The sequence below is a fragment of the Ceratotherium simum genome, chromosome 15 (assembly GCF_057802395.1).
Source record: "Ceratotherium simum simum isolate JZ-2026a chromosome 15, ASM5780239v1, whole genome shotgun sequence".
Taxonomy (NCBI): Eukaryota; Metazoa; Chordata; class Mammalia; order Perissodactyla; family Rhinocerotidae; genus Ceratotherium; species Ceratotherium simum.
The window spans coordinates 36,497,805-36,568,717 of NC_141914.1; the positions used below are offsets into that span (position 1 = coordinate 36,497,805).

The 70,913-nt window shown below is 41.3% G+C and overlaps 4 protein-coding genes across 9 annotated transcripts in view; all 4 read right to left on the reverse strand.

Annotated features, from left to right (window-relative positions):
• Nucleotides 1–1,080: 1,080 nt before the first annotated feature.
• KNG1 (kininogen 1) lies at nt 1,081–25,819 on the reverse strand. 2 transcript variants are annotated; one of them, XM_004424599.3, is made up of 11 exons: nt 25,516–25,819; nt 22,877–22,987; nt 21,792–21,876; nt 18,137–18,309; nt 16,914–17,021; nt 10,604–10,688; nt 9,288–9,460; nt 5,287–5,394; nt 5,084–5,170; nt 3,273–3,350; nt 1,081–1,307 (listed from the first exon to the last, which is right to left on the reverse strand). In XM_004424599.3, exons 1-11 carry the CDS (start codon nt 25,705–25,707, stop codon nt 1,227–1,229), a joined length of 1,281 nt encoding a protein of 426 aa, XP_004424656.1. In that variant the 5' UTR covers nt 25,708–25,819; the 3' UTR covers nt 1,081–1,226. The 2 variants fall into 2 exon arrangements, with proteins under 2 accessions (XP_004424656.1, XP_004424655.1); XM_004424598.3 differs by lacking the exon at nt 1,081–1,307 and having other exon boundaries at nt 1,888–3,350.
• Nucleotides 25,820–29,508: 3,689 nt separating this feature from the next.
• Nucleotides 29,509–39,394, reverse strand: HRG (histidine rich glycoprotein). 2 transcript variants are annotated; one of them, XM_087439433.1, is made up of 8 exons: nt 39,170–39,361; nt 37,326–37,442; nt 36,366–36,465; nt 35,016–35,182; nt 33,397–33,477; nt 31,486–31,587; nt 30,325–30,399; nt 29,509–30,144 (listed from the first exon to the last, which is right to left on the reverse strand). In XM_087439433.1, exons 1-8 carry the CDS (start codon nt 39,359–39,361, stop codon nt 29,509–29,511), a joined length of 1,470 nt encoding a protein of 489 aa, XP_087295559.1. The 2 variants fall into 2 exon arrangements, with proteins under 2 accessions (XP_087295559.1, XP_004424658.1); XM_004424601.3 differs by having other exon boundaries at nt 29,509–30,399; nt 39,170–39,394.
• Nucleotides 39,395–46,815: 7,421 nt separating this feature from the next.
• FETUB (fetuin B) lies at nt 46,816–56,582 on the reverse strand. 4 transcript variants are annotated; one of them, XM_087439435.1, is made up of 7 exons: nt 56,358–56,582; nt 55,907–56,017; nt 54,502–54,589; nt 51,935–52,098; nt 51,112–51,225; nt 47,870–47,950; nt 46,816–47,148 (listed from the first exon to the last, which is right to left on the reverse strand). In XM_087439435.1, the coding sequence occupies exons 1-7, from the start codon at nt 56,580–56,582 to the stop codon at nt 46,816–46,818; spliced, it is 1,116 nt and encodes a 371-aa protein (XP_087295561.1). The 4 variants fall into 4 exon arrangements, with proteins under 4 accessions (XP_087295561.1, XP_087295560.1, XP_087295562.1 ...); XM_087439434.1 differs by having other exon boundaries at nt 46,816–47,187; XM_087439436.1 differs by lacking the exon at nt 55,907–56,017 and having other exon boundaries at nt 46,816–47,187.
• A 14,239-nt stretch (nt 56,583–70,821) lies between these two features.
• The window catches only part of AHSG (alpha 2-HS glycoprotein), a 6,959-nt gene continuing 6,867 nt past the window's right edge, over nt 70,822–70,913 (reverse strand). Inside the window, exon 8 of the mRNA XM_087439889.1 lies at nt 70,822–70,913. This exon is cut by the window's right edge and continues 434 nt beyond it. The gene's annotated coding sequence lies outside the window, so the exon portion shown is untranslated.

Below are 70,913 nucleotides of genomic sequence, written 5' to 3' on the forward strand. Positions count from 1 at the left end.
TACTTTTGCTGAGGAAGATTGGTCCTGAGCTAACATCTGTTGCCAATCTTCCTCTTTTTGTTTGAGGAAGATTTGCCCTGAGCTAACATCTGTGCCACTCTTCCTCCATTTTGTATGTTGGTCGTCACTACCACAGTGTGGTCGCCGATGAGTAGAGGGGTCTAGGTCCGCACCTGGGAACCGAACCCAGGCTGCTGAAGCGCAGCGTGCTGAACTTAACGACTAGGTCACAGGGCCGGCCCCTCATAAGGGTTTTTGGATTGAGATAATGATCATCTCAGAATCAGAAATTATCTTGATGTGTTGTTTTTTGTAATGACAACATTGATAATAAAGCCTCATGATGATATGGTGTAATGGAGTTCAAAAGGTCTGAGTTTGAATGCCAGCTCTGTCACATATTAACTGTGTGAAACTGGGCAGGGCTTTGTGAGCCACAGTTTCCTCATTGTAAAAGGTGAGCACAGGGACTTCAGAGTGCTTGTGAGGACTAAGTTACACACCAAAAGGAAATTGTCTAGCACGGTAAATGGCTATAATAGGCATTCAATAAATGTATTTTACTACAGAAAATTTAAAATCTCTATCACTTTTTATTCTAGTGGCTTTCTATTTTCTCCTTTACCAAGACCAGAAAGGTAATTTTAAATTTTCTTTAAACTTTTTTGAGGTTAGATATTTTCTGATAATGAGAAGTTGGTAGACAACACATTAACAAGGAAGTTTTTTTTTTTCTTTTTTGGTAATTATCTGGGTCATATAGAACAAGACAGATTACTCTCAGCTCTGGGCTGGGAAACAGGAGAAGGAGGAGGGAAGGAAGTGAGAGAGAGTCCTTAGATTCCTGGTGGAAACAGGACCCGCTAACCCTTGGTTTAGCAATGAGGACGAGGCCTTGGTGGTAGGGAAGCCCCACCCAAGAGATTCCCGCCATGGTGAGCAAGAGTGCTCCCAAGTCAGGCTAAGAGCCTCGGTGGTAGAGCCGCAGCACTGGGTCTCTGATCAGCTGGGCTCTGCTGCAGGATGGGTGTGGCTGAAAGGAGACCACTGTGAATTAACCAGGAGTGAGAACAAGGAGACAGAACTTTATTTCACCCAGCAACAGAGTGATAACATGGCATTCTTCTCTATTTAAATTCTAGCCCATCTTCTTGTCCTTCCAACGTGGGGTTGCTGACAGAGGTTGTTGGGGTTATTGTGCCAGGTGTGGAGATTCTGCCCACTGGTCAAGAGACCTCACTCTCAGATGCTGGCTCTGCCCCTGCCTTCTGGGGTCGGCCCACGTACTCGCAGGACCTTAGGTGCTTCTGTAAGTATAGTAAAACTCCGTTAATCTGATGTGATCATTCAATAAGAGACAAGTGAAGCAACCAGTTGACAACGTGAGACTTGTTCCTGACATCATTGGTTCTTTATTTAAAACTACAGACAATATTTGAAATGAAATAAAAACTCAGAGGCTTAAATGCATCCGAAAAATTGAAGGAGCAGTGACAGGTGCATCCACAGGTGAGTGTGGCTGTTCAAAGCCCGTTTCCCTAGGCAAAGCACAGCCAGGATTAAAATGTATGCCCCCCACGCATTTTAAGGCAACTAAAGACAGTCATATTATTCTCTTTTGCAAAAATCAATGTTCTTCAATGTTGTAGCAAGAAGATGATGTGATTATAAAGTGGGGCTAGAGAGGAATTTCCTCATAAAATTTCTGAACAAAATTAGCATCATATCTTGTGATTTTCCCTTGTCAATTATAAAAAAAGTTTCCTTCGCAAGTCTGCCTCTATATTACATTCTCTGCTTTCCATCCTTATCTAAACTCAGAGCGGCTGAAAACTAAGGATTACTCAATCTAGCCTCAGCAACAAATAAACAAACAGAAAACTCCTATTTGAAAGCCTTGTTGCAAAGAGTGGTTAATGAGTAAACAGAAATTATTGATTCATGAGAAACACTCTCACCCAGAAAGAGAATTCTCAGAATAGCTTTGTCAAGTGGGAGTAACTATTGGATGTAACTAGACCCTTTTGGAAACAGAAAGTCAATTAATTGACTTCTCCCTGTCCTCCCTTTGGCCAATCTGCCTTTCTTGTTGTCCCTCTTGGAGGTTTTATTATTATTTTTTCCCCATTAAGAATTTCAGCATTCAGTCTCTTGACTTCCCTTATTTTCACATGTGTTTGGGGACCAGATGCTGTAGTTTATTCAGAATGTCAAGAATCTTTGTATGAAAATTGATGACGTGCATTTTAAGGTACACGTTCGTTATCAGAAAAGCAAATTGCAGTAGGCCATAAGGCACATTAGTTTGTCTATTTTCTGTGCTAGTTAAGAAAACTTGTGAGGAAGACTCAGAAAGGATTTAGAATTCTGCACACAGTTTTATGTCATCCATAGAGATTGACAGTGTCCCCATTGGGAGTCTCACCACTTCTATCTAGGCTGTTCTGAAGCTTCATGGTTTTTGGTGCATTATATCAGGATATTTGGACACTGGGGAGAGGGATGATAAAGTGTTAAAGAAATACCTGTGGCTGCATAAATTAATTAAGAGCATCAGAGAGACTGAAATCATGAAATTCTTTAGATTCCACAGTTGGATTCATTCTATCAACTGGCTTCCAGGGGCGTCCAGGACATTTGGGGGGGGTTGTTTCTGGAAAATCAGATATCAGATTAAATGACAGGCTATTTGGCTCTATCTGGACGTCAGGGATCCAATCATCGTCACTATCTGTGGGAGCTAGTGGGGTATTAGTCATCACAGTTGCAAAGAGAGCTGAGTCCTGAAAGTCAGGAAAGGTAACTGCTACACCTGGCTGGGCTAGGGAAGGGAGGGGTGTTGGCCCTTCTGACTCCTCTTGTGTCTGTGCAGAAGACGTAGTACTATCTTCAGAAGAACTTGCCAAATGCTCTGTTTTCCAACCATTGTGCTTTCCTTTGTTTTTTCCTTTATTTTTATGTTTTACATGGCCACGACCATGTTCACGTTTATGTCCATGGCCAAGGCCATGAGTCCCTTGGTGTTCAAGACCATAGTTAATTTTCTGTTGATGTCCATGGCCAAGGCCATGTTGCTTTTGATGTCCATGGCCAAGGCCATGTCCCCTTTGGTGCCCAGAGCCTTGGTCATGCTCGTGTTTATAACCATGGCCAAGGCCATGTTTTATTTGCTTTCCATGGCCCCTGCCATGCCCACGAGTGGGTCCTTGTTCTTTTCCTGAATCCTGCTCTTCATCTTGTACAGGTGCCACGGAAGTGTGGAGTGGACTTACAGTTGTTCCTTCTTTTGTTTCCACCACTTGTGCTGCTCGGAAAGGTGAAAAACCTGGAGGCCTTTTCAGCAATGAGATCTAAACAGGAAATATTAAGATGAATGCATTACTGTGAAAATCACACTATCAATGAAGAAAGAAGGAACTGAGACCTAGCAATGCTATTTCAGTTTACAATGGGGCAAGTCTTTGTCAGATTTTAAATACTATATTAATATTCCAGAAAGGATGAAAATGAATAACATTTTTTCCTCTTTTGGTTGATCTTATAATTTGTTGATATTGATTATTGTTTCCAATAATATTCTAAGCTGGAGAGCTTTTTCTTCATCTGGAACAATTGGTTGGGTGAACTACATAATCTCTAGAGTACTTCCTAAGCCTATGATTATGTAAAGCCATGGCACATCATTTATTAACTGATACTATTTCTATTAGCCCAATTACTGCTTTTATCCTAAAAGGCCCTAAGTGGCTTTATGAGGTAAACATATAGGTAGCGTATATCCATGATCACTTTATTGGGCTGAAACACATTAGGACATGTTCATAAGCTTGAAAGGCAACCTTTGTATAACGTTTGTGTTCAATTATATACATACCTACACATGGCAAAAACCTAAATCAAAAAAAAGGGAGACGCAGCAACTTGCATTGAAGGTATGGATTTCGCATTATATCTACCTACACCTTCACTACCAGTGAGAACGTGATGGTTGGAGGCAGTGTTCAGTGGTGTAAAGAGCATGGCCTTTGGAGCCAAACAAGCCAGACCCTACTAGTTATCAGCATCCTGGTGAACAGATTGGGCTCCGATTTGACCTAGATTTGAATCCAAGTGCCGCTGACTTCATTTTTCTCCTCTGTGAAATAGGAATAATAGCAGCACCGGCCTCATAGAGTTGTCAGGAGGGAAAATATGTGTGAAGTCCTCAGTATAGTGCCTGGGACAGAGGAAGCACTGGTAATATTATTTACTCCAGGACCTCGGCATCTTCATTATTTTTAGTGTCTCATCCTAGACAATGGGGAAAGTATTACTTACTTCCCAGGGTTCTTTTAAGAATTAAAAAAGATAATGCAAACGAATGCTTATCAAACTTGAACGTGGGTATGAATCCCCTGGGGATCGTGTTAAAATGCAGATTTTGATTCAGTAGATGTGGAGTGAGGTCTGAGATTGCATTTCTCCCAAGCTCCTTGGACGTAAGCAGAGGGCAGTAGAGCACTGTGCCTTACCTCAGGCACATCTTGAAGGTGCATAGCTGGTGTTGGCTCTCCATAGCAGGGACTACACTTCACTAAGAGAAAGCCTATTGGATGATGGGACACTGACAATGTGTGAGAAGTGAGTAAGAGGACTGCTGCTCTCCTTTCTAGCCATAAAAAAGAGAGATCAGCACAGAAATGTGACACTTCTCCCCATTTTATTTATTTTTTAAAATTTTTTGTGAGGAAGACTGGCTCTGAGCTAACATCCATTGCCAATCCTCCTCTTTTTGCTGAGGAAGATTAGCCCTGAGCTAACATCTGTGCCCATCTTCCTCTATTTTGTATACGGGATGCTGCCACAGCGTGGCTTGATAAGCCATGCATCGGTCCATGCTTGGGATCCAAACCTGTGAACCCTGGGCCACCAAAGCAGAGCATGCATACTTAAACGCTATGGCACCAGGCTGGCCCCTGACTTCTCCCCATTTTAAAAAAGATAGTCTCCCCATTCATTTAAATAATGGTTCATTTTCAAACCCAAAATATGACTTTTCAGAATGAGCAAAATTGATCCAAGCTGACTGTAATTAGAATCATACCGTTTGTAGTGATTGACAGTTGACAGTAGGGTAAATTTTCTTCTCCCAGGGTATCACATAGACTACAGCCTTACAGTCTAGAATTTGCTATCCATGAAAACAGAAGCCAAAAGACAGAACAGTGTTATTCACGAGATACTTAAACAAGTATAAAACATCAAATAGATGTGTAAGAAATAGTAGACAATTGTGTTATTACTCACTCCAGATTTATGGATCTCACAACTATCGGTCAACTCGTCATTACGTTCCTTGGAACATGTGGTTTCCCTGGCTGTGAAGTCAATAAAATACTTCATTCCAGCCACCACCTGGAAGATTAATTAGCACAAAGTAGGAGCTTAATTAATATTGTAAATAAATCATATATTTTTACCCGAAGGACTTTTAGGGGAAAATATTGACATTTTAATTATATGCTGACCAACTGAGAGTTACACAAAAAAGTACAAATGCTTGACAACAAAACTTTCAGTTTGTAGGCACGTGTGAAATATTTGGCTTGGTTGGTCTTATTTCCTTTCCTAAACGGGAAAAGAATAGCAGGCTATAATTTTTATTTTTATATTTTTCTGAGTTTTATTGTTCAGCAGCTGTCAAATTCACCAGTAATTCAAGGGCTCAAGTGGTAATAGAATCTAAGAAATGTAGGAAGAAAAACTTAAAAATTTTCTTTAAACACGTCTTATTGTCCTGCCAAATCTTGAGTCAGAAAATTACAGAGTTAGTATCACTATAGAAATTATGTAGATTAAATTATGTGATTAGAAAAATTATTTGGATTTTCTAGTTTGCTTCTCTTAATTTTTTATATTAAGAAACTGTTTTTGTTTCTAGCAACAGTTTTAATTGTTATACAATGCTTTCTTTTAAGCATTTTGTGGCCCAATTTTCTTTTTTTTTTTTTGGTCTGGAAGAGGCACACTTTATTTATTTATTTAAAAAATTAAACACTTGTTTTTAACATACTCTGACTTCAACAAAATCCCAAGTATAGTTTTTTAACTCATTTTAAAATGCCATATCTTGTATCTCTTGTACACTTGAAAAATACACTTTATAAAAATGTTTTTAAATTATACATTAAAAAGTTGATATGGCCCAATTTCTAGACCAAGTTATTCAGTATTTAATTCTAGGATTTAAATGTGTGCGTGTATGTGTGTGTGTTATGGATTAAATGTATCCTCCCCAAATTCATATACTGAAACTCTAACCTCCAATGTGATGGCATTAGGAGGTGGGGCCTTTTGGAGGTAATTAGGTTTATTTTATTTATTTATTTATTTATTTTTTGAGGACGATCAGCCCTGAGCTAACATCCGTGCTAATCCTCTTCTTTTTGCTGAGAAAGACCGGCTCTGAGCTAACATCTATTGCCAATCCTCCTCCTTTTTTTTCCCCCAAAGCCCCAGTAGATAGTTGTACGTCACAGTTGCACATCCTTCTAGTTGCTGTATGTGGGATATGGCCTCAGCATGGCCGGAGAAACCGTGCGTCGGTGCGCGCCCGGGCTCCGAACCTGGGCCGCCAGTAGCGGAGCGAGCACACTTAACTGCTAAGCCACGGGGCCGGCCCCGGTAACTAGGTTTAGATGAGGTCATGTGGGTGGTGGCCCCATGATGGGTTTAGTGTCCTTATAAGAAGAGAATGAGACACCAGAGCTCTATCTCTCTCTGAAATGTGAGGACATAGCAAGGAGGTAGCTATCTGCAAGCCAGGAAGAGAGCCCTCACCAGGAAACTGAATTGGCTGATTTTTGGATTTTCCAGCCACCAGAACTGTGAGAAATAAACTCCTGTTGTTTAAGTCACTCAGTCTATGATATTTTGTTATGGGAGCCTGAGCTGACTAACACTGTGTGTGTGTGTGTGTGTGTGTAATATTACATAGCTATCAAAAAGAATACATCATATATGTCTGTTGACCTGGTGGGATGACCATTATGGAAAAAATGAAGTTATAAGGTGATAGTATGATCACATTTTTGTAAAAGCAAACCACAACAGTCTTCCCTATCTCTTTATGTTTTTTAAAAGCATAGAGAAAGTGTGGTAGGAGGAGGTCGAGGAGAGCAAAGAGTATATTCATCTGACAGCAGCTGGGACAAGCAGGGCAAAATAAACAGCATATGACAGAAATCGCAATCATTCACATGTGAAAATGGAGGATTTGAGAAGTTCTTGGTATTTGAAATATAAAACCAACTTGAAATGGGCATGCATTCAAACAAGACTAAACATGCAAGGCCAAGGCAAGACTAAAACTGTAAAATAAATCTTTAGCAATTTGGCAAATTGGTCATTTGGAGGTTGGCTTTTACCAAATTCATCTTACAGTAAATTGAGTGCCAGTATATTGGCTGCTTCCACCAAGGCTGCCTTGAGTGACCATGTCCAGGCAGTCAAATTGCTCCTAAAAGTAAGTTTGAAATTCTCACAATAGTCCAGATTGATGGGCAACAGGAGGGATGTCGGTTCCCTTCAATTCACAGCATTACCCATTGTTGTTTCCCTAGCATCCGTAGCATCAACAAACACACACACATGCTAGATGTTGATTAGTTAATTTACAGAGAGAACTGTAACTACTAAGAGGACTAGATATTCCTATTTGAGGATGAGTGGTTCTCTCCTTGACAGCAAACCTCCACCCTGCAGTATATGGTGGAGTACTGTACTATTCCTGCATCATTAAGAACAAGGGACTTTCATAGGAAAGCAGAAATAGAGAGTGAGAAGAAAAGCTGACAAATACAGGCATAGCATGGATTGGTATCCCCTTCAAGTAAGCCTAGTTTGGGTCACGTGCCAGTGAAATCAGGGACAGGGGGTGGTGGCATCCAGGACAGGAATAAGTGCCTGAGTTAGAGAGAGATCAAAGTGTCAGTTTTGATTTATTTTAATACCGTTTGTTTAGGGTTTTTTTCCAGTTATAGAACTAACACAAGAAATTAGAAAGATGAAAATAAATAGCCCCTTGTACCATCATGTAAAAACCACCACTGTGAACAGTCTGAGGTATTTGTTTCTTTTCAGTATTGTTTTCTGTACTTTTTTATAACATGATTGAAAACAGAAGGTATATTCAATTTTATGGCCTCTTGTTTTTCACTGCATATTTGAACACTAGACATTTCTCACCTCAAGAACTCGTCACAGAGACACTTTCAAATTGCTGCTTAATATTCCGTTGTAAGGATATGTCAGATATATCTGATCATTTGTATATTAATGATCATTTTGACAGTTTACCATCTTTTTGATTTTATAGTTAAAGCTACAATGAATATCATTGTATATAAAGACTCCTATTTTAGATTTCTAGAAATTCAATTACTGAGCCAAAAGTATGAACCTTTTTTGGTGAGATTTTTTTTTTACTGGATTGTAATGATCACATTGATTTGTTATAACTGTTTGGTTCCATTTTGATTACTTTCCTTTAGCTTGTATTTAGGGAAGCCAGTTTTGAGGTTCTAGAATAGGAATCTGTCCCTGAATACATTGGTCGTATAGGCAGTTGGAGGTGGAAGGGATTTGGGCTCTTCTAATCCAGCCACTCATTTTACAGATGGGGCCGCAAAGGCTGAGTGAGTCTGAGTGATTGCGCTGGGTCACCAGGGGGCTGAGGGGCTGATGCTGTGGTAGAGCTGGGTCTCCTGACCCCCAGACAGGACACTCCTATCCTCTACTGACAGGGCGTAGAAGGAGAGATGAATCCCCAGAGGGTACATTTGTAGCAGGGAAGGCACCCCAGGCAGGGGAGAAACACATGGAGATAAGAGTGTGAAGAGACTGACTGATGTGGCCAAGCCCAGGGCACTAAGTGATGCTACAATGAAAGATGAGTCTAGAAGGGCAGAGAGTAAGTCTTGCTTTTCCTAGCCCTGAATTTTATTAATTATGTAATAGTTGCTAGTATTAATACAGCACTTTAGAGTTTGAAAAGTGATTGACATACATTATCTTATTTGATTCTCACCTCAGTCCTTTACAGAGAGAAAATGGAGAGAATGTTCTAAATGACTTGTCCATGATCATACACCAAGCATGCAGCGAGGTTGGGACTTGAAATTCAAATCTACCAAGTCCATTCACCAGGTATACTGTTTCCCAATCCAAAGCCAAGAGCAGTGACAAAATTAGTAAGCAATTTGCATGTAAACTATAATATCACCATTTTTGTAGTATAATTTACAGACCTGTACTTTTGCTTTTTTCACAATGTCAATCTTGAAATAGAAAGTTCCGTTATTCTCTGCGTTAAGCTTTGCAATGGAATGATTCAGAGGCTCCTCCAGTTCTGAGCTGTTGACAGGTATATCTATGGGGCAGCCAGCGCAAATCCTGGAAGGTGGTTGTACAAAATCCTCCCCTGAAAGAATCAGGTTTTAAGTCAGCGTGTGCACTGAAGGAGCAGTCTAGCCTAGCACCTCTCCCACGCATGATCCAGCATCCATTTATAGAGGGCTACATGGCAGCCCAAGGCCCAGTAGTGGGTGGATGGAGGTTGTCTACCTGCCCTTTGCCTTACTGCCTTTCCTCTTTTCCTCTCCTCAGAGCCAAGTGTGTTTAGGGGAACATTCAATCAGAAGGTGTTAGTTAATGACTCAGTCAATATGCTGCACTTAGTTCCTAAGTTTTTGCATTTTTGATAGAAACTGTAAACAGCAATGCTTAACTTAAAGGAATGACTTTCTAGTGGGAAAATTTTAAGTCCTGTGATTCTAGTGAGCAGGCAGCTTGAGTAATGCTTTTTACTGTGGAAAGTATGCAATTATCTTCCAAGTAAGAGAAAAGCCAACTCTTGATATAAGAAATACTGACTTGAGGGGCCGGCCCGGTGGCGCAGCGGTTAAGTGCACACGCTCTGCTTCGGTGGCCCTGGGTTCCCAGGTTCGGATCCCGGCGCGCACCAATGCGCCGCTTGTCAAGCCATGCTGTGGTGGCGTCCCATATAAAATAGCTGAAGATGGGCATGGCTGTTAGCCCAGGGCCAATCTTCCTCAACAAAAAAGAGGAAGATTGGCATTGCTTGTTAGCTCAGGGCTAATCTTCCTCACACACACACAAAAAAGAAATACTGACTTGACCATAAACTCTCACTCTCTCCCTTTCCCCCCATTATAACATGCAGGAAAAAAAAATCTTTAATTGAAGGATTATTACTGAGTGTATAAAAAGAGATATGGTTACCCCAATTTACAACACCTGACGTAGGGACATCTTGCACACAAGGAAGACAAGCTGAGCTTATACCCGGAGGCCAGCTTTGCCCAGGGAACATAAATTTTCCCTTTTGTCACCATATTCCCTTCTGGCTACTTGCAGAGCAGTCTCGCTGCACCTGCTGCAGCACAGCTGAGAAGAGATGGGGTACAGTGTTCTCAGGAAGGTCTGTTGGTCATACAGACTGTGGCATATCATGGGAACCAAAGCACGGTTTGTATGAAAAGTCCTAGCCAGTTGTCTGGGACCGACAGGCACTCTTGGAGCAGCCACGTGTATTATCACATACCTGGTAAAAGGTTACAGTTCTGTGAGAAAGAAGCAACTCTTAGCTGAATATCCACTTGTGCTTTCCCCGTACATTCACCGATATTCTGGTTTTTAAAAAATATATGTGCATAAATTAAAAACGTTTTTAAGAACCTTTAAACAACTAGTAAAATTAAGAATAGGGTGTCAACTTTACAAATCATCGCATAGTCTAATTGCAAAAGAAAGAATAAGAAACAATTAAGTACTAGCATCAACAACAAACACACATCCACCAGCATACGGAAACATGAAATAAGGTGACAGGAATACCTCATATAGAAATAGTAACCATATAAGTGAATGGGTAAAATTTTCTTTTAGAAAGGCAAAGGCTTTCAGATTAAGCTAAAAACAAAATCAATGTATTACATCTTCAAAAATAATCTCATAATAAAAAAGATAAAGATTAAACATAATGGATGAGCAAAGCTATATGAGGCAAATATGAACAAAAAAGGACCTACAGTTTTATTAATGTTGGACAAAGTAAAGTTTAAGGCAACAAAAAACTCATAAAGGTTGTAAAAAAGATAATTTTATTTTAATAAAAAATGTAGTCTAGAAGCATGGAATCAAAATACATAAAGCAGAATACAGATATATGAATAGAAATGGATAAAAATAATTGTGGTGGGAAAATTTAATATATAACTATATATCTGACAGGCCAAATGGATTAAAAAAATAAATAAGGTCATAGAAGACTTGAATATGTAATAAAGATTTATTTAAATGGTATTTTCATACAGTATGCATGATTTAAAATGCTACTTTCATAAGTATGATGCAAATACTTTTAACTGAAAGGCTCAATAAATTTTGCAAATCCGAAACAATACAGGCCATGTTCTTTGACCTCAGCACCAAAAAGAAAAAAAAACTCCCTAAAAATTAATAACATAATTTTAAACAAATAAATAAATAAATAAACAAAAAACAAACTACTTGGAAATATAAACACACTTGCCTAAATAGTTAGGGTCTTCCTTGGATAAGGAAAAAAATAAAAAACAAAACAAGAAAAATGAGAATTCCACATAATGTTGCCAGAGCAGCATTCAGAGTTAACTCACTGCTTTATAAGCTTTCATAATTTAAAAAGAGAGACAAGAAACAAAGAAAACAAAACAACTCCAAATCTAGGTGTTTATCTCAAGCAGTTAGGAAAAAAAAAAAGAATAATAAACAGTCTTAAGGAAAACAAGAAGGAAGAAACAATAAAGATAAAAGCAAAACCCATGAATTAGAAAACAGAAAGCACTCGCACTAATATATAAACCCAAATGACCATTGTTGGGGTAAGGAAAAAAAGTCAAATGCAAAAAAAAGGCAACCTAGCAAAGGATACAGAGAAGTATAAAAATATAAGAGAGTACTATGAACAAGTGTACGCTAATTCAAGTCTCCAAAAAAGAGATGCTTTTCTGGAAAACTGTAAATAACCAACACATTTAACAACAGGAAGGAAACTTGAATGGATCAAGTACTGAAGAAGAAATAGAAAATGCTATCATTACTCTCAACTTCCATTCTACTTTTCACCTCCAAACAACATAAATGTTTTATAGATGAATAATTTTAAAAATTAAAGAAATATATATATTTCCATGCTATATAAACTGTTTCTGAATATAGAAAATAGTAGCAAACTACCCAACTCATTCTATAAAACTATAATCTGAATTCCAAAACCTGAAAAAATAATGCACACACAAACACACCAAGAAAACTGTTAAATCACTTTCACTTATAAATACAGATGTAGAATTCTTAAATAAACTAGAAATAGAATCCAAATGCACATTTAAAGAATAATTAACACTAAACAAATAGGATTTGGTTTAGGAATCTAGAGATTACTATTAGGAAAGTTGTCAAAATAATATAACAGATTAAATTAGAAAAACATAATATGATATTTCAATACATATACTAAAGCATTTTCTAAATTCAACACCGATTCCTTATTTAAAAACAAAACTCTAAAGATCAGAAATGTAAGGATGCTTCCTTAACATGACAAAGAACATAGACTAGAGAACAAATTTTTTGTAAGAAAATATTATGGGATAAAGGTTGTCGCGGATTTATGTAGAAGGAAAGAATGTCGAGATATCTGGTTATTATCTTGAAAAAAATCAATTTAGATACCTCACATAATATATCACAATTAATTCCAGATAGGTTTGAAAGCTTTTAAAAATAGTGACTGTAGACAAACTAGAAAAAGAAACAAAGTGACTGCTGAACAAATGATGGAAGAATTGAAAAAGAAAATATGGGTAGATTTGGTCACCCATACACAAAACTAGTTGTAAGTCAGAAATACCATAATGAAAACTAAAAAGTAAACAACTGAGAAAATATGACAAAGCACTGATACCTTTAACATATAAAGACTATTTTCTGAATTAAGATTTATCCCAAAGAGAAATGGGCAAAGGATCTAGAAGACAGTTTGTAAATTCCACCCATGAATTTCTTACAAATGTATGAAAACATAACGGTTAAATAAATGCATATTTACTACATTTTGATTGAGAAAATGAAAACTAAAAATGTTTTTGTCTATGAAATTAGCTAAGTTAAAAAAAATAATACTGAATTCTATCAAGGGTATACATTGCTGATAGGATGTAAATTGGTGTATTTGGCAAACAGTTAACCTATATAGAGAGAGTTTTAAGAGCTTTTATACAATTTTATACTATGTGTAAGGCCAGGACTTTATCTGAGGAAAAAGTAACAGATACAGAAACAGCTTTATCCTCAAAAATTTGGTGAGTTATTAATTATAATAAAAAATGGGAGTGGGCCGGCTCCGTGGCTTAGCGGTTAAGTGCGCGCGCTCTGATGCTGGCGGCCCGGGTTCGGATCCCGGGCGCGCCCCAAGGCACCACTTCTCCGTCCAGCGCGAGGCCGAGTCCCACGTACAGCAACTAGAAGGATGTGAACCTATGACATACAACTATCTGCTGGGGCTTTGGGGGGAAAAAAATGAATAAATAAAATCTTTAAAAAAAAAAAAAAAAAAATGGGAGCAACCCAAATGTCCAAAAATAGGAAAGGAATTAAAAAAATAATTTATGGTGTCTTCACTAGGATATTACACAGTTATTTAAAAAGAAGTTTATCTGGAGTTAATGACATAGGAAAATTCTTAGGTGAAAAATATGTAGCATGTAAAATAAATACAACTATAAGACAAAAAAAATCACCAAAATTGTCCATATTCCTCCCAAAAAGGACAAGAGGGAAATACACTAAGATATCTTTGGGTGTTTGGGTATGTGGTTCAATATTATTTTTTTCTATGTTTCTGCATTGTCTTGAAGTTTTCTATAAACGTGTATTTCCAAAGGAACACATGTATAATAAAAGTCATATTTTTTAAAGATACAGGGAATATCACACTTCTAATACCTTAATTTTGGATGGGGAGAAGGATGCTGGAAGTAGTCCAGGGGTCTCAATTCTATCAGCACATTTGATTCACCCGAGAAGCTTTTAGATCATCCTGACTCCAGGGACCCACCCAGACCAATTACACCAGATGTCTGGGGTAAAGCTAGCCAAGTGATTCTCATGTGCAGCATGGCCTGAGAACTACTTAAGAAACCTCTTAAATCAGTGCCTTTCAAATTTTATCGTGCAAATGAATCACCTGGGAATCTGGCTAAACTGGCAGATTTCAATTCAGGAGATATGGGACAGAGTGAGTCTGCTTTTCTAACAAGATCTCTGGTGATGCTGATGTTGCTGGTCCTTTGAATAGCAAGGCCGTCAATCCTGCCAACGGGGGGCAAAATATTTCGTTTATATTTACGTCCTTTAATTATTATAACAACTCTGTGAGATAGGGGCTATTATTCTTCACTATTTTACAAATGAGGAAGTGGAGGCTCAGAGAAATCACACCAAAAATTTGATTGGCTTTGTGACTCCAACTGGCCCTTGCATCTCTGTGTTGCAAAGAGAGGACTAAATTGAGGCCTTGCAAACAGACATAGAAGGATTAAAGCCAGATAACATTCAGGCCTATATAACCTCAAATGGCTAACTAAGCACAAAAAACAGAAGGTGTTAATAGATGCTTAAAAGACCAGACTTGACTCATACTGACAAAATAATAGCTAGAGCAGATGTTTTTAGAGAGTTCCTCTCTCTCTTTTTACTATGTTTTTTTATTATGGTCAAATATATATAACAAAATTTGCCGTTTAAACCATTTTTAAGTGTATAATTCAGTGGCATTAATTACATTCACGATGTTGTGCAACCATCACCGCTATCTGTTTCCCATAGTTTTCATCACCCCAAACACAAATTCTGTACCCATTGAGCAATAAATCCCCATTCTCCCTCCTCTGAGCCCCTAGTAAACTCTAATTTACTTTTCATCTCTGTGAATTTGTGTATGTTAGATATTTCATGTAAGTGGAATCATACAATATTTGTCCTTATGTGTCTGGCTTATTGTACTTAAGGTAACATTTTCAAGGTTCATCCATGTAGCATGTATCAGAACTTCGTTCCTTTATATGGCTAAAGAATATTCCATTGTTATATATATATAATATATTATATATATAACATTTTGTTTATCCATTCATCTGTTGATGGACGTTTGAGTTGTTTCCACCTTTCGGCTATTGTGAATAATGCTACAATGAATACTGGGATGCAAGTATTTGTTTGAGTCCCCATTTTCAATTCTTTGGGGTGTATACTTAGGAATGCACTTGCTGGGTCATGTGGTAATTCTATGTTTAACTTTTTGAGGAATTGCCAAACTGTTTTCCACAGTGGCTGCACCATTTTACATTCCCATCAGCAATGTACGAAAGTTCGACCTTCTCCACATCCTCACTGATACTTGCTATTTTCCAATTTTTTTAAATCATAGACATCCTCTGGGTGTGAAGTGGCACCTCATTGTGGTTTGTATTTACATTCTCCTGATGGCTAATGAAGTTGAGTATCTTTTCATGTGCTTATTGGTCATTTGTATATCTTCTTTAGAGAAACGTCTATTTAAATCCTTTGCCCATTTTTAAATTGGGCTGATTGTCTTTTTGTTGTTGTATTGTATATGCATTCTTTATATATTTTACATAATAAACCCTCATCAGATATGTGATTTGCAAATATTTTCTCCCATTCTGTGGGTTGTCCTTTCACTCCCTTAATAGTATCCCTTTTACTTTTTTTCCCAATTATGAAATAAATACATTCTCTCTTAGAAACATTGGGAAGAGTCAGAAGAGTTCCAAAACTGTAAAGAATCAGAAAAAGCACCCATAGTTTCAGCTGAAAGTTAACTATATTTTATATTTTGGCGTATTTGTTTCCCATCACTTTTTATGTTTACATTTTCTTTATATGTTTGAATGAAATTTTACATATAGTTTTGTATCCTGCTTTTTTTGTTTTTTACTTAACATATTATAATCCTTTTACTAAGTCACTAAAAACTCTGTAAACATAGTTTTAGTGACTGCACATATTCTACTGTATGGATATACTGTAATTTACTTAACTATTCCCTAATGTTGAAAATAGAAGTTATTTCCAATTTTTTCTATTAATAATAATGCTGAAATTAACATCTTGCTGTCTGGATTTCTCATTTTCTTCCCATATAATAGAATTTTAGAAGTAAAATTAGTAGACTAAAGTGTTTTCAGCAATCCCTTGCTTAAAGCACAGTCTTCTGCTAAAATACAAATATCCCCGGGAAGGTCATCAGGCCTTAGCCATCTGAACATGCACCAACTACTGCCACTGTGACACGCTCTCTTTTAACATATGTTTGGTTCAGATAACGAGACCATCCTAGGAAGGGTCACTAAGGGACAGAGACTCAGGATGTTTTTAGTAAAGATAAGGTAGGGGAGGGAAGGTGAGAAAAGAAGCAGAGACAAGTTTAAAGTGAGGGATTGTCCTGGGTAGAGCTCGGGGGCACATGGGGAAGAGAAGGAGACAGGAAAGTGTGAAGACATGAAAAGACAAACTTGATCATGGCATCATTTTGTCTCAGGCTATTCCTAGTCCCTGGTCACATCTGTAAATGCTTATTGCTAGATGTGCAGATTCCTTGACCAGGTAGGTAAGGCAGCTTAACCAGTGACCTGAGCTTCAGAGTTCCCTCATAAATGTGAATGTGAACTGGTGACTGTCATCTAAAATTTTAGTGACTGGGTCTTCCTACACAGTTGAGAGTTTCCACACCTGTAAACACTGGACACAAAATGCTAAGACTTATAATTAGATTTTTGTTTACTTACACCATTCAAAAGGGACTTGCAGTCTGGAGTTAAGAATAGAAAATTCGCCTTGGAACAATTAGTTTGCACAACTGAGTAAGTAATATCATAGTTCCATCCAGCCACCACCTGAAACAGTTTTGGATTGGATATTTAAAGGACAGTTTAAACATCATTGACAGTGTTATGAGGACCTTAGAATACTGTTTGGCATATCAGAAGTGCTCATAAATGTAAAGTATTATTAGTAGTAGGCAAAAGTCATTACTGAAGAAATGTTGAGCACTTTCTGACTCTCACATCCCTCAACACAACACACACACACACACACACACTCCTACACACCTGAAAATGAAAAACAATATATAGATGGAGTTACTGTATTTCCTTAAGTAAGACCTAGCGATATTTCCTTGGCTAGGCATCAGAAAAAAAAAATGTTCTATTGAATTTTGTGAAATATTAATAATGCTCTTGTAGATGGATAAAGAAAACTTTGGAGCTGGAGTGGCCTTTACTGGTAAGATCTCAGGTTCCCAGACTGCCAGGCAATAAGATTTCTGCCGCTTGATCCTGGGCTAGTCCCACCCTGCTAGATGGATGTGGACGTATCTGAGTGGAACATGCAGCTTGCGTGAAGGCCGGTTGGAAGGTCTATTAAAAGCAGGGAGTGTTACCGACCAAAGTGAGCCCCTCATAAATAGGGGCTGAAACACAAGGAACCAGTCAACTCTCAGCAAAGGCTTTGTGAACTGAAGCAATGAAAAGACCAGATTTCTTTCTTTTTCTGATGATATGGAAACTGTAATTTAGAGGGTACCCAGAAAGCTGTGCCAACCTTTCTAAATTTAACATTTTGGAGCCAAGTTTGACTCACGATAGCTAGGTGATATAGTTTTCTTAAAATCTTAATTAAGGCCAGAATGACTTTTCCATCTCACCATCTCTAGGAAGAACATGCAATGCTGACTACCCGCTCATTAGAAACAAATCTCACAGGAAGGGGGTCCGAGCGGCCCCCGTTTTTCCCTTTACATATTGCAGTGTCTGAATCACTGGCTAGAGAGAAAGCCCTTTGCCTCCGATGCTAGTCATACGAGACCAGAGAAGAGCTCCTCACCACCCCGTCATGGAATCATACGTTTTCCTTCGGCCAATGGTTTACTTTAGGTAATGAAACCCTAAATATAAAGATCTAACACGTTTTAACAATACCATGCAAAATGAAAAATTAAAGAACAAACCTGTCTTTGAGCTTTTTTTACTTCTCTAAGAGCAAAGAGGTGGGAATGACCCGTGTTGTTGTTAAAATATTGCACGGCATGTCTCAGAACGGGTTCCAAGTCGGGGCTTGCAGTTGATATGGGGTGCAGGCAGCCAAGGCATTCGTACTGGGCTGTCACCACAGGGCCCTCGGCTTGACAAAGAGCAGGCAAAGAGGCAGCGTTAAGGAGCGAAACCCGCTTTCAGATACATTGCCCTAAATGAGCAAGATAATTTAGAAGGCCATCATAAACAAACTTTCCAGGAAATCCTAGTATGCATTAGGAAAAGAACGCAAGACCACTTTTTAGTCAGAGAAAAACACTGATCATTACTTAGGAACATCTTACATGCATACTATTGTGCATGATTATTTTAAATTTATTTAAAAGTCATTTCAAATTATAGAAGTAATACATGAATTTATCCTCTTATAAAAAGTAAAACAGTATAGATATATTATTATTTACTTTTCAGTGCTAATTAAAGTTCCTTGAAGCCTGGCTCAGGGGATAATACGTTTTGTATCAATTCAATCCAAGAAACATTGTATTTTGCACCTGCTGTAATATGCCAGGTACTGGGCTAGGCCACGTGGGCACATTAATAACAGCCACTGCCGTGAAGGGTTGGGCAAAGTCTAGTGGGAGAGACAGACTTGCAGATGGATCATTTCAATATAATGCGACAAGAGCTTGGAAAGCCGGGAGCCTGGAGTGAGCTCAGGGAAGACTTTCCTGAGGAGACGAGGCCTGAGCTAAGAAGAGAGAAGAGTGGTCGAGGACAACCTGGCAACATGAGGTGTGAGGTCTAAGGAGGAGGAACGGATGGCTCCCGAGAAAGCAGGATGAGGCAGGGACAGCAGTGTGGAAGGCGGTGCATACACATTTTGCCAGAGCTTAAAGAGGGAGGCAGGGAGGGGTGACTGAGGTCTTAACAGTCAGTAGAGAGAGTCCTCTGCTGTTGAGCCTGGGCCCCACCCTGGAGGCCTGGTGTTGCTAACTATACTTCAAGGGCCATGTACTCCTGGGTGGAGCTGATGAAAGCTATGGTGCCCTCCCCAGGGAAATGCGCATTCACAACGTTCTCCACGAAGTTTCAGGGTGTTCATAGACCCTCTGAAGTGATTTAAGAATGGTCTGCTGTAAGAAAGGGGAGCCACTGAAGGGGTTTTATTTACTTATTTTTCTCGTGAGGAAGAGTGTCCCTGAGCTAACACCTGTTGCCAGTTTTCCTCTTTTTGCTTGAGGAAGAGTGGCCCTGAGCTAACATCTGTGCCCATCTTCCTCCATTTTGCGCGTGGGTCACCACCACAGCATCGCTTGATGGGTAGTGTAGGTCTGTGCCTGGGATCCAAACCCAAGAACCCCGGCTGCTGAAGCGGAGCACACCGAACTTAACCACTACACCGCCAGGCCAGCCCTGAAGGGGTTTTAATAAAACCATGTAAAATATTAAAAAAGAAGTGAGTTTATATTAAATTACCAAGTAATGTTCATAACAGATAGCCCTCACCCGCTGGTCAGGAGAGGCACAGGCTGCCAGACAGGGAAGGTAGTGAAGGAGTCCTGGGCCCCTTCCCCCAGGGGGTTTGCTGCCCGAGTGTGTAAGATCCACACAGAATGAGGGGGCCAATAGTGTTCTATACACTGTCCCTCAGTTTTGCAGGTCAACACGGCTGCACTTGCAACTCCTTTCTGGCTTTCTCTCCGTAAGTGTGTGTGTCAGGAAAAAGATTTGCTAGGTGAATATTCACAGCTTTTCCCCTCCTCTCCCTGCAGAAGTTATGTTGAACCAGGCTAACAGGCAAAGTCAAAAACATGGAGGGTTACATGGGAAAGGAGGAGAATTACTGATGGAAGAACCAAAAAAAAAAAAGATGAACACAGGAGGGGCCAGCCTGTGGCGCAGCAGTTAAGTTTGCGCGCTCCACTTCTGCGGCCCAGGGTTCGCTGGTTCCGATCCTGGGTGCGGACATACTCACAGCCCATCAAACCATGCTGAGGTGGCGTCCCACATAGAGCAACTAGAAGGATCTACAACTATGACATGCAACTATCTACTGGGGCCTTGGGGAGGAAAAAAAAAGAAAAAGAGGAAGATTGGCAACAGATGTTAGCATGGAGCCAATCTTCCTCAAAAAAAAAAAAAAAAGATGGAACACAGGAGAAGAAAGACGAGATGGAGGGAAGACCAGAGTCTGGTTTGCCTGACCTCCAGGGCAGCTCTGACCTGGGCTGAGAGAAGAGATGAGGCAGTCTTTTGAGGGTGAGGGGAGGAGGGTGATGGAAAGTCAGTTTTTCTGGGTGACAGAATGATTTTCCACCCTACCCCAACATTTCTAGAGGGATGATTTTTAATTAAAACAAAGATTTAAAATGTCAAATTCTGAAACACATCTGGCCAAATCTGGGTTTCAGATAAGGGATTGTGGACCTAGTAGTAATTTCTGACAATATGGCAAAGGGCTTTTCCTCTCATAGTGTAGAAGTGCTGTGTTCTGGATACTGTGAAAATCTGCTTATGAGATAGAGTTATTAAACTGAATAATGAAAAGCTACTCTCAAAATTTTTTTTAAATTACTTGTGATTTCTTTTCCACTTTTCTTCGACTACAACTTCTTGCAAGAACCGGAACTCGAGGGATATAGTTTTTGTGGGCTCCATACGGATGACGAAGGCCGGAATGGAACAACTGCCACTACGGTGAGGTTCAATAGTGTGACTGAGATGCTCTTATGGAGCCTCATGTACTTAAACCCTACCTTGCAGAAGGCCAGTTCTGGGACGGCTTTTGTGATTGACATCACCTAGATGTGCCCATTCTTCTGTAACTGGCACCTCTGCCACAAAAGGGAAGGAGCTAATAGTGGTTATAGTTGGTGATAAGTTGCTCCATACTTTATTCTAAAGGAATTTTGTTTATTGAGGGTCTGCTATACCAACTCTGCTAATTATTTGCTGTGGGATCTTGGGTCAGATACTTAACTGCTGTGGGCCTCAGTTTCCTCATCTGTAAAATGGGGATATTAATACTTGCTTCATAGAGTTGTTGTGAGGATTAAATAAGTTAATACATGGAAAGTGATCAGAATGTGGCTGGCAATAAGAGCTTAATAAATGTTAGCTAGGATTACTTTCATCCTGATCATCATTCACACATTATGATGATTGTACCCTCAGGCATATCATCTAGTTTCAGTCTATAACAATCCCATGAAGTGGGAATTACTGTTATCCTCTTTGATAGATAAGGAAGAGGAAAGCCAAGCAGGTGAGGAGCTTTGAAAGATTCCAGGCCAGGTCCGACCTCAAAGCCCGTGCTTTCCTCACTCTAGGATGCTGCCTCCAATCAAGGCAGTTTTTGCATCTACTCACCTTTGCAGGGCCCTTGCACACACCTAATACAATGCTGCACTCGAGGAAGAGAGTCAGGATAGGGCTGAGGGGATGACTGGCACAAGCCTGGCCCCAACCTCCGGACTCTGCCACTCCACCCTCCCAGCCCCCCGCCCCCAAGGCTGCAAATGGCACCCCTATGGCTGCCCTCTGGGAGGGGACTTTGTCTGGGTTGTATTCCTGGCACACAGAAATGATTCATTTTTTTCCCCTCCAGCCACCGGCTGGATCAGCTACCTGGAGTAATCTGGCAGGTTTGGGTAGCCACGGAGAACCTCATATCCTCACTCTTCCTTATGGTCGCTGTGCATTCTCCTGTGGCCTAAAAAGAAAAAACCGGAGACCATTTACCTTAATCTTTCAGAGGGAGAAGTCCACCTAATACTCTTGCTAAATATGGTTTTCCTTTTTTTTTAAATTGTCAAGATTTTTTTCTAACAGCGTTTTGAGACACAAGAATGAATGTTTTTGTAGCCTAATGATTATCTTTTAGAATCCATTGATATTTGGGAGATGTTGGAGGAAGGGCAGTATAAATGGTGAGGTTTTAAAGCGTGAGTCTTTGTTTTGAGCCCTGAACATATTTCTTTTTCACCAAAATGTACACAACGCCTTAGGACCAGCCTGCCAAACTCTTCTCTTGATTTACCTGTCAATTTCAGTGTTCAAACTGCGTACACATGCCGGTGTTTTGACATTAAAGAGGTGATTCCATGGACTGTGAAACATGTGGCTTGCTTCCTGGCAGATACCACCTACAATCCCCCTTAATTAAGGCAAGACAACCAGCTGTGGTGTGCCAGGCACATGTTAGGCATCTGGTTAAGATAGCCATTGTTATTAAAACAAGGTCCTTTGCATAATGGATCATTTCATTCTCCAACAACCTCATCTCCTGATGAGGTCAATTTTAAGTCCCTGTTACAAGAGAGCACAGGGTTCCCAGTGGTCAGCTAGTTGGAGGCAGATGAGGATTTGTACTCAGGCCTGTTCGATTGAAGCACCCACACTCTCCCCTCACCAGCCTCGATCTCAGCCCAAATGCTGATCTGTTGTCTCTCTGGGGCCTGGTCCACATGTCCCAACTGGTCATTAGAGTCCCCTTCTTATGGGCGGGCTTACTTCATGTTTAACCACTGGCTTCTCCACGCCTTTTCTGTCTATGCAGAATACATCAAGCATTTGACTTGTCTACACATTTGAGGGTTTATGTGCATCCCTCACAAACAGACTCAGAAATATTAATCACCCCAAAAGCACCAGTAGAATAATCTAGCAGGCTCGGAGAAAATTGGAGGCTCAGGAACTGTCAACATACTTACAGCTTGCTCAGAATCTTTGTAGTCGCAATCCTGCCAGGTTGTGCCATTTCCAACAGGACAATCACCCTCCTTGATTTGGTACTTGAAGGAATAAAATGTGTCAGGGTCATCCTGAAAAAAAGCAACCAAAGATACGTAGGGTTCATCCAACTGACCCAACAGAAAATCATTGGAGTGGGATCTGGTGCAGTTATGAATATTTGATCTTGATTTGATTCAATTAAGGCAAAACATTTATTAAAAATCCTGAAAGTTATAAATATTTACTTGGAAGAATGTTCATAATATATTTACAAATACATATATTTTAAGTTACAAAGTAGTATCCATAGTATTAGCCCATTTTTAAAGAAACCAATTTATATGTAAATGTATGATTTTTAAAAGTCTGGAAAGTTATGCAGCAAAGCTGTTAAAATGTGTGTCTCTCAGTGGTGGGAGTACAGTTGTCTTTCACTTCTTTATACCAACATTCCAGAATTGTCTATTTTTTTTAACAAACATATATTGTTTTTACAATTAGAAAACAAAGAAAAAGAGAGCTTTATTCATTTTTGAAAAAAATGTTAACAGTTGTTTCTGGACAGTGGGGTTAATTATGGGTAGTTTTAGTATTTTTATTTGCTTTGTTTTGTTTTCTATTTATTCTAGCATGTCATGAAATAATATACAAAACTCTTAAAGTGCGAAGGTGCTGACTTAGATGAGCTTTCAGATGCAAAATCCTGGCATGTCGAGCAGCAAGGGACCTGAGAGGCGATGTTGTCCAGCCCCTCACTTTGCAGGTGAAAGAAAGGAGGCCCCGAGTAGATAGGGCACGGCTTAGGCAGCCTCCCCACCTTGGAAAGGCAGAGCCAGCCCCAGATCACAGGTCTCCTGACTCCCGAGGCAGTGCTCTCTTAGAGCCTGCGTGGGTCACAGTATTTGCATCCGAGAAATGATGGTGTCAAACAAGGTAGTCTCTGAGGTTCCTTCTAGGTCTCAGATTTTGATAAAGCAGTAGGTGATAGTGGTATAGGTGGTGCCTACATGGCAAAAGCAAAGATAAAGAGTGATTCTCCGGACCTTTTAGAACAAAAAACCACATTTGCCATGGATGTCAGCCAATAAAGACAACAACAACAAACTGTGGCTTGACAGCACGAGGACTCACATGACCACACTAGTTTGTGAAACAGAATGGCTCCATTTTACTTTCAGAAAAAAAAAAAAAACTTGTCCACTGGGCTTCTTTCTTTATCCTCATCATGTCAAATGGCGGGATTTTTTTCGCTACCAAAGTAAACAATTGCTTAACTATCACAGAGATAACAGTGTTTTACAGCGAAATTCATTTAAACAAACTGTTGAAAGATTAGTATTTCTTGAAATCACACATCCTATCAAGATTTGTCTCCAACAGGAGTGCATCACTCAGCGAAAAAAATATTAAAAACCAACTAGAACATTGCTGTTACCTTTGATGCATTCAGCTGTGCAGACTTCACAGCAGATATTTTGTCTGATGCAGTAGAACCATGGTAATCTCACTTCTGACTCCTCTTAGATGTACCCCCTTCCCTTTCCCCTAGCTTTATTGAGGTATAATTGACAAATAAAAATTGCATGTATTTAAAGTGTACAACTTGATAATTTGATATATGTATACAATGTGAAATGATTGCCACAAGCAAGCTAATTAACACATCCATCACCTCACATAGTTATGTTTTTTATATGTGTGGTGAGAACATTTGAGATATAGTCTTTCAGCAATTTTGAGTATACGATACAGTATTATTTTTATTTTTTTTTTAAATTTTTATTTATTTATTTATTTTCCCCCAAAGCACCAGTAGATGGTTGTATGTCGTAGTTGCACAGCCTTCTAGTTGCTGCATGTGGGACGCGGCCTCAGCACGGCGGGAGAAGCGGTGCGTCGGTGCGCGCCCGGGATCCGAACCCGGGCCACCAGCAGCAGAGCGCGTGCACTTAACCGCTAAGCCACGGGGCCGGGCCCAGTGTTATTAACTATAGTCACCATGCAGTACATCAGATCCCCAGGACTTACTCATCTTATAACTGGAAGTTTGTACCCTTTGACCAACATCTCCCCATTTCCCTCACCTCCCAGCTCCTGGCAACCACCATTCTACTTTCTGCTTCTGTGAGTTCAACTTTTTTAGGTTCCACATATAAGCGAGATAATGCAATATTTGTTAGACGTGCCCCCTTAAGCACCCCTTCCCCACCCTAGCTCTGGAGGTCTTTATATTTCAATCCAGGGCCGGTCACCCAGTAAATCCTCTTGCTGCAGCCTGACTGAGTTCCTGGATTCTCCCACTCTGCATAGTCCCTTTCAAATTACTCCATCTACCCTTGTTTCATTTCACCTTGGGGTACTGCTCCTCTGATCACCCAGGCTGCTAACCTTGGTGGCCCAACCACTAGTCATACCGTGCCCTCCACCCCCAGGCCGGAGAGTGGTGTCAGTCTTTTATAAGAGCTGTAAGCTTCTTCCTTTAATTATCAGTTCTTTGGTGATTGGCGTGTGCGTGTGTGTGTGTGTGTGTGTGTGTGTGTGTGTGTTTGTGTGAGGTCTGGGCTCTGAGCGACAGCACAAATCCCAAATGACCTCAAGGTTCAACCAGCCCACTCACCGTCTTGGTGACTTCCATGACGCGGTACAACACAAACTGGTAGCCACTTTGTTTCCCATTGTTATATTTCTTCAGAGCCGTGTCCACAGCCTTAAATACATCCTCATCATTGCAGTCGATTTCTTGCAAGGACTCCTGGGTTACACTTAGTAGCAGCCTGGAGCAAAGGAAAATGATGGCAATTAATTTCATGACTTAACAGTCTCCCTTTGGGAGTTTCACCAAGAATTGGGAGCCAACTTGAATGCTGATTGTAGCGATCTCCAGCCTCTTATCTCCTCTGCGCTCCACTCTCTGCCTCAGTGCTCTGGGGCACTGGTTGGATTCCTGCTGCCGTACACTATTTGCCCTATTCCAAAAGGACAAATGGCTCTGCTGGGTTATCCAAGCAGATTTCAGGCTGGACTATTACAACACAGGGGTCAGTGACCTGCTTGTTTGCATTTGAGAAGCATGTGGGTGCACAGAGCACATTTCCAGGTGATTGCACAACTTTGTATAGCAAATCAGAGCAGACTCTAATAAAGGAGGAGAAAAAAAAACACCAACCACCTCTGTCATTGCCTTGTGACTTTCCCAAAGTCATTTACAAAGGTCACTACAAGTGACAACAATGCAACAATGAGTACCATGTGCAGACACCTTTCAATAAAATTTCTTTGCAGGATGTCTAGCTGCAGAGAAGCAGGCTGCTACCAATCATATTGCATGCCTGGGGAGCCCATGCACAGGGACACAGTGAGTCCTGTGAGTCCTACACCAGGACATTGGTGCAACTAAAAATAAAATATGGGCGTCCTGTCTGGTCTCTGGCCAGGCCAGCTTCTTTCCACTCAACTGTATTAGTTCTAGAAAGGAAAATGCTCCCCAGGGTAGAGGAGACAGGGGAGAAGCATAAGAGATGGGTTGAGTGAAGCCCCTTATCCTCTGTCCTTGCTTCTTGTTTCTGGTTTGGTGGATATGAGTGTCTTTCACTCATCAAGCCTAAGCAACTTTTCTGATCAAGTTAGACTGTTCGGGGAGAGGAGGTCTAGGGTAGCCCTTAGTAGATGTTTGCCCTCAAGTCTAACCATCCCTCCCCTGCAAAAAAAGACGTTTGACTGCTTTGTTGTTGTTGATAGAGTCTCTTGCTTTGCCATTCAGTCTCCCCGAAAGCCCCTGGAAAAGAGGGATCACTGTGGGCTAAATGGTGGCCTTGTAGTGGAGTGGCAGGAACATGAGCTTGCCAGTAAATCCAACCTGGATTCCAATCTAGCTGTGCTAATTAATTGCTATGTGATCCTGAGCAAGTCAGAGTCATGTAACCTCTCTGCTTACAGTTTCCTCATCTGTAAAATGCAGAAAGTCATAATGTCTCATCAGGGTTTTTTGAGGAGTGAATGAGATAATATATGTGCAGGGCCTGTTAATTAGTTCTCATAAATTATATCTAAACTTAGAGTGGGATGGTTAATCTGCAACTTACTAAAGCAGTTTCAGGTCATGGTGATGGCAAAAGGTAGATTCCAGTGTGAGTTCAGGGAGGTGGAGGGCTGAGTATAGAGGGAAAAAAACACAAGGGTGGAAAAGACTTGGGTAAATTCTTAGGCTGGGAAGAAGGAGGGGCCCGCAAAGACGGGGAAACTGAATCTGGGAGAGTGAGGGCCTGACTGACGGTGCACGGTGCAGAAGGAGGCGGAAAGGAACACAAAGCTGATCATGGTGGGCGTTTCAAGTGAAGACTCAGAAACAGGACTTGGCAGTGTGTATAGGCAGGATAATCAACAGGAAAGAAAATGACCTGGGAGGAGGCCAATCTGGGTTCTAATCCCACAATTTACTAATTCTAACAAACATTCATATACTTTTTAGCTGTCACGTAGCAAAAAAATCTAGAAAAGGAGCAATCAATGGTATGTTGTCGCAACCTCTAGTACAATGTAAGCTCCCCAGAGTAGGAATTGTTTCTGACTCTGTTATTCACTTGAGGCAACTGTGTTTGCATATTACGAACGCATTTAATTGTAATGAATTGAGAGCCTTCAATCCTATATTTTCCAGGTAATATTTTCAATAACTCAAGCAATGTTTGTGAAAATACTTTATAAATTATAAAGCACTACTCAAATGCTTCCGTGACTTATTAACCTAAGTATTTTTTTGGTCTTCCCAGATTTCACCTTTCGCGGTTCCCTGTTCAAGGAGTCAACCCTATATTCATGTGGAGGAATGTGAGTCTGCAGGGCGACATTCAGCTGGTGCCACTCTGGTTGTTTATGGCTGGCGACTGTCCTGACTGGTTGTTGTATCTGGTCTGATGGGTCAATGCTTGTGACATATTGGTTATTAAATATTTGGAGTGTCATCATCATGGCTCCAGGAAATGAAGTCTAGCCATACTCCAAAGAGGAAAGGGAAATGGGCCTCCACCGTCATCATTTTTTAGAGAAGGAAGATGAGGCCCAAAGAGGTTTAGTAACCTTCTTAGGATCTGATAGTCAGTAAATTGTGGGACTGGGATTAGAACCCAGATCGGCCTCCTCCCAAGTCATATTCTTTCCTGTTTATTATCCTGCCTATATACACTGCCAAGGCCTGTTTCTGAGTCTTCACTTGAAACACTCGCCGTGATCAGCCTTGTATTCCTTTCCAACTCCTTCTGGACCGTGCACCATCAGTCACATCCTAACTTCCCCAGGTTTAACTTCTCCATCTTTCTGGACCCCTCCTTCTTCCCAGCCTAAGAACTTATCCAAGTCTTTCTCACCCTTAGTTTTTTCTCTACCCACGCCCCCCACCCTGGAGCCCCGCCCCACTAAAATCCACCTTCTGCCATCACCACACATCTGAAACTGCTTCAGTAAATCAGCTAGAGAGAACCTGAAGTCTTTTTAGACTGTGTCTGAATGCTTGAGCCCTGATTTGGGAAGAAGGGAAAATAAAGAGGATTAGGGTGTAGAAAAAGAGTCCTCTGGCATCAAAAATGAATAAAGAGAAGTTATCTGAGACTAGAGAGCCCCTAGTCTGGGAAGAAGAGATGAAAACAGAGGAGTCTGGGGGTCCCGAAGCAGAGGACACCTCTGCCCTGCTTTCTGGACATGTAGCATGGAAGGCAGATGATCTCAGGGAGAGAAGAGCTATATGGTATCTCTTGGCAGTCACATCCGTTAGCAGTTTTACAGGGACTCATATATCCCCAGTTTGATACATAAGTAGCAGATAAACTAGACCCAAAGAGCGATGTGAACAGGGTAGTAAGCAGGGGGCCCTTGTGGACCAGTGATGAAGAATCAGACCTCCTTCTTGTGCACCACCAAACACCCTGGCACTGTGTGAGAGTCTAGAACTGTGACATAATTTTGTGTGGGGAGTAGCAGGGTGGGGGAACTCCAAGAAGGACTGAGAGTGAGTTTCCCCTTAGCCCAGTAGGATGGCAACCTGAAATAGAAATTAATTTGTTCCTAAAATAAAGCGATATTTCCTGTGCACCTGAATTTGTGGTCATGATTCATGCCTACAACCTTCTTTGCAATTTATAACCCAACTTTTTTTGCCTCATAATTGAATTTAGAACTGATTTTTCAGAAAGGAAATTTGGAGGACTAGAAATAACAAGTAGGAGAGAATATGGATCACTTTTATAAGAATAATATTTTAAGTGATTATACCTTCTTGTTATGCCCAGCTACAGTATAAGTACTAATAGAGGAAATACTCTAGAACTAAGAGTTAAGTCCAGGAAAGAAAGAAATTCTGAGGATCAGAGATTTGCCTCAAGAGATGTAGTGGCCAGTGAGAGAATTATCTTCTGACTTGTATCACTGAGATCTTTTCTCTCCTTTCCATTTGTCTCTCTCTTCTCATGCCATCTCCTCCCCTACCCACATTTTGCCCTATCCTGAGTATGAAAAAAGGTTAAAATAACTTCTAATTTTGCATTTATTACTGGTCACATTTTATTTATGGTTCTAATTCAGAACATTATTCATTTTTACCCATCAAGGAAATCAGATTTTATTTTGGAATAGTAGATGCAAAAAACTCTGAGACTTGTAGAAACTCACTCTTGAACTTCCCTGGACATGATTCAGAGGCTGATTGAAGGAAGGGCTGAATCTCTGGCTTTAGAGGATCCTTGTGGTGTGGCAATGAGAAGCTGGGAAAATTGGCTTCAGGGAGAGGAAGAACTTCACCTTTCTTTAGTGGAGGGAGTCGGTAAACATATCCAATTTGTCTCCAATGGAAGGGAAAGTGTCCTTTACCTGGACCTCTTCCTTCTGGGTGCCTAGGTGGGGGGCCATGGCCCCAGTGAGGTGGTGGGTCACAGGGTCCATGGTCATAGAAACCATGGCCATGGGGATGGTGTCCATGGCGATGGTGTCCGTGATGAGGGTGTCCATGGGGAGGGTGTCCATGAGGAGGGGGTCCATGGGGAGGGGGCCCATGAGGAGGGGGCCCATGGGGAGGGGGCCCATGAGGAGGGGGTCCATGAGGAGGATGTCCATGGGGAGGGGGTCCATAGGGAGGGGGTCCATGGGGAGGGGGTCCATGGGGAAGGGGTCCATGGGGAGGGAGTCCATGGGGAGGGGGTCCATGGGGAGGGGGTCCATGAGGAGGGTGCTCGCCATGGTTATGAGGAGGTCCATCTGTCTCACTGGTGCCAAAATGGGGGTGATGACATTTTGACCCTGAAGGGGGCAATAGTGGAGGAGCTCCTGCTTGAACTGGTGGTCTGTCTGAGTAATCTTTGCCTTCAACAGGAGGTGGGCATCCAAGATCATGTGGATGGTTATCCCTGAATCCATTTGGCTTAAATGGAGGCTTGCCAGCAGGAGAATGCTCATGCCCACCAGAGTGGGGGGGATGGCCCAAATGGGGTCGTTTACCATGGATGTATCTATGCTCCTAGTAAAGGACACAGAAAAGTGAATATTATCATGCAACACAAAAGAAGTTAGATGTTTAACTTGATTTAGACCAATGGCTTCCAGACTTTTGGATTCCGCAAATCAATTTTAAAAGTACCAAAAAGGGGTTCTCAATTTTTATCTAGCCAAGTTGGCATTTAAAATACAGACAAAAACTATCACCTACCACCATCATTATTTCACAAAAGGAATACTATTTTGACAACACAAGAGTCAGAAAGATAATCTGAGAGTAAAGGATGGTCCTTAGATGGAATAAATGTTATATTATGAAAAACTTTCTGTATTTTTCTCATTTCAAAATAAAGTGGTGAAACTATATTATGGAATAGCACTCATCTGTAGACCAACATTTGGAAAACTAGTGCCTTATAATTCGTATTCTCAACAGAGTCTGAGGCTTTGTGATATAAGCGTCTCTTATTTCTAAAGGTTGAGCACTTTACCCCTTCACTTTCCTCCTTGTTTAGATTTTAATATTTTAAAAAATCTAGGGAGCCGTGTTCATGGTGACAAAACTGATCCCTTTTTTTTTGGTTTGGCACATGGACGTTTGAATTATTTTAAGTTTTTTTGCTGATATAAAAAAATAATGTGAAGAATATTTTGGTATAGAACAAAGCTTTCTGGGACAGATGTAAAATGTTGTTTTGCATCTTATTTTATATACCTTTATAAAATAAATTTGGGGCTAATTCATTTCCCTTAGGTTCTAAGCCTAATAATAAAAGCTAAGAATTATGAAGTCTCAGCACTAGAGTCCTGACTACAAAGGCCATTTTCAAATTCATTAAAGGTTAGCTGGTCATGACTTTACTCTTCTGCAAAATCTTACCCCTCCCCAATTCTGGAAAAATTTTTATACTTTTTGTGTCACACTAGAAATTGCACTCCTTTCCCCAGGGTCCTACTGTCTGTATTTCTCCACCCACCCCATCTCATCTCTCTCTCTCCTTCTCTCTCTCTCACCCACACACAGAACCACAAGAACAAAATACACTATGTGTGTGAGAATATCACTTAGGCTGGCCCTGCTCATGAAAAGGCTACTTAGGTAACCTACCTCAAAATTGAAAACTTCACAGTTGACGACAATGTCTTCTGGGGTTTCCAAGTCAGAGACTCCTACCTCATAGGACAAAACTGCTCTGCAGAAACCAAAGACCTATAAAAAAAAGAGAAGCCTGTTAGTGTATGTATGTGTGTGTATGTGTGTGTGTGTGTGTGTGTGTGTGTGTGCATGCACAGGTGGTGTGAAGGTGCCCAGCTAGAGTTATGAACTTCCAGACATTTGGGAAAGGAGAAAAACTTTAGAAAAATCTGGGTAATATTATCAAATATCTCTACCAGTTATTTAACAACCTTTCCTAGTCAATACTATTGGGAAAGTGCAGGTTCCAAAGCGTTTCATTACAAGTTGCTGTGGTTCTCTTCCTCCAGTGACCACCAGCACCGGGCTTCCCCACGGATGGTAGTGAGGAATACCACGTCATTGATGCCTTGCCTTTAGGCCAACCCTTCTGCACTGAAGACCTGAGTTACCTGTGCCTAGAGAGAAGGAAGAGTGGTATAGGAGAGGATTTGCACAACTTTAACCCATTCTTTGGAGGAAAGTATTGGAAAGAAGGGAGCCAGTACAAAGAAGGTTTGCATGGACCCCATCAAAGTGACCATCAACTGGCGCTACTCTAAGTATAGGGGCTACAACTAGCTGGCAACCCTGTGCTCCAGAGGCCCCTAAACCCAGCTGTCAAAGTTAGACTAGGACAACAAGAAAACTCTTTGCCAGAAGAGATTGTTAAGCGGTTCTGAGTACAGTTTTGGAGCCAGACAGACCTATGTTAATCCTCGCTTCACCATTTACTTGTTGTGTGACTTTAGGCAAGTTGAAATTTCCAAAATTTCTGAAACTCAGTCTTTATCTGTAAAATGGGTGTAAAACTATCTGCCCACAGTTTGTGGGAGGACTTAATTAAATGAGATAATACTGTAAAACAGTTAGCACTGAGATGCCTCTTCTCCAGCAGCCATGTTTCTGCACTGGGTTTTCATTACCCGTGCAAAGATATTTAAGTGTTTTTTGGGGATGGGAAAGGGGGAGGGAGATGTCTTTTGTGGTAGCCACTAAGCAGGATTCTAGAACTGCTTCAGATTGAAAAGTTGAACAGCCAAAGAATGAACTAATGAATGCTTCCTCTCTTCCGACCCTGAAGAATGTGCTGTTAAACTTCAGAAAAGTCCTGGACTCGAAATCAGAAGGCCACCATTCAGATCCTGTGTTCTAACACTTTCTAGCTAAGTGCCCTTAGGCAAGTGGTAAAATGTCTAGGCCCTCCTGTCCCAGGGAAATGGGGGCAGACACTTGCTCTCCTCAGGGGGGTTGTCACGGGGCTCCAACGAGGCAATAATGTCTGTGAACGTGTTTTGTAAACTATCACCATAAAAATGCTGAATATTATTAAGATCTTATTGCAGGTTCTTGAGTATCAATTTATAAATGATTAGGGGGAAAATTCCAGTGGGCTGAGCACAGGAGAACTGGATTCTAATCTCAGCCTGGTTGTGAATATGGGCAAGACCCTTACTTTGCTGAGCCTCAGTTACCTCCCCATTTGTCACACGGGGTCACTGAGAGGAGTAAACGAGATGCAGTGAATGAAAGCACCCTTGGGTGTAGGTTCTTAATATAAGCTAGTTATCAGTTTTAGCAAAGTCTTTAATCCTAATGGATTTAGAAACTTAGTTTTAAGTTTAGTTATATATCATGTATATTATAAAATCATATTCTCATGATTCACTTAACTTTTCTGTGCCTTAGTTTCCCCATCTGTAAATCAGGGATAAAAATAGTATCTACCTCATAGAGTGGTGGTGGAGTTAATAAGTTAACATAAGTGTAAAGCATTTATAAGTGTGCCTGGCACACAGTAAGCACTCTCTAAATGTCACCTAGTATTTCACAGACATTACTCACCTTAGAGGGTCTGGGAAAATGGTGAATGGAGCAGTTCCTCACAGAGAAGTCCACATAGTAATTGGTTCTTTCCCCTCCTCTCTGGAACAGATTGGATCAAAGCAGTTTCAGGAACATGAAAAGTGGAAAAAAAATTTTAAAAATTGATATCTACTATCCAATATACTGTAAAGTAAATGTGAAGATTCAAAATCACCAATATGTGCCATTTTTCTTATGGTCTCTGCCTTTTTAAAATTTACCACATAATAAGGTGAATACTATTTCATTGAAAAGTTTCAAATAATACAGACATAATCAAGCATAGTGTGAAAAATCACCCTTCCTGCACTCCAACTTCTCCTTCTCAAAGACACTACTATCATCTGTTTGATGTGTTTCTCTTTCTAGTCTTTACCTAAATATGTTGCACATATACACATATATCTGATTATTTGACATAAACGGGCTCATAGACTAAATATTGTTCTGTAATCTGCTTTTTCCCTCTGCAATATGTCTTGAAACTCTTTCTAATGCATATAGGTCCAAAACATTCTTTAGTAATTGCACTGTATTCACTCCATTGCTTGTATGCACCATAATCTATTTAACTTTGCATTTTCAAAATGCATGACACACGTCAACTAGCTGCTCTGCAATACCACTCTGGGTGGGAGGTGCTTGGGTCCCTGGACTGGGAGGTAGGAGAACTGTCTAGCTCCAGCCACACCACTGGGTATGGTGAGGTAGTTTCTCTGAGCCTCAGTTTCCCATCATAACACAAGGAGGTTAGGACCAGATGATTTTTTTTTTCTGCTGAGGAAGATTTGCCCTGAGCTAACATCTGTGCCAATCTTCCTCTTTTTGCTTGAGGAAGATTCACCCTAAGCTAACATCTGTGGCAATCTTCCTCTATTTTGTATGTGGGTTGCCGCCACTGCACGGCCACCGCCAAGTGGTGTAGGTCCACACCCAGGAACCGAACCCAGGCCGCTGAAGTGGAGCGTGCTGAACTTAACCACTAGGCATTGGGGCCTGCCCCAGGACCAGATGATTTTTAATGACTCACATAACCCTAATATGCTCTTCTATCTTTCTCTCTTTCTTTCTTTTCTTTGTGTGTGTGTGTGTGTGTGTGTGTGTGTGGAAGATTGGCCCTGCACTAACATCTGTTGCCAATCCTCCTCCTTTTGCTTGAGGAAGATTGTCCCTGAGCCAACATCTGTGCCCATCTTCCTCTATTTTTTGTATGTGGGTCGCCACCACAGCATGGCTTGACAAGCAGTGCAGGTCTGCACCTGGGATTCGAACCCACGAACCCCAGGCTGACGAAGCAGAGGACACCAAACTTAAACCACTATGCCACCGGGCCAGGCCCTCTTTCCCTTTATCTTGATTGTGGTTTTCCCTCCCCTCTATCAGATATTCACACTCCCCACTACTCCAAAAAATAAAAAACTGCAGGAGGGCAGTTCTTTGGTATTTGCTGCCTGTCTGTGGAGGCTGCAACAGGTGCCTCAATTTGAGAGGCAGCTGGCCAAATGAGGTCGGTAGAAAGCATCAGTGCTGCTGAGTTTGCGCCTGCCAGGCTGGAGTCTGGGCCCTCAGACTCTAGCTGGACATGAGTGGAGACTCACCGCTCTGGCTACTCTCTCCACTTTGTCCACTCTGAAAGAGGCAAAATCATCATTCTCCCTCTTGTACTTCTCAAGGGCTTTGTCAGCTTGTTTTTTGTAGAGCTCAGTATCCTCAAAGAAATCGATGAATACGGCGCTGTCTTTGGTATTGGCCAGTGCCGAAGAGACTGGAGAAAGAAGACGGCAGCTTTGCAGTTACTGGGTTGGAAGCGGCAGTGTCAATGCTGGGACTTAACACATGTAAGCATGGTGGCAAGAATAACAACAGCTTCCATTTTACAGATGGGCAAATCGAGGGTTGAAGAAGCTAAGTAACTTGTTCAAGATCAAATCAGCCAATCAATAGCAGAGCTAAACTTAAACTCCGATCCTTCTGATGCTCAAGTCTCTGTTGTGACCTCTATTCATAATGCCCCCCATCACTCATAAAGTGTTAATATTTTAATGAGCTCTTTCTGTCTCTGCCAAAGAGGGAGAGGCATCATCAACATAAAGTTTTGCTCAGAGAGAGGAGAAGATACAGCTCGATCTTTCTTTAAGGCAACCTCCTGAAGGAGTTGCTTGGCTGTTGAGTTTGTGTATATTGAATCATGTTGAGATTTGCTATTTTTAAAGGAATTCTGTAATAATTCTTTTTGAAAAAGTAAATAAAAGAGTATGGAATTTAGAGTCAACCCTGGTGGGATAGGGTCATGCGTTCCCCACATTTTGGCTGTGTTCTCAAGGCCAAGTCATTGAGCCTCTTTCAGCCTCAGTTACTTTATCTCTAAAATAGAAAGCATCACAATCTTTACTTCATAGTCTTGTTCTGAAGTTAAATGAGATAACACATGTGCAACTGCTTTGTAAACTGTAGAGTAATACATAATTTTTAGATGTTGAAGTCAATACTTACTGAGTGCAAAGTACTTTGCAAAGCGTACCACACAGATCATCTTATTTTAATTCTAACAAAGATACAAAGGGCTAATACTGTAATTATCCTCATTTTACCAGGAAGGAAAACTTACAGAGGTTAAGCGACTTGACCTCAAGACCACACAATTAGTAAGTGATGAGGTTGGCATTGAAACTCTAGCAAATCTGACTGCAGAGGCCATATTCTCTACATGATGTTCTACTGCCTTTCATAGATTTCTATTTTTATATATTGAATTTCTTTAAATGAAGTGTACCAAGAACAGGGAAAACCCTCTCCTTTCTCTTCTCAAGAGAGTGAGTAATAATCAAGTCCATGAAGGTAGAGACCATTTCTGATATGTATATCATAGTATTATATGATAAATACCACTGTATGACTAAATTTTATATTAATCTAGAATTAAGTAGCATTTTAACAGATTACCATACCAGAACTTGTGGTGCAGTTAAAGTGATACACTCTAAGATCCTTAAGATCCTGAGATTCATCCAAACTTGTTGCAGCTATTACCTTGCATTGTCCGATCACCTGTAAGTAAGAGGGGTTTGTGTCATTGCATACTGCTTTCCTCAGGTTGAACACGAGGGAATAAAAAAGTAAAGTGAGACAACATACTCCTACTATCCGTTTAAAATTTATTTGTGGTTTCTCTCACCAAATCCTCTCTCAAAACCTGTATTTTCTTAGTCTGTTTCTGTGTGCTAGATGCTATAGCCATCTAAAACCCTCATGAGAACCAGGAAGAAGCTGTTTCAATCGATCACGACCATATCCCAAACATTTTCAAGGGGAAAAAATGCTAAAACTCCTAGATGTGTAAACATGTTATTTTCTGGAACTGAAATCTTATATGTGTGCTTACTCATCTTTGTGTTCTCCTCCTGTGGCAGAGAGACTGGGATCTGAGCACCCACGTGCAATATGCAGAACAAGACCCTATTCCTCACAGTAACTGCAACTAAACCCTTTGGCCATTCCTGCTAATGGGACCAGCCTTTATAGGACATAATTACAAGTTCATAGGTTCTTAGACTCATAGACTGTCAGGACTGGAAAGGACCTTAGAGTTCATCTACTCCAAACCCCTCCTTTTATTTTACAGATGAGGAGACAAAAGTCTAGCAACATTAGGTGATTTGCCCGAGGTCTCACAGCTGGTCATGCTATCCCATAGGACCACAAGCCCCACTGACTTATCTTGAACTGGGTTCCCAGGTACGGCTCTCCAGAGGATATTACTCAAGGTCAAGGTAGTCTTCATGAGTCAAGAGGCAGAGCTGCTCTTACTCTTTTACTGTGTTAGCTCAGGCATGTGATTACCCAGGGTAAGCAGAGTAGACAGAAGTCAAGAAGGATAAGAGGAGGGGAATAGTACCCTGTTTACTTACTATATCAGATGGACGTCTAGAAACATCTGACTCACATTCACCCCCGTGTTTCCTGGATAGCACCGGACAGTTGGATTCTTTGACATCTAAGACTAAATAATAGACAGCTGTAGATTCCTGAGGAATGCCAAGAAAGCAACAGGTGAGTAGCATGTGGGAGCCAAGCGCATTTTCAATAAAAGCAATGTATTTCTTAAACAGAATTCCTGTTCCTCTTCAAATCATTGCGGATGTCCTACCTTTGTGTTATTTGATCTATTTATTTGAATAAATAGCTTCAAAGAGTTACTTCCAAATGTTCTTTTTAACTGGTCATGATGTTGCTTGGCCCATGAGCTTTAAAAAGCCATCACTAAATAGCAGTGTTCGTTTGGGTGGAGGTGTTGAAGGTGCAACCCTAGAATTATAAGTGATGACAGCCGCATAAGGGCCTCCAATCTGTATGTGTAGCTGTGTCCTCTCATCCAGCTCTATTCCTGAACTTAGATTTCTCGCCTTGATTTCGACTTGCCCAAAGCTAAAACTACTCTCTTCCATTGCAGACCAGCTCCCTATCTCAACTTCCCTTATCTTTTGTCAGTGGCATCGTTAATTATTTATTGCCTTAGTCTTGGGCTTAAAAATGTGACATCAACTTTGATTTCTTCCTTTTCTTTGCTTTTCCTATTCAGTCACCAGGCCTTGAATGGTCTTTCTTTGAAATGTCTCATGTCTTCATTCTCATTGCCCTTAGTCCCACTGCCTGGGTCTGATCTTCATTTCCTTGTTCCCGAACATGTGAAATAGCTTCCGAGTTCATGTCCCTGTCACCTGCATCCACATTGTGCCCCCTCCCCACCTACCCATCCACTTTCTATACTACCACTCGGAAGTAGCACTGTGCCGATTCATCCTGTGTCCTACGCATGTGGCAGAGAGCCTGGAATGGGACTAATGATCACTAAATTGCTGGTTGAATCCTAAATTCCTTCACTCTTGTTGTCTGCAACCTGTGGCGCCTCCATCTCTAATACTTTAACAAGTAGCAATTTCTCTGCTTGTCCTCTGTGGTGTTCCGTGGTCTGGCCTCCCTGATTTCAGTGGTTCCACCACAGCGTAAGTTATTTTTGGGGAGGTGGGGGGGGAGGCATCCCTCCATAATCTCTATCAGGCGCTCAAATCCATTCCAAATAAGCATATAATCTAAGTGAAGACAACAGGCTTGCTTTGCTTCAAACAAACCTACAGTCTCTCTTCCAACCTGATAGCTGCTCCATAGTCCACATAGAACTTCTGGAACCCCCAAGCTTATGTTCGGTTACTCTCTAACACCCTCCTTCTTGATTCCCTACCCACATCCAGGTATGCCTGGAATGCTTTTAACCCAGGCTATCTTCCTATTCAAATCCTGCTCATTCTTCAGGACCCAAATGAAGCCTTCTCCCATCCAATCTTAATAGATCTCCTTTCATTAGATTGCTCCAGCATCTACACCACTCACTTGGTCACTGAAATATATATCTCATCTTACACAGTTTGCCTATGGGTACATGCAAGCTGATTATTATTTCCTCTAGGGCAAGGCCCATGGTTTATTCTGATTTTTCTCTTATAGTACTTAGCATCTGATTGGGCTCCACATAAGTGCTTGTAAGTGCTTATAGATTGATTCATAGTCAAGGACATACTAATAACAAACGCTAATTTGAAGGAAAAAAGAATAGTCTAGAGCAGCAACAGAAACTAAACACAAAACCCTGACCAAAGCCATTCTATTGTGCAAAACAGTAGACTTAGGGGCTAGAGTCACATTTGCCCCCAGTGCATGGTCTCCCAACTGAGCTCTGCCATTGGCAGTTCCTCACCGTTTTGTCCAAGTGGGCATCAGTGATCCGCAGCAACTGGAAAAGGTAGCCATCCCGTCGTATTTCATTGATCAGGTCTAGAGCTTTCTCAGCCACGGAGTCAACAGCATCGCAGCCTATAGGACTCACAGCCCAAGAGTACTGCAGCGTGACCAAAAGGGTCAAAAGCAGGGCTGCAGTGAATGCCTTCATTTTGTTAAAATGTAAAAACCATCCCTCGCTATGGTGTACCACAGCAGAGAATTTTATGCAGGCTTTCTAAAACACACACACTATTGATTAGACAAAGTTTTTATACATTTTTGTTATGTAACTGGGGGTGTTTACCTTGACCCCTGGTCAAAATATCTGTCAACAGGCTGTAAATGATTAGTGGGTCCTGAGGACAGAAAGTTGAAACATACTGCTGGTGAGTGGGCGAAAACTATGCCTGCACAAATCTGAATATTTCTAGAAGGTATGCAGATCCAGAGTATGTTTTTGACCACAAGTACTGCCTACGTTGGTGTGGGGGGTGGGGTTAGAAGCAAAGTAATTTTCCTCCATCTGCCTGCCTGTCTCAGTCAGAATTCTCTACCATCATCCCCGAAAGTCCTCAGTAGAATGCAGCTGTATTATTTAAGGGAGGTAACATATTAAAAGGTTAACATCATGAAAGGAACTGAGTTCAGGCAGAATAGAATGATTAAGATGCTGTTACTTTGGAGTCAGATCTGAATTTCAACCCTGCTCTGTTAACTCTCTTACTGTGTGATGCTGGGTAAGCTATAAAACTCCTTTGATTCTTAGTTTCCTCATTTATAAAATGGGGATTAATACCTCTTGGCATGATTGAGTGATAATAAGAAAACATATATAAAGTAACCAACACAATACTTGGCACATATTCAGGTGCTGAATAAATGATGCTTTGATTATCATTGTTATTACTATTATGTGTGCCTGGGAAGAAGTTGGGGGCCCCTTGTATCATTCCACTTCTCCGTGGCCCTTAAAGCGTGCCAAAGAAAGTTGGTTCACGTGGAAGAGAACCATGGTAAGGGTAGGAGGCAAGCCATTTGATGCCCATCCCAGAGAAGGAGTTAGAGGGAATATGCCACTGGGGGAGGGGGCTCAGCCTTGGGGGACAGAGCTGGGATTAAGCTGATCCCCAGCCCTACCCCTCCAAAGAAACCAATATACTTGTATGACCCCTTCATATTAGCAGAGCCCAGCAGCATCAGAAAGGACCAGTGGGAACCAGCGCAGATTCCCTTCCCAATAGCAGTCACTTAAACGGCATCTCCCTTCCTCCCTGCTCTCTTTGCAGCGAGTGCTTGTAAGGGTCTACAGCAATGGTTCTCAGCTGTGGCGTCATACTAGAATCCCCCAAGGAGCTTTTAAAAATCCGTATGTCTGGTGCTGACCTGGTGGCGTAGCAGTTAAGTTCGCGCCTTCCACTTTGGTGGCCCAGGGTTCGCTGTTTCGGATCCGGCGCGCCGACCTATTCACCACTCATCAAGCCATATGGAGGCGACGTCTCACACAGAAGAGCTACAACACTACAACTATGATACACAACTATGTACTGGGGCTTTGGGGAGGAAAAAAAGAAAAAGAGGAAGATTGGCAACAGATGTTAGCTCAGGGCCAATCTGCTTCAAAAAAAAAATCCTTATGTCCAGGCTTCCCCACCGGAGCAATTAAATCAGGATCTCTGGGGGTGAACCCAGGTATTGGTAGTTTGAAAACTCCCAGATGATTCCAATGTGCAGTCAAGGTTGAGAAGTACTGGGGCTCTAGGTAGAACCTGAAGGAAAGGGAAGGGTTTGAAGAGAGAGGCAAAGGGGAGGGGTATTTGAAAAGCAGACCTTACTTCCCAGAGTCACAGATTGGTTTAGCAAGTGCTAAAAGTGGAAGAAACGCATTCTGAATTATGTTTTAGATTGAACTTTTAATATTAACAACACTAGCTTTTAAATACCCAAATAGGACCGCTCCGGTGTAACTTAGAATGCAGGAATAGCATGGAATCTGGTCAAGGTGTTATTAAGAGGCTCCAACCTAGCTGGGCAGCGGAAAAGCAATTGATTAAAACAAAAACTGTTTTATGTTTCAATGAGTTGAGCTCCTTCACTAAGCCTTTCTATTATTGCTATATTGGCCATACCCAACAGGGAGTGCTCTGGGCAAGCCAAATGCTGGTGGAGGGAGAGGGATGGGAATAGCAAAAGGGACCAAGGATGAGAATAAGCTTTTCCTATGGTACTGTCTTGCTCAGACTTACAGGTACTCACAAGAGCCATGCATTCTCTTCTTCTTGCTGTATTGAATCTTAATTACAGATAAAACGCTAGTGATGCCATCCCACTAACTGGGGTAGCTTCAGATGAGATGTCTTAGGAAGCAGATTGCAGGTGCTAGGCTGGCGACCGTCAGAAGGAGGCAGAATGATGATGAGTAGGAGAGACAGTTGTCCTGGGGAACTGTCTCATGATCTAGGAAGTGACATTTGGCTTTGGTGAAGCTTCTTACTGGCTTTGGGAAAGCTTCCTGACAGTCCTGAGCCAGAGAATGGCCTCAGCTGTGGAATTGAGAGGGGATGGGTGACTTTTCACAAGATGCTTAAGGGGCAGATGGAGGTAGATAGATCTTCACCTCCACCTACTGGTTCTGGCATTCGGCTTCTTCCATAGTATCAGAAAAAGTCAGTTAATAGAATTTTTATTATTTAAAGGTTTTTTTTTCTCATAATAGAACACATGCTCTTTGCAAAAAATGTGAAAAATATAAAAAGTATAAAGAAAAAGTCAACTCTAATTCCACTACCCTGAGGGAAATCATTAACTATTATGTATTTATTCATAGATTTTTTTCTACTTGAATATCTGTAATATATATGTTTTCACATTATTGGAATTATTCTATACATACAGGTATTTTTTTCCCTCTGCTGTGGTTGAGTACTTACTTACAACCTCTATTTTTTGGGGATATTAAAAGAAGCCATATAAGCTTTATAAATGTTGTTTTTATTTTCTTGAAAATACAATTTTATTTTTTTGAGTTATTTTAGTTATAGTTTTTAGTCATAAATATAATCCCTGCACAAAGTAAAAAAAAAAAAACAGAATATTACACAATATGTAAAATAAAAATCTCTCTTCCCTATCCCTCATCCTCCAAACCCTTTCCCAAGGGAAGGACTTTTAACAAAAATTCTTGTTATATTCATTTTTTTAAATAATTTTATTTATTTATTTTTTCCCTCAAAGCCCCAGTAGATAGTTGTAGGTCATAGCTGCACATCCTTCTAGTTGCTGTATGTGGGACGCAGCCTCAGCATGGCCAGAGAAGAGGTGCGCCGGTGTGCGCCTGGGATCCGAACCCCGGCCGCCAGTAGCGGAGCGCGAGCACTTAACCGCTAAGCCACGGGGCCGGCCTGTATTCATTTTTTTTTTTTTTAATTTTTTGTTTATTGCAGTAACATTGGTTTATAACATTGTAAAAGTTTCAGGTGTACATCACTGTACTTCTATTTCTGCATAGATTACATCATGTTCACCACCAAAATATGTATTCATTTTAAATACTGTATATTTCCCCTTAAGGGAAAAATACAGTATTTAAAATGAGGACTTTCTCAAATCATTAAATATTCTTCAGAAAGATTATTTTCAGAGATCACGTGAAAGATTATTCACAGAGATCATATTGTATGCTATATATGTTTATAATATATTAATATTCTCCTATTTTTTGGTTATGTATGTTGCTTCCAATTATTTGTTCTTATAAATAATGCTACAATGTACATCCTTGTAAATTTCTGATTTCTTTGGAAATCATTGGATCAGTTGACAGAATTTTATAACATTCAGCTTTTTTGTAATAAAAAGCACTTTTTAAAAAAAGAAGATTCCCGGAGCCAGCCCCGTGGCGCAAGCGGTTAAGTGCGCACGCTCTGCTGCAGCAGCCTGGGGTTTGCCGTTTCGGATCCCGGTCCCGGGCGTGCACCGACGCACCGCTTGTCAAGCCGTGCTGTGGTGGCGTCCCATATAAAGTGGAGGAAGATGGGCATGGATGTTAGCCCAGGGCCAGTCTTCCTCAGCAAAAAGAGGAGGATTGGCAGATGTTAGCTCAGGGCTGATCTTCCTCACACACAAAAATAAAAAATTAAAAAAGTAAAAAAAGAAAAGAAGATTCCCATATACTCCCTGTCCACTGCCCACACCTACAGCCTCCTTCATTATTAATATTTGCACCAGGATGGTACATTTTCCATAATTCGTGAACCTACGTTAACACATCATTATCACCCACAGTCCATTGCTCATATTAGGGTTCACTCTTGGTGCGGCACATTCTATGGGTTTGGACAAATGTATAATGGCCTGTGTCCATCATTATAGTACCATACAGAATAGTTGCACTGCCCTAAAATACTCTGTGCTCTGCCTATTCATCTCTCCCTCTCCCCAACCGCTGGCACCCACTGATCCTTTTATTGTTTCTATAGTTTTGCCTTTTCCAGAATGTCAGGTTGTTGGAATCATAGACTATGCAGCCTTTTCAGATTGGCTTCTTTCACTTAGTGACATGCATTTAAGGTTCCTCCATGTCTTTTTCTGGCGTGATAGCTCATTTCTTTTTAGCACTAAATAATATTCCATTGTCTGTATCTACCACAGTTTGTCTACTCAACTACTGAAAGACATCTTGGTTGCTTCCAAGTTTTGGCAATTTTGAGTACAGCTGCTATAAACAACCATGTACAACTTTTTATGTGGACATAAGTTTTCAATTCATTTGGGTAATACTAAGGAGCATGATTGCTGGATCATATGATAAGAGTATGTTTAGTTTTGTAAGAAATTTTCCAAGTGTCTGTACCATTTTGCATTCCCAACAGCAACGAATGAGAGTTCCTGTTGCTCCACATTCTCACCAGCCTTGGGTGTTGTCAGTGTTCTGGATTTTGGCCATTCTAATAGCTGTATAGTGGTATCTCATTGTTTTAGTTTTCAATTCTCTAACGGCATATGATGTGGCACATCTTTTCATATGCTTATTTGCCATTATATAACTTTTTTTTTTGCTGAGGTGTCTATTCAAATCTGTTGCCCATTTTTAAAATGGGTCATTCATTTTCTTATTGTTGAAGAAGTTATTTTTGAAGATTCATTAAAGAGAACTCTAATACACCACATAAATCAAAATGCCCAACTCTTGAAGTTTCAGCATAGAAGATTAACGCTTGCAATTTGCAAAGCACTGATTATTTGATTACAAGGGCCTCAAGTGATTAATGTTGCAGCATTTTGAGACTATTGGCAAGACTATTGGATTAGCTTGCCTGCATGGAGTTTGCAGAGTAAGAAAAGAAGATTAAGAATCAAAAGCTAGAGAAACAGCATCTGAGAGATGAACCAAAGAGGAACCCGAATGCCTTAGAGGAAGTTGTCAGAAGGGTAGGAGAAGGACCTGGAAGATATAGGCCCAAGTCTACTTGAGAAAGTCTGAAGAAAGAGCAAGAGTCAGCATTGCCAGAAGCTTGAAAGAGGAGAAGTGAATGTGAACGGAGATGCTTCCTTTGATTTAATCAACTCAACAACTCTCCAGTCAAACCTACTTTTCATCCTGTATCCTGTATCTCAGTTGATGGTGCTCTCATCCATCCAACAAGGGACCCAAAGAGGGACACAACATCTAGGGTCCTTCCTCACCCTTTTTTCAGTATAGGAGGGTGTTACGGAACACCTCAGAGGAAATCCCCTACGTGCGATGGTAATGGTTTTCCTCTGTTCACCACTAAGTCCATTCTTCGCCTTTCTCTGCCTGGGTCTGTCTCAGGAGGCTGACTCATGTGGCTTGAATAATCCAGGCTCCCCTGCCGGCTAGTTTACTGTTGGGTTCAGAGACCGAATGGGAGGAGGAGATCAGAGGGAGGGAGGGAGAGGTCAGGGTGTTTATTCTTTGCTCCAGCACCAAGTTCTGGCAGTGGCCGCGTCCCGCCACCAGAGTAGCTCCTACCAGATGGCCCCTCCTGCACAGCTTCAGCTCATCCTGGGCTTGGTCAGGCCACTCCTCCTGCCGCCTTCTCAGGCCTAGAGTGGTAAAGGCTTCCCGCTGTTGCTAGTCTCCAGGTGCCTCAGTATCCCTTGTTGCTCCCTTAATTTGGCCCACAAGGCTTCATTGCATTCACTATAGTCTTTTCAGTTGAACTGAGTAAAACTGTGTTTCTTGCCAGACCCTGATTGAAACAGGGTCTAAGACCCCACATGATGTCCCTACTTAATCATTTTTCCTCCTTGTAGGAATCAGATAAGAGTAATAGCGTGTGAATATTGTCTACTGCTCTTAAGCAAATTATGCCAAGGCCTATACGCCTCTTCTAAGGAACAGCTGCCAGAATGGAGGACAATAGTTACATCTGCAGATTCCCTGGCGTATTAGTTTCCTAGGGCTGCATAACAAAGTACCACAAACTGGATGACTTAAACAACAGAAATTAATTTTCTCACAGTTGTGAAGGCTATAAGTTTGAAATCAAAGTGTCGACAGGGTTGGTTTCTTCTGAGGCCTTTCTCCTTGGCTTATAGATGGCCACCTTCTTTCTATGTCCCCACATGGTCTTTCATCTGTGCTCATCTGTGTCCTAATGGCCTCTTCTTATAAGGACACCAGTCATATTGGATTAGGGCCCACCCCAATGACTTCATTTTAACTTAATTACCTCTTAGAAAGACCTATCTCCAAATATAGTCATATTCTGAGGTACTGAGGGTTAGGACTTCAACATATGAATTTTGCAGGAACACAATTTAGCCCATAACACTGGTCAAATTTCAAAAGATATGTGTGTGTGTGTATATGTATATATTACACATGTGTATATAATGTTATATATATTATGTGTGTGTGTATCTATATATTTTTTTTAAGTGAAGAAAGTGGGAATGAGTGTTATACAGGCCCTTAATTTCTGCTCTCACCAAAACTACTTAAAAGAGCAAGAAAGTTCCCCAACTTGGAACAATGTCTGGTTCTCCCCAGGCACAACCACAGGCCACAGGCAAATGTGTCTTCCATCTACCCCCATTGCTAAGTGAGTTTTTAAGTTCTGGAGTTCGGAGGCTGTTCAGACAGGTAAGAAAAAAATATTTCCCCTTCAGGTTGAAGGCTGTGAAGACAATATCTGAACAATACTTGGTGTTGAAATCTTTATGGAATAAAGGGAGAGTGAAACTCTGTGATGAATCCCAGTCTCCTGGAATCCTTCAATTTTTATCTCATTTTGATCAAAAGAATCACAGTCTGGTCTTGCCCAGAAAGAGGAAGGGATTCCTAAGTATAGCAGGCCCTATATCAGAGACACTTCGCTAAAAGTAAGGAACCATTAGAAAGGGAGGGAGGAAGATATGAGAAGCATCTATCCTTGGCATGAGGCCTTGGATAGTTTAGAAGGGATAAAGTCTAGTGTACAAGTGACAGTTTAATCTCATTATTTCCACTTCCAGATGACATGATGAGACCAAGAGGAGTCAGGAAGACATGTTTTATTAGCTACTCTCTACATTTGAACTCTATGTCTCTCTCTCTCCCTTCCCCACCATTTCTCATCTCCTGCAGGGCACTGCATCCCCATGGAATCCTCTACGTAGTTCTCATGGTGGGACAACCAAAGGGTTGTCCACCTGGGCTGGTCCTGGGCACTCAGCAGAGCATTGTTCTTTTTTGGGGAAAGGCAGGACAACCAGCTTCTTTTCCACAGGCCACGCGATGAGGAAGGAGAGATCCAGGGTTTCTCCCTGGGGATTTGTGGTTAGATCCAGCTGCACAGGGAAAGCGGGACCCGCTTCCTGGGACTCTTTGGGCTTCTCATCATCCAACTCAGGGAGGTATTGGACAGATCCTTTAGACACAGCTTTGGAGGGTGAGTTGGTGGGAGCCATGTTTTTCTTCTGGGGCTCTTCCACCTCGGGGAGGTTTACAGATCTCTGGTTGGCAGCAGAGTTTTCACCTTTGGGGGTGGGATCCTGAAATAAGAATGCTTTCAAATAAGTGAATGTTCCCCAGGGAAATCCCTGCCATGCCTGGTAGCAGGCTAAGCTGTTCTGTGCCTTTCTTATGGAATGTTTCAAACGGAGGCCAACTAGAGAGATGGGCCTCTGGCTAACGGGTTACAAAGCAAAACAGATAAGGGCCGGGGGAACCAAGACCTGTAGAGGCTTGACTACAAGTCTCACAAATTCAGAGCTGAACAATGGTCCAGAGAGGTTAAATGGCTTGTTCAAAGTCCTCAGTGAGCTGTCTCCCTGCCCCCGCTGGTGGCAGCAGGTGGCAGAGCAGGACTTGAATGCAGGTGGCCTGTTTCAGCCACCCTCTCAACTATACCAGGCTGCCTCTTATATCAATACTTCTGGAAAGTGACTAAATATTTCCATGGAAAACCTTCTACCTAGGGTTCAGGGTAAGGTTTCTTTGGGACACTGAATTTAGCATCTAGAGAGTTGTTCTAAATGGGCTTTTGTTTTATTTTGCATGGCCATGCTCTGGTCTTTAGTCAGCCACCCAGTGGACCTGGACTTGGAGCAGCCTGCATAATGGAGAATATAAGACTTGGAGAGAAAAGAGGGAGAGTGCAGCAGGAGCAGCTAAACGATAAACCATATTTTTTTTTCCTGTACAGAAAACCCACCAAAAGAGATTGAAAAATACCTGTGGTTCAAAGATTTTGCAGGACACTGAGACAAACTTTTTTATGTTTCTGCTCAGAGAGCCTTCACAATGACCAACAGGCTGGAGTAAATAAAAAGTAAAAAAAACAAAAAACACAAAATGTCACATGATTATGGAGATTCTTCATGATTATAATAGGAAAACAAATTGCTTTCCAATTCTGTTGACTCACAATTTACCAATGTTTTTTTTGGATCCTTCAATGTTTCAGGTGGTCAAGGTAGTTGTCTTCTCTAGACACCCCCCCCCACCAAGTCATTATCTAGACCAGGCTCAAATACTTCTGGTGCTGGAAAACCCATTCCATCTTGGGAGAACTCTGATGTCTAGAAAATGCTTTGATGGTATTGCACTGAAATCCATCATTTTATAACACCTACCTCTTGTTCCTGATTCTACATGTGGTGCCATCAGAAAAATTGATTGATTTTTTTCCATAGTGGCCTTTTACATATTTGAAGACAGTTTTTTTATCCTGCCTGAATTTTCTTTTCTCCAGTTAAAACCATTTCCAGGTGTTTCAATTCTTCTTTATTTAAAAATAATAAATGTTCATTGTAGAAAATATAGAGATGTACACAGAAAAGAAAAAACCATCCATAACCGTACCACTCAATGATAGTTACCCTTAACATTTTTATTGATATTCTTTAAGTCTTTTTTCTAGGTATTTGTGTTTTTTCTTTTACAAAAATGGGATTATATTTTCAGATTGGCTTTTAAATCTTTTTTTCATTTAATACATTGTGAAAATATTTCCATGTCTTTAAATATTGTTCTATGATCTTATTTTTAAGTGCTAACATTCCACTGTATGAATGTACTGTACTTTAAACAATTCTTTTTTTCAACATTAGGTTGTTTTTATAATTATAAATGATTCTACAATGAACAAGCTTCTGATGCATCCTTGCTTGTTTCCACAGAATAAATTCCCAAGCATGGACTTGTTAGATCAGAGAATATATACATTTTCAAGTGTAACAGAATGTTAAATAGGACTTTTCCTGTTGTCTTAGAATTTTTTCTAAAACTCCAAATCTCAGGAAAACAGGTGATAAGTACTCTGTATTTAGAAGAGCTCCCATGGCCAAACAGGTCCTGCAGCCATCTCCCAGATGGTGTAAAAAGATTAGAAACCGCTTCTAGTGGGAAAGTTCATTGAAACATGGAATCCTTGCTGAACGGTGCTATAGCTTTTCCCTGCTTTACCCCAACACCAAGTCCAGGTGAGGTGCTCTAAGAGATTCCCCTGTAGAAATTCAGGATGCAGGCAAAAAACAGAGCCTGGCCACTCCCTCCCGGATGAGTCTTGTGCTCTGCTGAAACCAACAGGCCCACCCCGTACTGACACCAGAACCCAGCCCAGTGAGACAGTTTATGGGTGAGTTTGACATGTGTCCTCTGGAGTTTGGGAGCACATGTATCAATGGAGACTAATGCATTGTCTGTTTCTCTCTTAAAGAATTCTGAAGGTGAGTAACTGGCTGGAGCAGCCCACGACGGCAGGATGAAGAGAGCAGAATTGGGGCAGACTGTTCTCACTCTTGGGATAGAAAGATGTATAAGTGTTCCATGGGACAAGTGTTTTGGGTCCAAGGGGCAGCCTGCCATTCCAAGGTGCATATAAGAGCCTGTGGGGCAGGAACTGGTTGGTGGTGGGGAGGCCCAAGAGGCCAAGGAAGGACTTCCTGAAGGACCCACACCTATACCCCATTAGAGAGCCGGTACTGGGGACTGCCATATAGAAGGTGTCAATGAGATGCTAGTGTCGGCAGGAGTAGTTATATAAAAAAGACTTTGACCCTTTCTTTTAATCTCCTCTCTCCACATGAACCTGGAGGAGCCAAAGTTGAAGCAAGAGAGATTTTAGTTAGAGAGCAGGAAGGGGAGAAAGAAGGAATAAAGAGACCTTGATCTCTTTCCCACAGTGGGATCTGAGTCATAAATCAACCCTAAGCTAAAGTGAGGGTATTTGTGAATTGTATGTGAGATAGTTCTTTAGATTTAGACTTGACCGAACTTTTTAATACCTAAATGTGAATCTTAATTGCCTAAATCAGATTGGTCTTATAGCTGAAAGTGACCAGGAAACTATGAGACCTGACCAAGAAGTTATTAAGAAGTGGAGAAGGAAGATTCCACAGAGCAGGTTCAGAGGCTGTTTTTTGATGATTCCTAGAATGAGTTCAGAATACGCAACAAACCAGTTTTGTAAGGCTTTTTGTGATTATTGCCCAATTGCCTGCCAAAAGCTTGTGCCAATTTACACTCCCTGGAGGAATGTTCTAGATGGTTGAGGTCCCCTCACCATCTTGGCTACATGCCCATGAATGGGTGTCCATTTGATTTTGTCCTCCTTAAAGGGGTCCTATGGAATGGAACCACATGCTGTACTGCATCTGTTCAGATCAAAGCAGGGCACTACGTAAAGTCTCTCTATATTTTCATTGCCCTCCATGACCACATTTTACAGTTGCATCACACTGTTGACTAAAATTGATTTAGGCTCAAAATTGATTTAGAGTTAAATAAAAGTTAAGTGTTACATACCCTACTACTAATCCATCTCTTCTCTTTCCAGCACCTGAGCAACAGATTAAGTCCTGAACTTGAAAATGTTGTTTCACTCACCCCTCTTAGCTGGTGCAGTCTCACATTGCACACCATGCTGAACACTCCATTCAGACCAACCTTTGAAGTGTCAGTCTCTGCTAAGTTTTCCCCCTCCCACCTTTCAGTCATAAGGTCACATGGTATCAAAAACAACTTCTTAAGACAGTGGCACTGAAGCATCTTGATCTTTTCATGCAGAGTCCTCTTCACTGGGTGTGTCATGCACTGGATTCCTAGCAAAATACCCAGTGCATTCCTGCCTCAATTTACACTCTTTCTGCATCCTAGATTGCCCTCCTCTCTCCTTCCCCTAACCTTCCTTCAAGGTCCAGGTTAAGATCTACCTTCTCTTCCCTGACCAACACAGATTAGCTTAATTTCCTCCTCTCAAATCTTGTATTATTGGTTACTGCAATACCACGTATTTTGGTCTTTAGAAAATACTGTGGAGGTTGTCCATGGGCCTGACTCATGGCCAACCACACTTCAAGCTTCTTGAGGAAGCTTTACAGGAACTACCTGTTATGTAGTTGATGATCAACAAATATTAGTAGATGATCTATGACACATTTGTTGGACAAAGGAAGACATTCAGGAGTACTTACATCAGAGTCAGGGAGCTGAAGTGGGCATTTGCTGGCAGCAGACTCAGCCTGGGATTTGGTACATGGTGACTCTGTGATTAAATATTGCACAAAGTAGGCAGGGCCAAACACCCACTGGGATGAGACAAGAGTTGAGAAATAAAAATCAACCTACTTATGTGGGGGCAACAGAAACCCTACATGTCCAGAGTCATTGTCAACACGGTTCTTCTGTTGTCCCTGTAATCCCCACCATGATCAAACCATGTATTAGGATTTTGTTATTTAGAAAACATAATCACCATACCTTTCTTCCCTTCTTAAGGACTTGAATGGGTCCTAAACTCCTTCTCTTGGTTAGTTTTTTTCGTTACGTAGAATTGTTTTTTAGATTAGTTTTTCTCTATATAACAGATATCAACATCATCTAAATACAAATAAGCTTCCACTTCCTTTAACCCAAAAAACACAACATTTACTTAAGGCTTTAGCATGGAGTATAAGTTTGACTTACTAAGTAGTCTGTGGTCAATCAGATATGAAAAGGTAGCACTGAATAGTGACCCTAAGTAGAATTCTCCAAGGAGTCTATGAATCCATTTCCCTTCTTGCCTTAAGGCCAATGAAGTAAAATGGAGTCACACAACTTTGGTGGAAATTCCATGGAACAACTCAGAAACTGAAACATGATTGAATGTGCATCAGGTCTACCACAGTATAGAATGAAGAAAAGGCTCTTGGGCTGTAACCAAAAGCAGTGCCCTGATATTCTCTTCTCAGCTAAGGAATCAATAGCAGCAGTTATGAGAGACATTGTTGGTGTAACTGGGCATTTCAGCCTCACCTGGCTAGAAGCCTTGATGACTCTGACAAGAGAATACTGCTTCGAGGTGCTCTTGTTGTTGTATTCTGCAAGAGACTCAAGGGCAGCTTCCAAAACACTGGAATATGACAAGTCAACAGGGCCTGGGCAGTCGGGGCACATATTGGAAATCGCTCTTCGAGAAACTGTTGATGCCAAAGAGAGCAGTTCAAAAATAAACCCCTTATTGATTTTCAATCCTATAAATCATATGACCAAAACAGAGGCAGATTAAAAAAAAAAAAGATAAATACTCAGTTTCGATTGAGTATGGAGTGGATGGAGCGGAAAAGGTATTTTCTGGAGAGAAAGTTACTTTCTGCAATGAGCATGTATTACTTTCATAAGTAAAACAAAATCAAAGCAAGATTTTTTTCACCTCATACAAATTTATTGGCCCTAGGAATTTTGTTCAAAAACACGTAATAGTATATTTCCATAAATTTTTTTTTCCATTTAGCTCAATATCTTCCATCATCATTGCCTCTGTAAAGCAGATGGAGTATCTTAACAGGTCGGGATTTCATTATTGTCATGTCTTATTCACCTTTTAGTGCCCCATACCTGACAATGTCTAACGCATGGTAAGTGCTTAGTAAATGCTTGCTGAATGAATGAATGAGTAAACGCTTGTTGAATGACATATGAAAGGTGGAAGCACATCCTCTTTGGTTAGAAAATGCAAGTGAGCCAGAAAACAAAAATTGGGCAAATTGCTGTGTGTCTGGATAGAATAATCACACTAACGGTATGTAACCACGGGCCCTCTAGGACCAGTTCAACTGACTCCATCTTATCAACAGAGTAATTAAGAGTTGTGTTTCAGGAGCTGAGTCCCCCCTTGTCCATTTCAGACTGGTTGAGACCACGAACCCATCAACTGGGCCTATGCAAATGCTCAATAAGTGACCTTTTTGACATTGAGGATCTAAAAACTCCACCCTTAGATCATGGTAATGCCGCCATTTTGTGAACATGTGTCCTATGAAGAGCCATGAAGCTTGATTATGCTTGCACAGATCATCAATTACCTCACTTCTCCTTACCCCCAATCATCTATCTCCACACTTCAGACCGCCCTGCCCTTCATCCCATAAATTTTACCCCAAGCCCTGGATGAAGGAGACAGATCTGAGATCATATGACCCTGTCTGCTTGTAGATGGATCTAGCAATAAAGCTGATTTCTTTTCCCAAAAGTTGATGCCATAATAATCAGCTTTTTTTTTATGTGCACTGTGCAACAGAATTTGTTACCCCAATTTTGTGGGGTAACAGGTACAGCCAGAATTTGATTGGGAGGAGCCGGGGGTGGCAAAACTAATGTGAAAGCCAGGCTTGGGAACTTGTCTAGAAGTTGTTTTTGTAGAGCAAATGTATTGGTCTGATCAAGTGTGTGTTTATTTGGGTGTATTACGGAGGAGTTACATCCACGACTTGTCACTCCTGGCACCATCCCTACGTGTCGCTTCCTGACCTCCCATACCTCTGGGCCCTATGATTTCCATTTAAGTCTTGATCTGATTTATTTTTTGTTGTTCTCTAATTTATTTTAGGTGAGTCTTATCTTTACAACCAGGAAGCTTAAGCTATGGCTAATAAAATATTTGCTCTGTTGCCTTGTCCTTCAAAGGAACCAGCAGCATTGTTATCACCTGGAGCTTGTTAGAACTGCAGAATCTCAGGCCTTGCCCCAGAACTATAGAATCAGAATCTGCATTTGAACAAGATCCACCAGGGGAGTCACAGGCACATAATAGTTTGACGAGTAGCTATATCCTATTTTCCCATGCCATGGATGCTAGCTTTCCAAAGAAGGACCCAGAATGAACACATGTGCATTTATTCATTTATTCAACATTATTATGGACTTCTTACACATGATAGGAACTGGAGGAGGGGTGTAGCAGTGAGGAAGAAGGGATAATATGTTCTACATGATATAAGACACAAGACCCCAAATCAAGGCAGTGCATGTCTGTGCCCCATGAGTGGTTAAGCTGAAGTTTTATAGGAATGAGAACAGGAGAACACCATTCCTTTCTGGAATAGAGGACATGGCGGAAGAAGCAGCATTTGCAATGGTCCTTAAAGAATGGATGTGAGTTCCAAGGGCAGAGGTTATCAAGGGAGGGCATCCTCAGCAGAGGGAGAGGCAGGAGCAAGATGCAGAGAGTGGAAAGTGTGATGTGTCCTCAGAAAATAGTGAGGCATCCAGTTGAATGGAGTGCAGATATGGTGTAGTCAGAGAAATAATGGCAGAAATAGCTAGAAAGGGAGCCTGGCAACCAGTCATAGAGATTATGCCATTTAAGTCAGACTAAATATTTAGGATTTGATGCAGTACACAATGGCGAGCTATTGCAGGTGATTTAGGAAGATTAATTGTGGGAAGAGGAGCAGTGCAAGTATTGGATATGTCAAGAACATGGCTGTGGTATGAATAGGAAGTGAGGATGGGAGAATCTTATACACTCTGGGCATAGCCCTGTTTAATGCTTTTTTCCCATTTTTTTAATTAAAATTAACAAAATCAGAGTGCTCTCTTACCTGGGCGAAGAGTACAGTTATAAGCAGCTGTATAGAGAATTCTTTCTACCAAGTTAGTGTAATATATTGCTTTGCATTGACCATAAACCTGGAACCAACAAACACATTTTATGACATGGTGGAACAAACTCTGACTTTTTAAAATATCCCCCAAAATAAAATTGGACATTTTATTTTTAAATAATAAAAAACTTAAGGTCAATTTTGGTTACTGTGGATATGAGAAACTAGCAGCTGATCATCAAACAGTCTAACCTTTTCCTGGGACACAGCTGGACTACATTTTCCAGCCTCCTTCCCAGGTAGATGTGATGTGAATAACTGAGTTCTAACTACAGGAAGGTGAGCAGAAGTGATTGTAATTATTTCCAGGTCTGGCCCACGAAGATCTCCCACGTGCGACCTGTCCTCTATGCTTTTTATCTTTCCATAGCTTGATGCAGATGAGTATGGTGACCATAGACGCCATGAGTTGAAGGTGGCAGAGTCTAGAGCCACAACATGGAAGGAACCTGGGTCTCCAAGTGACTCCTGGAGGAAAGCCCCCTCTTGATCAGGAATTTCTATTTTAAATTTTACATGAGTGAGAAATAAACTTCTATCTTGGACTCAGTATACCCTTTTCAGTGTATGTGTTATAGAAGCTAGTGTCACCTTTACAAATATAATTCACAACACGGTAAATAGACTATTTGCTTTTCAAAATCAGGTAGGTGCAGTTTGATGAGTCTGGTTAAATGATTAGAGAAAGATGTCTTGGTCAAATAGTTTACTTCTAAACACATATCACTGTACTAGACTTATAAAGTTTCATATCAGTCAAGGGAAATATTCCCCAAATAACTAAGAATCAAATGAAAACTGATGATATTAGTTTTAATCATCTTCTATGGTTATCTTTAAAGGATAATTTCTGAGGCCCTTAAGGTTCTATGTTTCAAGGAAAGTATTTCTCTTTCCATGACACACTTAAAATCTCTCATACTGTAACTTGTTCCCTCCAGCCTCATTAAAACAAAACAGTAAAAACAAAAAGCACTTCCTTCCCTTGCTTATACAGTCTACTTTAAACGTACATACAGAGTTCTTCACCTTCAATTCCTTTCTCACAATTTAAACACTGATATAAGCCTGCAGAAGAATCTGGGAGGTGGAAAACTGGACTCATCACACAGTTTTTGAGTAACTTTGCAGTTCTGGTCTCCATGACCACAATGATACTTCTGGAAACCCATCTGACATGTGAAACTTTGTTCTGTCTATAACATTAAAATAACCACATGGGTACCATGCCCAAGAGACTATAAAGAGAGACATTTAAAGATGGCGCACATTGAACAATCTGTACCCTGTAGACAGAGTACATCTAGTTTCTCCCCTGGAACCCCTGGAAAAAAGCACTTACTGATTCATGCAGCGTCCTCTCACCACAGTCCTTCCATGCCTTCTTGCTGAGCACATGGCAGTCAGTCTCTAACACATCCAGAGTGAGATAGAACACTGAACCATGACCACTCTGTGGGAAGGAGTAGAGAAATGCATCACATCCCACATGAAGCAGAAACCCCTAAAGACTGGCTGAAAAAGGCTCTGTTTTACGGCACAGCCAAAAGCTATCATGTTTGTGAAGATTCCTTACAAACTGTGGAACACTCGACAAGTGTCAGAGTAGGATACTACTAGCACTTGTTCCTAATAACAATAAGAGCATGTAGCACACCCTGACAGAGCAAAGCAGTGCGGTCTTGGCAGGGTTTCCAATTTGGAGAGCACCTGCCAACAAGTGTCTCTGGACTCCCAACCCCTGGCTTCCACAGCTTGTGCAAACACCTGCCCAAGAGGGGACTGTCACTTGCCTGTTTGTGTTGGTAGACATCATTCACTCGGTTGAGACTCAGCACAAAGCCTTTTCTCCGGTCCTTGTTGATGTCCTGCAGGGCGAAGTCCGAGAATTTCAGCACATCTGAGTCATTGCAGCCGCGGGAGAGGAGAGGCGAGGGGTTGTGGGCCTGCTGGGGTAGAGATGCAGCCCTGTAGCACGCGGCCAGGGCGCAGAGCGCCAAGGGAAGGAGCAGACCCATTCTGTGGGGAACAGGCCCAGGATGGGTCAGTATGTGGAGCTGCAGGGTCAGGGTTGCTTATAGGGCTCTGTAAGGCCAACGTGAGCAGTTTCATAATCACAATCTGAACCAGTGACCAGAATTTGAAACGTGAAATCTCATCTTACCTCAAATTCTAAATGTGGATTTTTCTGAGTCAGTACTTTCGACGGTATTTGTCAACGTTTCTAAACTTAGACCCTGAGTAATCTCACATTCATGGTACTTGTAAACAAATTTAGGTTTCCTAAACTTTTCCTAAGAACTCATAACAAACACTTGGGTCAAGGTTCCTAGGAGATCATGATTGAATTTTGGTTTGTGTCCATGGCTCCACCGGAAGCAGAATATGGAGGACTGTCATGTCTCCATCTCCCCTAGAACCTTCCCTTCAGCTGATATCCTCAGCCACCCTTGGAGCCTGGGGTACAGTCCCAATGGTGCTCAGTGAGTTCAGACTTCCTGCCTGACCTCCTGTGTGCACCGTTCTTGTTAGATCAGGACAAGCAGTGTAACCCCACATCACCTACATGAAGCACCAGTGAGATTCATAAAGCACTTTGGGATCTGGCTAGAAAGTCTTCTACTTAGCCTTATTTAGGTTTTTTAAAACAAAGACTTCATTTAAGTTTTAAAAAGTGAATGATCTATCAATAGTTCTCACATCGTATCCCAAATCTCCACTTTCTTCTGTGGAGCTACGTGGAAGCAAACTTGTTGAGAGGCTAAAACCTAATACTATCGTGAAGAGATGGATAATGATTGGAAGGTGGGCTGGAATCCCGGTAATACATTGGTGGGAACACTTGCTTTTCTCTTTCAGCTTCTGCTTGGGGTTCAGGAAGTTTCCACTGATTGGACATATACAAACACAAATATCTTTAACAACCTTCTATTAAAAAATAACAGGGGCCGGCCTGGTGGTGTAGTGGTTAAATTCGGCACAATCCTGCCGGGGTTCCCGGGTTTGGATGCCAGACATGGATCAAATCATGCTGTGGCAGTGACCCACATACAAAATAGAGGAGAACTGGTACAAATGTTAGCTCAGGGCCAAACTTCCTCACCAAAAACAAAACAAAAAAACATACACACATCAGAGGCAGTTTGTCATGAGAGACAAGAGCCAAGAGTAGAGGTAAGCTTCTAGATTAGGATGTCACAGAAGGTAATGCATAGAACTCTAGTTCATGAGATTCTTCCCCACCTCACTCTCCCCTCACCGCCTCCTCCCACTCCCATCTTCAATGTTCTGTGCTCAATAAGATTAGGAACCACTGCATCCGTAAATGCACAGTCCTGGAGAGTCTCGACATACATGAGCATGTCAAAGGCTCTCCGAAGATTTGAGGTGAAGAAACCTATTTCTACCACAATTTCCTGTACTTACTTGATATAAGAGAGGTTTTTGTAACACTTATTATTAACCCACAAAATACAGTTTTAGAATTGCTGCACTAGTAGATAAGGATAGCTATCTGTGAGGTTTCTTGATAAGAAACTGTCAGAGGTTTGAAGATTTTGACTGGAAGTGGAGATATTCCAAATGAATTGAAAGAAATGTCCTTCTGGCCTGAACCAAAATTCAGGGTGTGGTAAGCCACCGCTGAGAACAGTGAACTAAACACAAGCAAGGCATTTACTATTATCTGTGTTTATTTACAACTTTAATTTCACACTAAACTTAAATATAATGCTATTTGTTGCTAGTTAGGATTACTGTAATTAGCTATTGTGATAAAATTTGAATTTTTATTAAAAAGTTGAGTGGAAAATAGTTTTTTCTCATTTGACAACCATGCTCTTGGAGAGCTAAATCACAGCATTGTCGGTCACTTGGTGGTGGTACATAGACTCACTGAAAAGCACCCTGAATGGTAATTCAGTGAATCTAATGAGCACATTACCCAGGAAAAACTGCGGTTTAGGAAGGTGGAGTGCCTAAACAAAAATCATAAATGAATTAGTGGCAGAACCAGTGCAGAAACTTTCTAGTTTAGAATACTTTTAATCACACCAAACATTATAACAATCGCCTAATTGTAACTTTTAATTGCCAACTGAATGAATTTGGAACCATTTAAGCCACAGTTACCAGATCTGTAAAATGGGCTAATCATAGCACCTGTCTCATAAGAGATTATATATACGTGGAGGGCTAGACCCACGTTTGGCACACGGTGGTAGCTATTGTTATAAGTACAATCGTGATAGTTACTTGAAATTCCACAGTACTTACTGAGCAACTCCACAAGGCCAGGGACTGTGTTAGGCTCTCTGGAATCAAGGGTTCATAAGACTAACTAGATTAATAAGATACAGCCCCTAAGTAATTTCTGCAAATAAACAGTTTTCAAGGCTTGATTTACAAACCCAAATCTAATGATCCCAGCTCCTCAGAGATGGGCATCAGGCATAGTTTTCAAATAGAGCAACACTACAGAAATGGGTCTGGAAACTAGACGTTCAAATTCTGGGGTCCAACAAAGATTTACAGCCAGCGAGTGAACAAACATTCACAGGCCTTGAGCAAGGTATGGAAAGAGGCTGGCAAGGAGCAAGGACACAAGAATGGAGAGGGGCCCAAACAGGAGGAGACGGTCTGAGGCCTGAGGAATGGCAACGGATGTGCACAGGTGAAGGCCATTACTGCCACTAACATGAAAGGCATGACTCAAACAAACAGAGTAAAAGGTAATTAAACACTGACGGGAGAGTAAAGCAGACTTTGACCCAGATATCCTGGTTCAGCCCTTAGCTGTGTGACCGAAGATGACATGAGCTTTCTGAAACCCAGCTTCCTCATCTGTGAACTCGGGTTTAGAACCACACAATTGCTGAGAGCCCTTTCAACTCTGAAAGGAAGGCATTCCTGCATTTCTCTTTACCTGACACCATTCCATTTCCAGGAGAATCACCCTCAGATCCGCTAAGTTGGAACTTGCTCACCATCGCCCAGGGATCTGGGTTTCAACCCAGTTTCCAACATCCTGAGCTCAGCCTCCTTCTGGCTGTGGAGTATGGGAGCCAGGGGAGAGGTGCAGGGGGAAGAGGCCAGTCCCTGGAGTCAGACAGACCTTGGTTTAAATTCCACCTCTGCCGTTTGCATGGTAGAGGGCCTGAGACATGGTAGAGGGTGCGCCACACAATTTAGCTTCCTTGTCCATAAAACAGCAGCACTCCCAGTGTGCACGCATGCCCACACACACAGTTGCACCCACTTGTAGAAAGAGGGGAACATATTTCCTCTTTCCCAGGGAGCCCCACTCCAAGGACCCTTATGATTGGTCCTCACCACATGTGGGGACGATTTTAGCATCAGCAAAGAAGTTTCATTTCAGCACAGGAGTGAAGAGCAAGGCTGTGGAGACATCAACTTGGGTTTGAATCTTGGCTCTGGCTTATGGGGATCTTTTAATCCAGTGCTTTTCATAGAAACACAATGCAAGTCACATGTTTAAGTTTAAATTTTCTAGTAGCCACATTTAAAATGTAAAAAGCAGCAGAAGAAATTAATTTTAATATTTTGCTTAACCCAATATGTTCAAAATATTATCATTTCAACCTGTAATTAATATAAAAGTTATGAATGAGACAGTTTCCTTTCTTTGTTTCACATGACAGCATACCTCATTTAAGGTCAATTGTCAGACATGGCCACCTGATTAGATGGCCCAGGCTCTTCCCCATCAAAGGAAGGTAGCAGGAGCAGCCATCTCCTGAGGCTGCGGTCCAAGGACTGGTCACAGGGGAAGTACGTGCAAGGTGTTTGGCACAGCCTTGGTGCATACGACGCCCGGGGACAACATCTGCTGTCAGTGCTGTGACTGTTCCTTGTGGTCCTCACCTTGTCTCACACAGTGCAGATCCCACATGACTCTGCTCCACCTTTTCCCAGCCCACCTGAACGGAGTCACCGCTGAGTGGCCCAGGTTAGGAGAAACAGGGCCGATTTTTCTGGATCCTGGTACCTTTTCAGTACTAGGCCTCCTGGCCTGCGCTACACCCAACACAGGTGTGATTCAGGGCAGCGATGTAGATTGTCGATTTTAGAACAGGGAGAGGTCAGACAGGTGAGGGACTGTTTGCAGCAGAGCAGGGAGAGGCGCAGCACATGGGATTGGTCTCTGGGATCTTAGGTACCAAGTCTTGACCTGAGATGGTGGGAAACTGTGCAGCAGCTCCAGATCCAAAATATCAGGCTGGGCACTGCCCTGGTTACAGATGATGTCTGCAGCTGGTTGGTCTGTTTCTCTCTCTCTTCTCTTTTCCTCCTTTTATCTTTTCTTCCTTCCACAAATACTGAATGAACGTTTACCCCACATGCTGCCAAGGCCTAGCATTATAAATAATAAATAACACTGATGAGTTCTCAGGATGTGCCCAGCCCTGTGCTAAACAATTTGTGTTCCTTCTCTCATTTAAGTCCACGACCAACCCAGGGCTGTAGGTACCGCTATTATTCCCATTGTTCATATGAGGATATCAGAGGAACAGAGAGGTTAAGTACCTTGCCCAAGGTCTTATAGCCAGGGTTTTCATCTAGCCTATATGGCTTCAGAGAGGAAGGCACAGTTCTTGCCCTCAGTGAGTGGATACTAGGAAAGCAACAAGGGGAGAAACTAGCTCTGCTGGGGAAGTCAAGAAAGGCTTCCCAGAGGAGGTGACAGTCTGTCTGGGGCTTGAAGGATGAATAGGAGTATTCTGATGGGCAAGGCAGGGAGGGTGTCCAAGGAAGTGGGAGCAGGAGAAGCAAAAGTAAAAAAAAATGTGAATTACATAGTTTACCTTCCTTGTCCTTCCCAGCCTTCCAGCTGTCTCCTCTATAAACTAAATAGTATTTGTTGTTCCCAACCCACCCAGGAACCTCAGAAGTGGGGGAAGTAACTTGAGAGAGGAAAAAGACATCTATTCTGGGCAAAAGAGGAGGCAAGAACAGGAACTTTGGAGATATTCTGGAGGGAAGTGAAGGGAATTTTTACCTGGGAACATTTATTTTATTTGGAAACCGGAAATCTCAACCCATTGAGGGTTGAGATGTGGGAATGTGATCAGGGATTTGAAAGAGGCAAATACTATGTGGATTAGCCATTGTGCAGAATGGGAACTAGAGTAAAAATGAGGAGCATTAGGGTGGGTAGCCCTGTGGTCCCATCTGAGGATGGATAGTGATATCTGTCAGGGCACCAAGAGCCAAGCTGTGGGAAGTCCTTTAGCTGGACCCGGCAGCTTGAATAGGAATGCAAAGTCAAGCTGGAGTTGGGCCTTGGAAAGGCATGTGGTCCAGAGGACAGGAGGTCAAGACTTACAGAGCGTGCTCATGTGAGTATCACTGAAATGACTGACTGTGGGCTGGGGGCTCACAGACCAGCAAGGGAAACCAAGAGGAGTCTGACAGATTGCACGAATACATAGAGAGAGAGGGACTGAAGCCCTCAGTGAGGCTGAAAACCCAGTTTAACCTGATCAAGGGTGAATGAGAGGTGGACAAAAAGGCAGCTGAGGGTGGAGCAAGGTTTGCCATCCAGGATGAGGACAACTGCCCCATGAGGGTGTGACTGTGTGAACAAGAGGGTGGCAGAAACACAGAAGCAATAGAGGTGAAAAGATGCAGAGAGATCCAGATGTTAGGTGGGTGGGCCATCAGCAGGGGTGTTGAAGTTGGTTGGGGCAGGAGAGGAGAGATACTAGATCCATCATTGAATGTGGGGGAGTCTCTGGGTTTATCACAGTAAGAGGGACAAGGATGGGAAGGGGCAGCCCAATAGCAGAGGAGAATGAACATTTCAGGGATGGTGGTAAAACATCTTAAAAGCCAATGAGAGACAGGAGTGTGTCAACACCAATTCCTGGCCTTTAGAGACAGGGAGGTGAGGAAAACTGCAGCCTCCACCTCACTCCACCCTTCCCCTGCAGAGGCTGTAGAGGGAAATAGTGTCATTTTATTGTGTCTCATCTCAACAAAGATTTTTGTTGTCCTTTCTAAGGACAAGGCAATGTCCTATGAAGGCTGAAGGATAAAAGCATGAGTTAAAAATGGACCAGACAATCTGAGACATGCAAACAAAAAATCACAAAATAGAATAGTAAGGGCTCTGTGCCATAAAACAGGTCCAGAAGAAGTCAATTGGGGATTAGGGACCCAGTAGCTGAATTTGGCTAGAACATTGTATGTATAGGAAATAGGATAGAGAATGGGAGGGAGCAGATTTTCATAAGGACTTAAATACCAAGATAAGGAATCCAGACTTTATTCTATGCATTAGCACTTTCTAAACTTTTTGATCACGCACCCTATTAGCAACAAAATGTCTGAATATGCATCCCCAATATATATATATGACTATTCATTATATATGTTTATATCAATAATGGATATGCTAAATATTAGCAAAATTTAATTTCTTCCTTTGTAGGTAAAAATAAATAAAAATAGATTCCTTTAAGAGAATGAGAAGGCAAGTCACAGACTGGGAGGAAATATTTGCAAAAGACATATCTGATAAAGGACTTGAGCCAAAATATTCAAAGAACTCTTAAAACTCAACAATAAGAAAATGAACAATCTGACTAAAAAATGGGCAAAAGACCTGAATCTCACCAAAGAAGATATACAGATGGCAAAGAAGTATATAAAAAGATGCTCCACATCATATGTCATGAGGGAAATGCAAATTGAAACAACAATAAGATATCACTACACACCTTTTAGAATGGCCAAATTCCAAAATACCGACAACACCAGATCCTGGTGAGGATGTGGAGCATCAAGAATGCTCATCTATTGTTGGTGGGAATGCAAAACAGTCCAGCCTGTTGCAAGACAGTTTGGCAGTTTCTTACAAAACTAAACATGTTTTACCATACAATCCAGCAGTTGCACTCCTTGGTATTTACCCAAATGAGTTGAAAATTTATGTCCACATAAAAACTTGCATATGGATGTTTATAGCAGCTTTATTCATAATTTCTAAAGCTGGGAAACAACCAAGATGTCCTTCAATAGGTGAATGGATAAATAAACTGTTGTACATCCAGACAATGGAATATTATTCAACACTAAAAAGAAATGAGCTTATCAAGCCATGAAAAGACATGGAGGAATCATAAATGCATATCACTAAGTGAAAAAAGCCAATCTGAAAAGGCTATACATACTGTATGATTCCAACTATGTGACATTCTGGAAAAGGCAAAACTATGGAGACGGTAAAAAGATCAGTGGCTGCCAGGGGATGTGGGGAATGAATAGGCAGAACACAGAGCATTTTAGGGCAGTGAAACTATGCTGCATGATACTATAATCGTGGATACACATCATTATACATTTGTCCAAACCCACAGAGTGTACGACACTAGAGTGAACTCTAATATGAGCTATGGACTTTGGGAGATAACAATGTGTTAACGTTGGTTCATTGAATATAACAAATGTACCACTCTGGTCAGGAATGTTGATAACGGGGGAGGCTATGCACGACGGGGGACAATGGGTATATGGGAAATCTCTGTACTTTCTGCTCAATTTTGCTGTGATTCTAAACCTACTCCATAAAATAAAGTTTATTTGAAAGGAAAAGTCATTGCCATATGATCAAATATATGCAGTCAATAAATATAGTAAAATATTAAAAACCAAAAAAAATAGATTTCTGATACCTTTCCCCCACAAGCCAGTGATTTATCTTGTGCATTCCCTGGGGTTTGCACTGTGGAGACATGTGATCATACAAATCCTCCTTTTTAGGAGAGTGCCACAATCTGGGCTTTGCACACGTGCATCTGGCCACCCAGTATGACGTGGTGGAAGAAGGAGGGGCTGGAGCTGGTAAGGTCAGTTAGGAAGTCATTCTTCCCTTCCTACTTGTTGAGTTTGTCCTCCAGGCAATGCACCAAGAGGTGGTGAAGTGAATAACAAGGACTAGGCATCATGGGAAATACGAAGGAGGATGCAATAAAGATGATAAAAACATTATTGCCTGATCCAGTTGCATCCATGGCTTGTCTCAATGGGGACCTAAGGCAACATAGCCATGTGTGGGCTTTGGGTGAGATGGGGTTGGGGGAAGAGGGGATGGCATCTACCTAGTTAGGAAAAAGCCTCCCATCCTCCAGAGACTGCTGTTGTTTCCTGTATTGAGGGCCTGGGAATTAATTAATCCCACTGCCTGCCCTTGAATCACCTTGAATTACCAAACAACAATCAATGCAGACTGCTGCTTACTCTTTCTGAACACTAATCCTCGCAAGCCTGCCGCACCGCAAACAGAATCCCTCTTGTTGTCTGTGCTTTCTCAGCAGTATCATCCTCTTTGTGGTCTCTGCTTCCTCTCTCTCAAATTGATATACCATCAAGGATTCCTCTTTTGTCTAAATCTTTCTTTCCACTGTGCCTTCTGAAATTCCCGTTCCTTAGTAAATAAGCCTACCTACCTTCTTAACTTAGTCATTTCCTGGGCTCAACTCAAGCCTGGTTTTCCCCCAAGACACAACTTCTCCATAAGAACTTTGGAATGGATGTTACATTTAGTAACATTGGCATTTCCAGAATGTTAGTCCTCTATGCCTCCATAAAAACCTGTTTCTTTGAGGTTCATGCCACATGGCTGCAGCAGCCTCTCCCTTTCTGTCGCTGCCACCTTCTGACCTTCTGGTCACTCCCTCTCAGCTGTAAAGTCTTTAGCTCCTGGCTTACACGCCTGCCCTCCACCCTCACCCTGCATATTATTCAGATAAATTCATCATCCCCACAGCAACACTCTAGCTTCCTTCTTGCTTGACCACTCTGACTCCAGAGACTAGCACCCAACTCCACATCGAACTGCCCCACTCTTTGACCACCATTTTTCTCCCAACTCTATTTCTCCTTATTTCCACTGTTCTTTGGCAAACTACAACCTGAGGGCCGGATGCAGTTCACTGTTAATTTTGTAAATAAAGTTTTATTGGAACACGGCCATGCCCATGCATTTACGTATTGTCGATGGGTGCTTCTTGCTACAACAGCAGAGTTGAGTAGTTGAAACAGAAACCATAAGGCCCATGAAGCCAGAAGTATTTACTATCTGGCCCTCTACAAAAGAAGTTTGCTGACCCCTGTTCTAAGCAAACAAAATAAAATAAAAATCTTTGTCTACAAAAGTAATACATGAGCATTATATAAAGTTTATGAAATACAGAAAAGTATTAATACAATGAGGAAAAACAACTCCTCATTATTCCATAACTCATTAATACTGATAAAATTAGTATTAATATTTTAGTGCTTTCCTTCCTGTTACTCTGTAATTTCCATGTCTGTGTGTATGTATACATGAATATGCCTATATATGTCAATTATTTTAATAAAATTAGAATCAGATCATTTTAAAACCTGTCTTTTCATTTCAAAATATATTGTGAATATTTTCTATATGAATTGCTGCTTTTTCGTAACAACGATTTTAAGTTTCTATATAGTAATCCATGGAATGGATGTAACATAATTTAGCTAGCCAGTCATCATGATAGAATATTTATATTATTTACAATTTTTGCTCTTTCAAATAATGCTGTGAGAAACATTATGAACATTCTTGAATGTGGAAGGCCATACAAGATGAGGGTTGGAATCCTCACTTACCGAATGGATATTTTATATAATTATATATGTGTGTGTGTGTGTGTATATATATATATGTATATAGTGATAAGAATGCCAGTAAGTCAGCATTGTATTTTACATTTTCCTAGTGGTGCTTGGGGGTTTTTGCGTCCAGGTGGTGGGTAGGGGAAGGGCTAGAGGTGGGAGGAATAGTATATGACAGCACCAGCAATATTTTATGAAAATGATTATTTGAGAAACTAATATTAAGAACGCCATATCACATAGGTTATATATTCTTGCTCTAAATCTTAAAGACTAAAAAAATAGAATTTACTTTGTGATGAGTGAAATTCTAATTGCTGGGCGACTCAGTGTTATGAACCAAATGGGAAAAATGCAGGGATGGGAGTCAATTTGGAAGAGAAATGGACCAGTTGAGGTTTGGAGATACAAGATAGTTACATTTTTTAATAGTTACATTGCATGGTTTTGTAACATGCAAATTTTAAATAGTGAGATATTAAAATATCAATAAAGTCTTACCTTATATATAAAATTTGAAACAATTTGAATTCTCCAAATCTTAAAAATTAGCCAAAGATTAAGTATTTTTAAAACAAGTACACTGTAAGCCTTGTTTACAATATTGCTGTTTGACTGTCCCATGAAAAAGAACTACCCATCATCCTTTGTCAACATCATGGGAACCACACTTTTTTGCACATGCACCAAAATTTTGAGGGGTGATTTTGATGACCACTATTCTATTATTCTAATGTTTGCTGTTATTATAGTTGTAAATATTTGTATTATCCTAACACCCACCAAATATTGTTCATTGGTGGTGGTGTTACAAGTACTAAAAAATATACCTGAAATCCAATAACTCTGGAACATGAGTTAGATGTGATTAAAATGCTGCTAAGAAGGCAAGTAAATGAGACATACACAGTGCTATTAATTTGGGAGAGAGCACTCTGCCAAATATTAAAGATGATGATGAGAAAATATAGAGCAGCATTAATGCAAAAATGTGCTGTAAGCGCAATAGATTTAACAGCTCCATAACTCATCCTCTCTAATTTATGTTTATTCTGGGGAAGAAAATTTTATAGAATATGCACATTTTGAATTATGCTGAGTCTTCAGGTATGCACCTCTCAGATGAAATCAATCACATAGGAAACTCTTCTAGGGATTGTGAGGAAATCCTGGAGACATTTGGAATTCAAGGAAGAGGGCCGAGGGGCCGGCCCCGTGGCTTAGCGGTTAGGTGCATGCGCTCCGCTACTGGCGGCCCAGGTTCGGAGCCCGGGCACGCACCGACGCACCGCTTCTCCGGCCATGCTGAGGCCGCGTTCCACATACAGCAACTAGAAGGATGTGCAGCTATGACATACAACTATCTACTGGGGCTTTGGGGAAAAAAAAAAAAGGAGGAGGATTGGCAATAGACGTTAGCTCAGAGCCGGTCTTCCTCAGCAAAAAGAGGAGGATTAGCACGGATGTTAGCTCAGGGCTGATCTTCCTCACAAAAAAAAAAAAAAGAAAAGAAAAAGAAAGAGGGCCGAGCTGGAGCTGTAAAGTCAGAAGTTACTGTGTAAGACTGAGAGTTTAAATCATGAGAGAGGATAGACTTGCCAAACAGAGTACACATTTAAGAGAAGGTCAAGAACATAATCTTCTGAAGCCACCAAATTCAGAGGACAGGGAGAGGAAGCAGAGAGGAAAGGAACTTACTGAGAATCTAGAATGTGTCAAGAAGGTATCCTCCCTACTGCCCTGCCAGGCTGTCGTATACACCTGCTTGTATAATGAAGGCAATAAGAAGTGAAAGGTGAAAGGTGAAGCAGCTTGGCCCGGGTCATGCAGGTCTGTTGTATTCACTGGTTCCTTGAGAAGCATGACATGAAGGCATGTGTTAGCCCGACATAGAAAAATCAACCACACAATTTCAAGATACAGAGGAGAGAAGTTGAGGCAACTCAAATGAATTGAACCAGTGCCCTGCCTCAGTTAATGGCACGACCATCTGCCCAGTTTGCAGAACCATAAATCCAAGAGTTATCCTTCACCTCTCTTTCTCACCCCCACATCAAATCCATCAGCAGGTCCTAAGAGTTCTACATGCAAATTATAGCCTTGTTTTACCACATCTGCTGCCCACCATCTTGGACTAAGGTACACTTCTCTCTCCCCTAGAAAGCTCCAGTCACTTCCTATCCTGTGGCTACTCTTGCCTTGCTACAACCCATTTTCCCTACTGCAACTAACCATGTGAATGCTATTAGCATTTGGGGCATTAATTAATCATTGTTCTTTGGTGGGACCTCACTGTTGGGGCTGCCCTGTCCATTTCAGAATATTAACATCCCTAGTCTTTGTCTAGTAGCATCCCAAGTAAATGCCTCCACTTACTACTTCTTCTGGGGGAAAGGGGATACTGCTCCACCCCACCTCACCCCATTCTCAGCTTGAGAATCAAGGAACCTGAGTGATCTTTTAATGTAAATCGGATCATGTCACTGATCTACTTAGAACCTTTAGTCATTTCCCATGGCACTGAAAATAACATTCCAACTCCTCCCAAGGACCTCAAGGCCGTTCATGACCTGGTCCCGTCCACTTCTTCAACCTCATCTTCTACAGCTCTCCTCCTTCTCCTCTTACTTGCTTCAGTCCAGCTTCCTTTCTCATCCCTGGCCATATCAATCAATTTCCTGCCTCTAGGCCTTTGTGCCTGCTCTTCCCTGGAAAAACTCCTCCTTTGGCTCTTCTTGAATGATCCTTCTCTCTTTTTTCAGGCTTAGGCACTAATGCTGCTGTAGGTGTGAGGCTGCGAGTGGCCATCGGGCTGAGACTGAAGGAGGCATTGCTGGGAGATGAAGAGAGAGAGAGAGTGGGAGAGAGAGAACGAGATGACATCTTTTGAACCCCAGATCCAGCTGTGCCTGAGGTAAGACTCATCCATTTGAATTACCAGCAGACAAGGAGGTAACATTCCTCTTTTTACTTAAGCTACTTTGGGTTGGGTGTCTACCACCTGCCGTGGAAAGGACTCTAATACTCCACATGCTCCCTCACAGCCACACCTGTATGTGTAGCAAGGGTGAAAAGTGGATGAGTCTCTTTTAGTACTGGGTGAAAGGTGCCTTTTCAGGAACCTCTTGCAAGTTCCCTCAAGGAAGGACTAGAATCCTTGGCTGAGCTGCCCAGACTGTCCCATTTCCAGCTCTACACTAAATATCTTCCCCGGAACCCTGCCCCATCATCTCCTTTCTCTCTTTCTTCTTTCATCTCTTCCTATCCTCTGCCCTAAATACACTCAAAACTCTTCTTTCCTGAAAAAGAAATTTTCCCTCCACCCAGTTATTCTTTTAGATTACATCCTATTTCTCCCACCCTTCACCATCAAACAGCTTGAAAGTGGGAATACATGTGCCCCTCTGCTTCCTTATCATAAACCACCAGTCAACCCTCTGCAACCAGGCCTTTCCACTCGCCCTTCCAGTGAAACTGCATCTGCCAGTGGTCACCATGACCTCCAAGTCAGTCAGCTAACCCAATGGCCTTTTCTCCATCCTCATTCTCATTGCCCTTTCTGCAGCATTTAGCCCAGCTGACCATACCTCATCTTCCCTGGCTTCTGAGTTACCTAATGGTTTTCCCACCCTCCTGGCCATTCCTCTGGTTACTGGAATATTGGCAAAACCTCTAGGCAAGAGTGATAAGTTGAGTGTCAATGCTTCATTAAATCTCCTCGGTTCAAGTGAAGCCACTCAACTGGTTATTAGTCCCACTTCTTTAAAATCCCATCTGAAAGGACTCATCCCTTAGGTTGCTCAGAACAATCTAATGCTAGTAGAGCAAAATGGAAATTTTCTAGGCACTATTCTATAATAAAAACGGTTTATTCCTTTATGCTATCTGAACACTTGAATGGTGTCTACAGATGTCCACTGGATTCACCTGTCCAGGTGTTCCTCCTTTATTCATACTACAAACCAGAGCTTTAACTTGAGGCCTTAAAATGGATTGGCTAGAAAGACCAATCCATCAATATACAATGAAGTGTATGTAGTACAATCAACAGTTATTTTAAACATAAATAATGAACAGAAATAATTAAAGTGAGGTTCCTGTGTTAATTACCAATCTCACCTTACCTGGTCATTGGGGAAAACCAATGGTTGGTTTGTCTGTACAAAGTTCAGGCATTTGGTCCTCCTCTAGTAATATTTTCTGTCCCTTATGAAATGGAAAGAATTATTTTCTCATAAGGAAATGAGCATATCCTATGGGTTGTGAGCAGTAGCAATGCAGCAGATTTTTGTTCTATTTTGTTTCTATTTTGACTTTGATTTTGCTTAGGGACACTTGTGGTGTGGTTGTTGGGAAGACAGACCACTCATGTGAGCTTGGATGAAGTAGGCAATAATCACGACCACATTTCAGCTTAGAACCTTCTTTATTAGGGAAGATCCTTGAGGCATTTTTATTAACAAGCACCTATGAGCTTGGCAAGAGCACCTCTCAAAGTCACAGTTCTAATTGTTTTTGTGAAGTCAAAGGAAGGCAGAGAATACAATGGTGGTTGCCTAGCATCAAAACAATGACAATCAAGTTGCTGGCAACCATAACCATCACCCCTGCTCTGCTTTTGTCCTCTGAAGAATGAAGAGGAGTTGGGAGTCAAGGCTTGATATTAATCGAGACCACATGGAGCA

What these genes read in the sequence shown, in the direction of transcription:
- KNG1 (XM_004424598.3), bottom strand. Translation starts at nt 25,707, where the DNA reads ATGAAATTAATTGCCATCATTTTCCTTTGCTCCAGGCTGCTACTAAGT. An exon ending in ACAAAGATTCTGAGCAAGCT is followed by an intron (nt 21,877 to 22,876) that starts GTAAGTATGTTG and finishes TTTTCTTTTTAG; the next exon opens with GCCACAGGAGAATGCACAGC. An exon ending in TAAAAAAAGCTCAAAGACAG is followed by an intron (nt 17,022 to 18,136) that starts GTTTGTTCTTTA and finishes AAACTGTTTCAG; the next exon opens with GTGGTGGCTGGATGGAACTA.
- HRG (XM_004424601.3), bottom strand. Translation starts at nt 39,361, where the DNA reads ATGAAGGCATTCACTGCAGCCCTGCTTTTGACCCTTTTGGTCACGCTG. An exon ending in TAACTGCACCACAAGTTCTG is followed by an intron (nt 35,183 to 36,365) that starts GTATGGTAATCT and finishes TTCTTTCTCCAG; the next exon opens with TCTCTTCGGCACTGGCCAAT. An exon ending in TGGAGAGAGTAGCCAGAGCG is followed by an intron (nt 33,478 to 35,015) that starts GTGAGTCTCCAC and finishes AATCTGTTCCAG; the next exon opens with AGAGGAGGGGAAAGAACCAA.
- FETUB (XM_087439434.1), bottom strand. Translation starts at nt 56,582, where the DNA reads ATGGGTCTGCTCCTTCCCTTGGCGCTCTGCGCCCTGGCCGCGTGCTAC. An exon ending in AGAGGACGCTGCATGAATCA is followed by an intron (nt 54,590 to 55,906) that starts GTAAGTGCTTTT and finishes TGTTGGTTCCAG; the next exon opens with GTTTATGGTCAATGCAAAGC. An exon ending in GCAAAATCTTTGAACCACAG is followed by an intron (nt 47,188 to 47,869) that starts GTATTTTTCAAT and finishes TTCTTATTTCAG; the next exon opens with GATCCCACCCCCAAAGGTGA.